Consider the following 65777-nt stretch of genomic DNA (forward strand, 5'->3'; position numbering starts at 1 on the left):
GCATATGATATTCTGTCTAGGTTTCCTAACAATACTAAGTTACTGGCACTGCTTGTTAGACCAACTAGGGCAAAAGCAGAGTGATGACCTATATTAGGTATATTAGCATTTGTACTTATTAAGTGAGGATTAAAAATACCTTGATAGGGGTGAGTAGATAACTCGAGGTTATCCCTATGGGTGAGATGTTAGAAAATTTGGGGCGATATCATATGCTCAACGGAAGAACAGAAAGAAAATTCTTATATTTCCATAAAAATGTTTCATCATCGTGTAAAGATTAATGCCCAAAATCCACAAAATAAAAAACTACACGTATAAGAAAGATATGTGTCACATAGGAAAATTGCATATCCTTGAAGACCTATAGATCTATTGGAGAAGATGAAGGAGGTCAATTGTCTTCCTCTGTAGCGACGATCCACATGACAGGGCCTACGAAGGCATTGCTCAAATCGTTGCCCAAATCTCCACATGTCCCAAATAGGGTCTATTGATTAAGGAGGAGAAGGAGAGAAGAGAATAAAAGGTAACAACTAAAAGATGTTTAGCCTATGACTTTTTGATTCCCTCCTATTTATAAAGAACTCCTATAAACTTAACTCTAATGGATCTCCAATAATATTAGGTATTGGATCTCCATATACATCACACACAATATTTGTAATAGGTAATATAAAGTGAAAAAATATTAAATAAATAATAAGTAAAAAGAGTGCATATTATGTCACACGTGCTATCATTCACATGATTGGCTTGCATGAGAGATTCTAAGTCTTTGAATAAGCATTAATACTGCATTAGTGTTTGTGTTGAAGTGGATGCATCGATGTACAAAGAGGATAGCTATTGCCTACTTAGGTTGAAATACCATGAGTCGGGACAAAACCTCTTTGCTTGAGCATTCGTTAAGGGGATGAAGGGATAGACGTTCTTATAACATGGAGCCCTCCTAGCTTCAAAAATATGATGAAAAATGTCAATGACATCCTGGCTAGTCCGACATGGTCTAGACCCTTATGCATAAGATTGTCCAAGATGTCATTGAGGTGAAAACACTGAGCCCCCCTGAGATACCACCTACATAAAGACCAAGATCAAAAAATGTTTCCCAACCCGATCCATTCGATACCCAAATTAGTTCTATGAGATAGGTGTGTGTAGTCGCAAGCGGTCAAAAGTGATCCCCCATTTACAATATGCTAAAAATGAGCTTATCATAAAATGGGTAGAATATTTTATGAAATATTCTATGATAAAGTAACTCTCAATCACCTTTAACAACCTCTCATTAACATTTTTCTCTACATAGATGATAATGGTGAGATAGCTTGCAGTCATTTGCCTTGGACCCTTTTGTCGTCTAGAGAAGGATAATTTTTGTCTTTTTCTTTTAGTTTGGACGCTATATGAAAAACATATTTTAGGTGATGAATGATTAATGATATCCTTCGTGTCAACGAGAATAATATTAATAGAAGATTGATTAGTCAAGGATTTTTTTCTTAGAGCATCGAATAAATGTCTAAGTATAAAATATTAAAAGATTAAGAAATAAATTAATTCTTGTGACACTTGTCAAAACCATGATATCAAAAGACCAATATTATCTTTGTGATCTTACAAAGTTCTAGCACGATCATCTTATATCAACCTCATGACAGTGTACCGGACAAAGACTCTTGGATGATTAAGCATATAGAGTTAAAAGTTTTGGAAGATTGATAAAAATATAAACTAATATTAAACTTGGGTAACCCCTAAGCTAAAATAGGGAGTTAATTTATGAGACGTTTACATTTAATCATCAATTATTATTTGATTGCATGCACATACGTTGAACCAATTGAACATCACGATTACAATAAGATAGCTCATCATGCCGATGTCAAGTATTCTTAGGTGATGATGCATCAAGATGAATAAGCATCCTTGTAAGCAGCTATTCGATGTCCGAGTCCATTGGGTGGCATATCCTTGGGTTGCCCACATGTCACTTCCACTTATCAACTTGAAAATGGATTGCGAGTAATTAATGTAAGAAGACAAGTGGAATAAACCTGATAGGTGAGAGAGACTCGATGCATTATCCATAATAATAATACCTTTTTATACCTCGTTTGCATGCGGAGAGAATACACAACACAGCCCCTTAGGTTTGTTTCTTCTCCAAAATAAAAACTGTATTACTTCAAAAAATAATTAAAACAATTTAGTCTAATAATAATAATTATTATTATTATTATTATTATCTTCCCCACAAACATATGACATTTTTATATTTAAAAAAAAATTATCTAGCCACAAAAATACATTCCAAAAAATACTAGTGAGGCATTATGGAGGTGGTCCCTCCTACTCATGACTTTCATCAACCCAAAAAGAATATGTATAATTTAAACTTACCAAAATAAATATGAAAAAATAATAATTAATTTTGAAGGTGTATAAATATAGTTTTGCCGGTTAAATTTTATTCCAATATAGACCGACGCGCCAATATGAACTTTCGATTTGGGCCGCCATTAGCACGAATCGATGCTTTTTGGGTTACGTTCGACCGACTGACTCGTGGACGAAGAAGAGTCGGCCATACGAAACCGAGCTAATTGCTTGCGTCGGGTCTCGCACGAGCCCTCGCGAAGAAGCCAAGCTATACAAGTCCGGCGACGCGGTCGGTCGTCGGGGCGGAGGAGAAAGAAGCCAAAGGTGGAAGGAGGCGGCCAAAAGGAAGACGTCATCCTAGGAACGCAAGGAAGGAAGGCCGCTTCTCTGAATTCCTCTCCTCTTCCTATCCCAGCAAGCTCTAAGGCTTTTTAGCGATACCTACCGAACGAGGTGCCACTCTCCCATTTCTTCTTCATCATCATTGCTACCCGTCTTCCAACATCTCTTGATCGTCTTCCCGGCCTTCAGTTGTCTCGGCGTCGCCGTTTCTTGGGTCGTTTGCTGGACATTGAATCGAATCATCTCTTCTTCTTCTTCTTCTTCGTGGTCATCTTCCCGAGGCTTCGTGCTGAACCGAACCACCCGTTCTTGGATCGATCGTTTGACGCCGATTCCACCTTTTCTACTCTAGGTTTTCGCACTGAGTCCCACCACCGCTTCCCGGATCGATCAATGGACATCGAACCGGCCGATCGGTACGGAAACAAAAGGTCTTTCCAGCGAGCAGGATCGTCGCAGGGTGCGCCCGACAGGGTCAACAAGGTCTGCTTCGACTGGCAAGCGGGACGATGCAATCGCCACCCCTGTCGCTTCCTCCACAGCGAGCTTCCGCAGCCCATGTCCGCTGATGGCGCCACCTCCAGGCGGGGCAATCACCAGGGCCTCGTGCGGGGAATTTCTGGTGCGGTCGGTGCCTCAATCTCCGGTTGGGGAAAGGGCCGAGCGGGCCGCAAGGCTTCCGACAAGATCTGCAGTTACTTCATCGGTGGGAATTGCAGCTATGGGGATAAATGCAGGTTCTTGCATTCGTGGTTCATCGGTGACAGCTTCTCCCTCTTGGCCCCGCTTCAAGGGCATCAGAATGTAGTTCATTCTGCACAGCTTTATTTCATGTGCTTCTACTCTATTGGTATTCTGATTTGGTGGTTGAACGAGTGAGTTTTTCTGTAAGGTCGTTACTGGTATTGCACTGTCTTCAGAGTCCGGCAAGCTCTACTCTGGCAGCAAGGACGAATCTGTTCGGGTTTGGGATTCTCAGACTGGACAAGTAATGATGCTCTCAATATTCTTACCATTTTGGAACTAGAATGTTATAGTTTCTGACTGTTACATTCGATCGTAGTGCACGGGAGTTTTCAATGTTGGAGGTGAGGTTGGATGTATGATCAGTGAAGGTGCTTGGATATTTATTGGAGTTCCAAATGCCGTCAAGGTTAGTATTTTCAAGGTTATTGGCCCTACGACACCTTGTAGGTAATTTCTGCAGTAACTATACTGGATTTTGTTCGATGATGATTTAGGCATGGAACACACAAACCGCAACAGATCAAAACCTTGATGGACCTATCGGACAAGTTTATGCTTTGGTTGTTGGCAACGATATGCTGTTTGCCGGTACACAGGTAGGATTTCTTTTTGTTGCTACTGTTCTGCTTGGTTTCTAAGAATCCATTGTGTTCTTTTCTCTATTTGGGTCTGTGGGCTCAGTTTCTGAATTTGTCTGGAAAAAAAAAATCCTATTCTCTCTAATTTTACAGGATGCACATATATTGGCATGGAAGTTCAATGTTGCTGGGAACTGCTTTGAACCTGCTGCTTCTCTTAATGGCCATCGACTTGCGGTGGTTTCTTTAGTTGTGGGAGTCATGAGGCTGTACTCTGGTTCCATGGATCACACAATAAAAGTAAGAATCCTAGTGCAAAGGCTGACTTGTTTCATGTACCACTCAAAACAGATAGCTGGTAAATTGAGCTTGATGAATCCCGTTAAATAACACCACAACAATTATTTTTTTATGAATTATCTCAATAAAGTGAAGGCACCTTAATTTCATGATGCTCCTTCCAAAATAGTTTTTGAGCACCTTAGTAAATAAGACCTATTCTTTCATGAACTTAATGTCAGTCTTCCTGTGCAGTAAGTCTGGAACAGTCCTTTTATTTTCCCTTGCAAACTGCATTAGTTTAAAAAAAAATAATGTTTTTGTTTGTTTCCATATGTTAGCTCTTGAGTTACCACAAAAAGTTATAACTGGTAATATCTTAGTTTAAGTTCAAAATAAATTTAGGTAAGTCCTTTCTTTGCCACATCTAACTATATACAAATACACCATAATTTAGTTCAGGTTTGAATACAGCCCAAGTTAAAGAGAAATCAAGACAATTAACTCATCTGTGTTTCTCTTTGCAATACGTATTGATACAAACAAACCACAGAGCAGGTCAAATTTGAATATGTAACCAGTTCTTATACATATGAAAATTTCTAAGTCAATTTGGGAAATCTTAAGCCTGCCTCACTCCTTTCATCTACCCATGTGTGTCATTTGGTCTGCCATAATTCACAAACATACACAGGGTTAGGATTTTTCCACACTGCATTGCTTTCTTGATTTGAGCTTTATTTGAAGATATTCTTAATTTAATTTTTTTCGTAAATGGGGTTTATTGTTCATTTAAAATGGAAAACTAGATTAACTAGAGCCAACAATGAATAGAACAAGCCCTGTGGTTCTGAAGCTCAGAATAGATCCTTGCCTGCTGGTATAGAAATCCATCCATGTATAGTGCACATGAAGCCCACCCGTGATTATCCGACAAATATGCAGCTTGGTTCATCCAACATTGTAAAGGAAAAAAAGAATAACTTTTAATCTTTTGAACGTGAAAAAATGTCAAATATAATGTTTTCATCCTCCAACTATTCAAGTTTGTAGTTTCTGGGTCATTCATTAATTTCTTTACGTCATTCTGCACAACCTATCTTAGCCCTTCATGTAATGACCTCTAATGCTGTGTGACAATATATCTCCATCTAGCTCCTGCAATGAAGGGACTGCCATTTGGTCAGCACAAAATAAAACCAGCCCCATCCGGCATTGAAGTTTTTCAAAAACATCTGATGTTGTTAAGCTTGAGTCATTCATGTGAAAAGTGTTCCAATGAACTTCAGCCTTATTTTCCAAACCAAGGCTGCATAATTTTTTTAAAATTTGTGAAAAAATCATTGCTAAGAATTAAATTTCATTCTCAAAGCTCCAAATTTATCTCCTAAACATGTAATGGATTTTCCCAATCGACTTAGATGTATACTGAAAAGTGAGATGCTATCCCTAAAATTAACATGAGATGCATTCTTGTTGTTTAGCCTTGTTTTTCTTTGGTCCCGTAAAATTTTGGCTAAAGTAGAATTCTGAATATCTGGAAATTATATTTTTAGGTCTGGGATCTTGCAACTTTACAATGTCTTCAGACCCTCAATGACCATACGTCCGTTGTTACATCATTACTTTGTTGGGATCAATTTTTGCTATCTTCTTCTTTGGACCAAACAATTAAGGTCAGTATCTTATTGTTGTAACCATAAGACTTCATGATTTAATTTGACACTCAGAATGCTCAATTAACAGGATAACTGACCTAGTTCCCTCATGCCATTCCTTTGTACAGGTTTGGGCTGCTACAGAAAGCGGAAACCTGGAAGTAAAATACATTCACAACAAGGAACATGTACACACCTGTTCTATAACAAACTGTGGTTAAATATTCACTCATAGTTTACATCTTTGCATTTATGAATTCCATTGGAGCACTAGTGTCCTGTATTGATTCGAAAGTTAAATTTCATATCACAACATAACAACTGCTTCTGTAGCTTTTTTCTCTAGTACCTTCTTCTCTGACATTGGTGAAGCTTTTGTTAATTAAAACGGTCCGGCAAACAGAAATTATGAAGCCATGAAGCTAATTTCTCTTGCAATACGTAATGACATCACTAAGATATGGATGTAGGTTTCAGAATATGTGATCCTTTTAATGTGTGCTTCAATACATGGCTTGTACTTTTAAAATCGATGTTTTGCAGATTATTTCTCTTATAATGGCCATTCAGTTGAAGAATTTGTATAGCGCAGTCAGTTTGTAATTGTTAGGATGTTTCTTTTGTCGTTCTAGAAATATATTTAAATTGGAATAAAGTATATTGTGTGCTTACTTATTTAGGGTATTCTGTGACTCTAATATAATTTTGATTCTTCATCACAAATTATGTTCTTGTGTAGTTATCTTTTTTAGGAATTATGTAAAGTGGTTATATGCCCATGATTCTGTATTGTTTGCATGGAATTGTATTATCTCTTCTAATGACAGATCAGCCTTTTTGCATTGCTATTGTAAGCACTTTGAACCGACAGAAATCACATGTATTCTTTCAGAATTGGTGCATGCCATGACTTGGTGCCTGTCTTAAACCTGCAGTAGCGACAACGTGGCGTGCATCAAGAAGCACACTGCCCAGTCCCCACCTCTCACCCTTTAGATGCACACCACGCTGGCCAGTTGTTACTCGGCATGAGCAGCACCTCTTCTGTTATATGAGAATGTTCACTTCAGCAGTAGCTTTAGATATTGGATTCTTGTCCTTCGCATTGCACATCACATGTTGGTGGAGTTGTTGCAAGCCGACACCTGATTATGTTTGTGCAACATGCTTCTGTAGGAAGATAGGAATTTTTAACCTAATCTACTCACCCGTGTTACTAACGAATGCCATTTTTGTTCCCAGGGTGTGCTTGTTCTATGTGGCATGCATGATGCTCAAGCCAAACCAGTCTTGCTATGTTCTTGCACCGACAAAAGCATTCATATCTATGACCTTCCTTCGTAAGTATACATGCATATATATATATATATGCATCGAGCGGGGTAAGATATTCTCCAAGAAAGAGGTGAGAGCAATGGAAGTTGGACCTAGTGACCTATTTTTTACTGGAGATGGCACGGGTGAACTGAAGGTGTGGAAATGGTCGACGAACAAGATGCCGGTATCATGATTTCATGATACGAGAACCAATAGCTGCACCATCTAATCTTTTGTTGTATAAGTTACAATCATTTGTTCGAGTGTGAGAAATGGTGTTTATGGTGCCAATTTTATCCTTCTCTCTCATCTTGAGTCAATCCAGAATCAACTATAAATCATGATTACTCAGACGACAATAGGCGATTATACTCCGAGCATAGATGACAATATAGGATTATGTGGATCGTTTGTGAGTCCCTATTTGAGAAGTGAAATATCAGTTCATCTTTAGCCCTATTTTTCGAATGAGAAAGTTCATCTTTAGACCATTGGAATCTCATAGCTTTGTTGCTGTACAGGAATCTTGGCTGAGTAACCATTGGTTCATTGGTAGCAGGGCCAGCACTCTTTTTTGTATCTTTCAGTGTGTAGATGTCGGGAAGCCTTTTTTAATCTCTCTTTTAATCAAACAAATGAGTATAGAATGCCCCAAGAAGAAATTATATAGCACAGGACTCGTTGGCATTCCTTTGGATGCTTGAGAATGTGAAAAGACAGGATCTATTGGAACCAGCTGAATTCAGCACTGCCAGTTTCTATCTGATGGTGTGCTTGTTGACAGTCCATGGTATAAGCAAGATGGTTGTGTTCAGTGGAAACAATGGAATTGTAGGATAGACTGCCAATACTTCTGTATGATGCAACGAGAACAAGAAAGGGGAGCACTTGGTCTCAGTCCTGTTAAGTATCATTGGAAATGGCCTTTTAAGTTGAAGAATGCCGCTCAATACGATATGTATGCCATGGACCATATTTATATGCCCCATGGACCATATTTATATGCCCCATATTTTACCACTATGTATATCAGGATAAATTGAAATATCATCCAGTACAAAAATCTTGTACCACCCAGCATGCTCGATAATGTTCGATGCTATACGCCCGGTAATGTCCGATATAGGGTTTATGCCTCTCGATATAGGATAATATAGGTCCGATACCATTCGGAGCCGTGACCGAGACAATACTAGTATACTAGGAATTTAGTCTTACCATTCTAGTCATCGATTAGGGAAAGGAGGACAACATCATGCCTTTCTTGGATCAAGAAGCTCCTCAGAGAGATCTATCTCGGACACATCTTGAGCATGCTAAATGATCTGTAACCTTTCTTGGATCAAGAAGCTCCTCAGAGAGATCTATCTCGGACATATCTGGAGCACTAAATGATCTGTTTTGGTTGCAGCATTTAAAGATCAAAAGCAGCATTTCTCATGCAAGTCAAGGTCATAATGGGAGAGAATTCTCATCAGACTATGTTTTACAGCTTTAAACACAGTGAAAAATGCCAGCAGCTCAACACAACATTGTGCCTCCCCCCTAAATAAATCGAGCCATGACAAAATGCAATATATGACGTTTATTAGTTCAGTGCAATCAGAACTAAAAATTCAGCATTTTTTTCTTTTCTCACACAATGGAAAGCATCATCTCTTGTAGCATGAATACCAGAAATAATATTTCTGCAAACAGAACAGCAAGGAAAATATTTCAAGCATACACGTGATACTTAATTCTCTCTAAAGAGGTCAATAACAAACAAGAAATAGGTGCAAAACAAGAGAGAGAGAGAGAGAGAGAGAGAGAGAGAGAGCACATACAAATACAAAACTTGTCATAAATTGTTATACTAAGTAATATAGGTGAACTATGAATGGGGCTTCTTTGTACCAAACTGAGATCATGTCAAGATGTGAATGTTGACGATCCTAGTAGGGAACATCTGATGATTTTGAAGGCAACCATGATGGGTAGCAGAGGTAGCAGAGATATAAAGATGAGCTGCAGAATTTTGTTGCCCTAGCTGATAATTTGCCATGAGTCATGAGGACATTACTCATGGCACCAGTCCAAGATCCTTGAAATACTCATGCTCCAGAGCTTGTCGAGCTGTGATTCTTTTACTTGGGTCTAAGCATAGCATTTTCTGGTGACCAAGATGTTAATTGGACAATTAGCAACAAAGAACATTAACCAGGATATGGTCAGGATTTGCTATTAATTAGATACAAATTAGTTCCACAAAAACAAAGTATCTATGTTTTATCATTTAACAGCTAAAAATTTGTCTCGAGTGTTCCAACCATTAAAAGGATAAGCAATATTAGCTATCAGAATCAAAGACAACTGAGGTTGAATTAGCAAATCTGGACACATAATGCTGCATGCTATCATTTACTAAGATTCAAGTGGAGAAAATTCACAATGTTGGTCATGCCTCACAGTGACTTGCAATCATGTATATGGTCTTTACTTCACAAGGTATTATTTATGTAACAAAATAATTTGAGCTTGTCCTGAACTTCACATTAAAAAAGCAAGGGATCTTTTAGGTATGCAAATATCAAAATTGGCAGGACTTACAGAAAGAAGATCAACTCCTGCAGCTGCAAGATTTGGAACTACTGTCACCAGGTCCTGCACAGCACAAATCCAATTATAGGCCTTCAAGAACAGACCAAAGCAAGTAAAATAAAAGCTGCCATAGCATTGAATTGTGCCACAGATGCAAATTGAATAATGAGCTCCATATTAGAAAGGGGGAAAGAATCATTTATCACACAAACAAGTATGTTAAAAATACAAGATAACACCTCATTGAGTTCAAATTGTAACACCCCGTTTAGTCCAAAATTGAAACCGGATAAAAGCTAAGATTGATTTATAAGAGCCTGATGGGTGTACTACTATTAACTTCTACTTAAGCTTTCATAATGGTTCAAGCTCAATGAATTAATTAGTTATTCCATCAGGCCAGATCATGACAATTTATTTGTATTAGAGTTGACCTAGTCTTGGGGCACGATAAGATGCTCAAGTAAGAAAGGATTGGTCATGAACGAGACTAGAGCGTATGTCACGACGTGGCGTCACCACCGGGCTATGCCTCACAAACACTATACTATGGTGTAATTGGACTACATTAGGCTTTGACGAGAACATCAAAGCCTTAAGTGGGGAGATTGTATCATCGCGTTTAGTCTCACATCAAAAGTTAATAAATGTGTTAATTTTAATACTAGAGAAATTGACATATAAGGGGTGTAATATTGTTAATTTTGGCCTAAACATTTGAGGCCAGTAGTGCAGGCTCAATGAAGTTAATAGGTAAATTATCCGATAGGTCAAATCGTGATGATATACTTTAATAATGAACAAAATTATAAGAATGAGAAAAATTTTAGAATATATAGCAACTGAAACAAAGACACAAGAAGGGAACACTTTAAGTTTGGCAAAATATAAAGTTTATGGTAACTTTTTTGATAAGTTAGGAACTAAGGCTAGGAAAAGAATATTTCTCAGATTGTTATAGTTTGAGAAATAAAAAGTATAAATTTAGGGAATGTTAAGTGTATAAAGAATAGAGACAAAAAAAAATTACTTAATGATACACAAATTTAGAAAGATGAAAGATTTTTTTATTTTATAAACATTCCATAAATGCCTTAGTTTTAAAGATAAACAATATTGGTAGGTCTAGCGATCTTGGATTGTTCACAAAATTAACGCAATAGAGAAAGGAGATTTTGAAAATGGCAAAAGTAGATAAGAACATAAGACCCGACAATGTTTCTATTTGATTTTGAAAAGTTTAAAAGATAAAGAAATAATTTAGTTGATTAGTTTTTATAACAATTAACAAAATCTTGAAAATTAGACAAATGTGTGATGAATGAAGGAAGAATTTTAATTATCAATTTATAAGGATAAGGGTGATATCCAACTGATCTAATTATAGAAGAATTATGGTAATAAGTCACACAATGAAATTAGGAATGGATGATAATTAAGGACTAAAACTGAAGATATATAATATATAAACTTAGTAAGATTAAGAGAAAAAAGTATAAGTAGTTAGGATGGATGGAGAACCTTCTATAAGTAAAAGAATTATTAAAAATCTTAGATCTATTATTTAACAAAATAAAGAGATGATGCTGATTTTGTCTATAGAGTAAAAAGCTTGATGGTTGAAGCTGAGAGAAGCTTAGGGAGTTCTGTATAATTATCAAATTATTTTCTTTTAAAGTAAAATTTTATAAGATAGTTATTAGGTCAGTTTGACATGTTTAAGAACTTTGTATTGTTGAAACGAAAATATTAAGCTACATGTATGGATTCACCAGGAAAGATCTAAGAAAAAATGTTTTAATAAATGAACAACTAGATGTAGTGGTAATAAAAAATAAGATGAGGAAAAACTTTGGAAGATGATAAGGAGATCCTCAAAGGAGACATAGACGTGATAATACGAGGTGAGCTAATTTGTATTACTGGTGTAATAATTAGAAAAAAATCTACAAAAACTTTTCTAAAAACTATAATAGATATTTAAATACTCTTGATTTAATAAGGAATATTATCTTGTATATAGCTTAATGATAAAACAAATCCATGTAGCAGATCTCTAATAGTTGGGACATTATCAGGACATTATGACTTGTTATATTGTCATGCTACAACCACTTTTTTTTTTCTCATTTATCCTAACAATAATGGGTTTGGGGAAATGCTGTAGGTGTTCAAATAGCTCCTTATAATCTGTTTCATTTATCCAGCCTTCCTAAGACCAACATATGAAATCAAATAAGCATATCCTTCATTCATACCTTGGAAAGCCACTTGGGGAAAGCAGATTTGAAGTCTGGTAAGGAAGTAACTCCAGGCCAAGTGTCTTCATTAGGGGTACCCAACACTCTATAAAAAATAAAATAGCCTACAAAGTTTAGGTGCGATATAAGAAAAGTAATTTTCAGGATTCATGAAACAACAAATACCTGAATATCTTAAATAATTCATCAATCTCAGAGTCTCCAGGGAACAATGGTCGCCGATTCACCATTTCAGCAAAAATACAGCCTATTGACCACACGTCCACAGGTGTAGAATAATGCCTGGATCCAAGGAGGATTTCTGGTGCTCTATACCAGAGTGTTACTACCTGAAGCAATAGACAAAATCACAGATGAGACAGACGAGAATTTTAGTCTTTAGCACAAGAGTTTAAGTTTCAGCAAGTTGAGCATAGACTGAAACTACTTGAGCTGGCACAAGGTTCTAAGATCCATAAGAGGGATCTAGTACCAGTTCACACTAAAAAAATTAATAATCGTTTCCCGTGGTCTTAGGTTTCAACCTGCCTGAGCTGGACTGAATTGGCTATAAGGAAAAAGCTGGTTCAAATTATCTGTTTAAGACAGGTTGGTGCATGCCCTTAAGGCTCGAGAAAATCTTTGCAGTCGTTAATGCCGCACCATGCTCAGAAGCACTTCACAGTACCTCATTGACCTCAAAGGAAGTCCAGGGAACAGATCACTCAGTATCTCTATCAAGCAGCTAGCACCCATATGTCAGCATGGCAATTTGCTATGTTGTGCCTGTGGTATGTACTGTGCCAACAGTCAATTAAGATAAGGGGTACTGGCAGCACTAGATAAATCTTTTTTAGTCTACATATTATCCAATTTAGTATAAACAACTATAAAAATGTTGCAAAGAAGAAACTAAACTCCGTAAGACAGCCATCAAGCAACAAGTACCACATCAAACAGAACTACAAATAGCTTTGAAGAAATGGCAACACATATTATGCTAAAAGATCAAATTTGATGTGAAGTGAGTTTCATTTCTTCAGAAAAAATTGTAACTGACACGTAAATAATTTATATACATAACTTTGAGTGTTTATTCAAGTGTGATAATAAAATTATTGCATAGTAGCACCTCATGTGTAAATGTCCTAACAGGAATACCGAAAGCTCTAGCAAGCCCAAAGTCTGCAAGCTTCAATGCATTAGTTCGCCGATCAATCAAAAGATTTTGAGGCTTCAGATCCCGATGAAGAATCCTATGAGAATGACAATAGGCAATGCCGCGAAGTATCTGATGCAAATATGTCTGCAGGTACAAGAAACAGCAAGAAATAAGCCTCCAAGATAATAGCTACCATAAATCAAGATCATATTTCTAATATCCTGTATATACAACATACCAAGAAGAACCAACCTCTATTTGCATTTAAACTTGTGAAAATGACCTTTTTTCTGCATTGTAACTCAAAAGCATGGATCGGCTTTAATAGAACTACCAGAATTTTCAATAAGAGAAGCTCCCAAAAGGATTATTTATGTTCAAAATGGCAGCAAGTTATGAACTTTCAACAAAGATAAAGTCAACATTCTTTTCTGCATTCACAATTATTTATATTTATGAATCAAAAATGGTATGGAATACAAAAGACATTATTAATCGAGGAAAATAATAAAAAAGTTCGAGCTTTTTTTTTTTTTTTTGCAAAACTACATTTAGCTAACCTTTACCAAGTTCTTCCTTCTACAACCAATGTCCATTGTGAGAGCTATTTGAAAGCATGTTATCTAATAGGCGATATGAAGCATAAACTAACATACTCTACTGAGAAAGACTAGCTCACTTTGACTAATCGTGGATCTTTAGCAAGTTCCGGGCAAGAATCCATGTGCTTCTTCAAGTCTAAGTCAAGATACTCGAAGACTAAATAAATCCTTTTCTCGCTGTGGACTACATCCTGCAATCTGTTGTCAAAGAATGGTCAAAATCACCAAAACTTTAGCTTTTTAATTTGATATTAGGAACAATTATGAAAAATTGTCTATCATCATAATGACAAGCAAGAAGAAGCAACAAAAGAAAAAACAAGAAAATATACTGAGAATTTATATAGGAAGATTTATATTTAACCATTATACAGTCCTTCAGAACTTCATATCATGCTTATGGCTAAAGGAATTTGTTCAATCCAACAAAACCAAAGTAAAACAGAGGTGTAAAAAAATTAACGTGAGGTCAAAACTTGCAAGGTAGCAAAAAGGACTGTTTACCAATTGGAATTTAAAAGACCAACTGACCTTAGTTATTAGTTTGTATAATTGAGCACATAGCAAGTTACTCGCACAAAAATTTTAAGCAAGTGAAAGTACATCATTGATAATGACACAATTAGAAGCAAATAATGCAACTCCTTAATTTTACAGAAAAAATCAAATTCTTTGCTAATCATGTGCCCACAAAGACTCAAAGCTACTTTTGAGAAACATATCTACGCTGAGCAGCTGGTACATGTTTCGTGGAATTGATCGATCCTAATCCAGTTAATCACAATCGAATTGAACTAATCTGGATCAGGATATTAGCAGCATATAGATTAACTAATCTCACAATCGAAGCATCTCAGCTATCCTAGATGATTTTAGGCTGATCTTGGATGATTTGCTATATCTTAGAAAAGCCTAATGCCACAGTGAAATCTGTCTGGGCAAGCAGATACAAACCGATGAGAATCCTAAATCCTCTAGCTAACCTTGAACCCAATTGTACTTGCAAACCTTACCTTTGTGCATTACCTTTGACGACAACTTTGTATTCGAGATCAGTTAGGCAGGAACTTAAGATATCTATTCAATGATGACATGTACAGGGCCTCAGAGTCTATGACCTAACAGAATGACACCCTAGATAGCAATTGGATACATGATCCATTTAGTTCTACATGAGCCCACATAGTTCATAATTAAAACATCAGGCTATTAGTTAGTTCCATGAGTCTAAGTACTTTGGTAAATACAAAAATATAAAATCCTAAATAAATTAGTCCTTTCGAACATATGCAGAATTGCTAATGGAAGCACATACAAAGGGAAAAAGTAAGCAAAGTTACAGCAATGTCATGATGAGATAGCAAAATAAGATCAACAAGGCAGCCAGCAGATAAATCAGCAAGGCAAAGAGCGACCTGACAATGTTGTTGTGCTGCATTTCCTTCAGCAGAGAGATCTCTCTGATGGCAGTGCTTGGAACCCCCTCGTCCTCGTTTTCCAGCCGGATCTTCTTCAGAGCTATCGTCTCATTGGTGAGACGATCCCGGGCCTTGTACACCACCCCGTAGGTCCCCTCTCCAATCTTCTCCACCTTCTCATACTGCGACCAAAACCCCTCATTTTTACCACTAGAGAAAGCCATCAAGACCTTCTTCATCTACAGCAGCACAGCGGCGGCTCACCTGGTCCATTCGATCGTCGCCCTACCACGAAAAAGGATCACAAGAAACCCAACGACCTAGCGATCACCACGCAGGAGAGAAAGAAAGGACTTGACTTGGGAGCGACTTCACCACATAAACGGAATCCTAAACATCCAAAAGACAGTAAAACAATCCTCATTAATCCAGATTGGTAGAAAGGGCTGCATTGCGGAGGAAAGCCCTAGTGAAATCAGCATTCCAAAGGTAGAAGAAACACAGCATTAAAAAGCCGAAAAATCATGGTAAAAGGAACCCCGAGGCGGCGGTAACGAAGGGGATGGATGATTGAAGACGTGCGATCGGATTTTGGAGGCGGAGAATGGAAAGCAGAAAGCCCGAAGAGGCAAGAACGGTTGACTTGGAAGAGAGAGGCGAGCGCGCGCGCGAGAGCGAGAGAGAGAGAGAGAGCGCTTCTCCCTTCTCCTCGGCACGGAGGAAGCGTGGCGGCTGTTTGCTTCGGCTAAAAGCCCCAGGTGATTGGGGAGGAGGAGATCCGGTGTGCAGGCGGAGCAAGGAAACAGCTTCCACAAAAGAAACACCGTCCAGTACTAGAGCGACGCGTGTATGCATGCCACTCGGCCGATCGCTCGTTAACCCGTTAGACTCCGTTACCATTGCGTAGCACAGCGAAGCGACGCAAGCGCGGGCCCACTATATAAATCCAACCATGAGACAGGTAGACGAACGTGTAATCCGATGATGCGGTGAGACGAAGTGCCGCTTTTGTCTAATCGTGGAACGGGAAATGCGATTAGTGGCCCCTAAATCCTGATTAGTCTCGTTGACGGAGATTTGACTGAAACGGACCAATCATTCCCTTTCAACGAACCGACAATAAATAAATTATCATATATACTTATTGAGACTAAAAGATATTAATAATCAGGTAATTAAGTTCCCATGTTTATTTTCTCATAACAACGAAGAACAATATTATATATATATATATATATATATATATATATATATATATATATAACTCAAATAAGATTTTGGAAATAAGTGATGGAATATGATTGATTCATTTACACTCTTAACATAAAGAGCACAAACACCTAAACAAGTAATGACCATTGTTCATTTACTTATGTGAGTTTTGATTGTTATGGTTCAGCTAAACAGTTTTGATTTCTGGAGTCCATATTCTTAAAGATAAAGAACCCAAGTACTAAAAGATTTGTTTATGAATGAAAAAAATTATAATTATAATTTGATTATTCTATAAATATCATATGTATTTCAATATCTTGACAAGGGTGAAAAAAACATAGAAGAAAAATACTTCAAATGCTTTTAGGATTTTATTAATATTTTTATAAATATAAAAAAATAAATTTATGTGAAATGATATACAAAAGATTCATGTGATATTATCATTTTTTTTCAAGTAATGGAATATGATCGATTTACTTACACTCTAACATAAAGAGCAAAACAATGAACACCGAAACAAGGAATTAATTGTATTCATTTACTTGTGTGAATTGTGATTGCTATGGTTCACAAATAGTTTTGGATTTCTTGAGCCAAATCCAAGTATGAAAAGATTTCTTTATGAATGAAAAAAAATTAAAAATTATATATTTCAAGATCTTGACAAAAGTGAAGAAACATGGTAGTCTGATATGTATCTATATATAATTCTTGTCATAGTAATTAACATTAAGATGTTAGTTTGAGGTAAATATGCATCTATATATAATTATTGCCATAGTAATTTTCACATTTTCTCCTTCTAAGTTTGAGGTTAGTAGATATACATATATCCCCCTTCTAATTTAAGACATAAATTATTTTATTACTATGTTCAAACTTCACTTATCATTAAGATTCACTCAAAAATATTTAACAAACAAACACACACACACACATGTATGTATATAACTAAAAAAAAAGATTTTTGATACAAGTGATGGAATATGATTGATTCACTTACACTCTAACATATAGAGCAAAGCAATGAACACCTAAATATGTAATTAACATTGTTCATTTACTTTGTGAGTTTTGATTGTTATAGTTCCCAAATAGTTTTGGATTTTTGGAGTCAATATCTTTAGAGATAAAGAACCCAAGTATGAAAAGACTTGTTCATGAATGAAAATAATTTAAATATTATAATTTGATTATTTTATAAATATTACATGTATTTCAAGATCTTCATACAAGAAAAATACTTCAAATGCTTTTAGGATTTTATTAATATTTTTTTATAAAAATTAAAAAATTAAAATTTATGTAAAAGGATGTACAAAAGATTTATGTGTTATTATCAGATTTAAGTGATGGAATATGATTTATTTACTTAACACTCTAACATAAAAGAGCAAAGCAATGAACTAATCAATATTATTCATATACTTGTGTGAGATGTGATTGTTATGGTTCACAAATAGTTTTGGATTTCTTGATCTAATGTCCTTAAAAATAAAGAAACCAAGTATGAAAAGACTTGTTTATGAATGAAATTTTTTTAAAAAATTATAGTTTGATTATTCTATAAACATCACATATTTTTTAAGATCTCAACGAAAGTGAAACATGAAAGAAAATACTTCAAATGCTTTTAGAATTTCATTAATATTTTTATAAAGATAGAATTTTTATAAAGGATAAACAAAAGATTTATGCTAATTTTTTTTTACATAGGAGAGAGGTCTTCTGTCGCAAAATTGATTCATATGGCAAATTGCAATACAGCCAACGTTAAGAAAAACTATAATTAAATTATTGTGCTCTATATGTTCATCCTATTAAATATATAAGTTTTATTGACCCCTAATTAATCTTGACCAATTTCTATCCATTTAGCCTTCATGCCAACATGATGGGCATGCCATATGGTCTTCCTCATCAAACAGCTAAATGAAGGCTGTGTGTGTTGTCTTGAAGCTCGAGGAAGACTTTGCTTCAAATATGAAACAGGAAAGACATGAAAGTTAATTGGACTTTTTGACACTGATAGTATGCAAAATAATAATTAAATTTGCAATCAATATATATATATATATATATATATATATATATATATATATAATAATTAAAACCAGTAGTTTTTTCTTTGGTTTTTTATTATATTTTATGTTTAACTAAAATATATCAAACTTATTAAGTTTAAAATATCCAACCTTAAATTATTATCAGTAAACTTGTTCTAGTTCTTAAAACGACTCGTTATCATATCATACTTTATGATCTTTCAAACTTAAGATTCAAAGATATCATTAGTTACGATTTCTCATCATTCATAGAAGAAATTTTTGTTTTATTTCTCATCATGCAACATAGTATTTGCTCCGATACATTTGTTACGATTGTATAGGCTCGATTATCTTTTTACATCTAATATTCAACTAAATTAGGATATCATAACAATTCTTATTTAAGATATTATATTTATATTAAAGTTTGAGTCATAACTTAGAATCAAACCCTAGTAAGCTCCATTAACATCATCTTCATGTCGTCTTTGTATACCTCCAACCTCATACCTACCGTACGAGGTAGTGTTTTTCGAATTAGATTCGTTATGATCGATATGATTAAATCATCAATTTGATAAGCTTCACTCCTTATCCAAAATACTTAAACTCAAATCATGAGTAATAATCTCAGTTCTACCTCATTTTAAATATGTTTGACATGGGAACAATTCTATCAAAAAGTGTGGGCCAGTAATTTGGTCAATGGAGTGCAAGCAAATCATGATCAATTTACTAGCTATACATATGAGGAGCTGTAAATGTGATGATTTATTGCCATTTATTTTTTGGTGCTAATGGCATCTTCTGTATTTTTCTGAAGCAAAATTATATTTTTCTTTTCAGAAAAAAGAAGAATAAAAACTGAGGCATGCAAGCAGTGATATAAGGAGGGGGGAGAGACAGAGAGAGAAATAAGTGCGTGTGTGTGTGTGTTCTTTTAGCACCAAATCACATGAAATCTTGAGTTCGGTTTCGTCTAATGTATAAGGATGCACTTCATATCTTGTAATGTATAAGGATAAGATACAGTATATTGCAACCGGAAAGAAATGATTTGAGAACATGTTCGATTCCTTGTTGCTGTAGACATACATATTCGTGGTTAAAGAAGCCAGAATCCGAGAAAGGAGGAGGAAGAATTATACTTCATAATGAGGAACTGGTTGCTCGATCTTTGGCGATCCATTTTTGTTGGCTTCCTGTCCCCCAGTGAGCTGCTGCGCCCGCTCGGCCTGCGTGTCCCAGTCGGTTCTGTGGATGGCGACGAGCATGAGCACGACGCAGGTGGCCTGCGCCGACAGTAACCCCAGCCACAGACCCTTGAAGTCGAGCGGCGTCCAGAAGGCCAGCCCGACCGCCACCGGCATGCCGACTACGTAGAAGGAGGCCAGGTTTATGTTGGCGCCGAGCTTGGGACGCGCGCTTCCTCTCAGCACCCCGCACCCGGTGGTCTGCGGGCAGTTCCCGAGCTCGCACAGGCCCAGGACCGGTAACGCCGACGCGGTGAGCTCGAAGATGGCGGAGTCACGGGCGAACATCCTGGCCCACACGTGGCGCACCGAGACGGCGAACCCGAACGCGGCGAGGCCGAGCGCGACGCTGCATGACAGTCCGACGGTGGTAGCTCGACGAGCTCGGTCGGGCCGGTTCTCGCCGAGCTCGTTGCCGACCCGAGTCGACACGGCAAAGCTGAGCGAGGTCGGGAAAATGTAGATGAGTGAGGTGGTCTGTATCAGAATACCCATGGAAGCGACGGTGGCCGCTGGGTTGACGAGGAGACCGCACAAGATGATCATGATCTCGTACCACCACCACTCCAAGCACACCGAGATGCAGCTGGGGACAGCGACGTTTAGAAGCGGCCTCCATCCTTTGAAGCACTCGGAGCTGAAGCTTAGTCCTCCCGTGGTCCGGCGGAGGTTGGAGAAATAGATGTAGCCAAGGAGGAAGAGAACGACGTTGAAGTGAAACCAAACGGAGGCCAAGGCGACGCCGCCGATGCCGAGGCGGAGAACAGATACCAAGAGGTAGTTGATGGGCAGGTGGAGGACGACGGCTAGCCCGGCTGACATGGTCAGCGGGAGCGTGATGGACTGAGCTCTGAGATAAATGCGGAGAGGGTGAAGAAAAGACTGGAGGATGAGGTCAGGAAGGCAGGCACGGAGGTAGGAGCTGGCGGCGGCGACGAGAGCCATGTCCTGGCAGACGAGGAGGAGGAGAGGGCGGATGTAGTACCATAGGAGGGCGATGGGGATGGAGGCGGAGAGGAGGAGGAGAACGGTGCGGTGAAGGGCCGGCCCGAGGAGGTGGGAGCGGCGCGCGCCGAAGGCCTGGCCGCAAATGGGCTCCATGCCCATGGCGAGGCCGGAGAGGACGGAGTAGCCGGTGATGTTGGCGAACCCGATGGCCAGGGAGCCACCGGCAATGGCGAAGTCGCCGAGCCGGCCGAGGAAGAGCATGGAGACCAAGGAACGACAGTAAAGCAGCAGGCCGGTGAAGGCTATGGGCAGCGCGAGGCTCAGGATGGACTTGGCTTCAACAAAGGCCAAGGATGCTGAGCCGAGAGGCCTCAGCGTTAGGACTGGCGGCAGCGCTACCACCTCCGCTGGGCTCTTCAAGGGGGGCTTCTGCACGAGGAAGGGGACAGTGAGGAGGCCATGGCGGTCATCGTGGTGGTCGCATTGGCTTGGTGCAGCAGGCTTACGCATGGCGATCGAACTTGTATTATAAGGACAAGGAGGAGGAGGAGAAGGGGTAAGGGTTTACGAGGCTCTGCGCACGCGCGGCCCGCTCGCTATCTCATTGGCTCCCTCACTCCAAACAAATACATCTCAGACTTTTGTTGGAACACTGACCAAGCGAAGCAATAAGAAGAGGACGAGCATTGGGCGTCTAAATATAAGGGTGTGGAGTGGAGGAGGCCAAATTGCATTACCTATTTCCATTCTTCATGTTGATGACAAGTCAAACGAATGACGATTAGTTTCCAACACATACGCATCACATTCATCTTGGACTAATGTCATTCTATACCTTCTTCGGTTTCCCACTCCTTTAGCCACATCCAACACCATGTGAATCACAAGCATCTTAGACTAATAATGCTTGGTGATGACCCTACTAATATCAAGATTGATTTTTTGATGCCAATGTCATTATTGTTTCTGGAAATTAAATGCCTACGTTGAGCTGCATCACAAGTACTCATTCCACCGAAAGATGCAGGTTGACGAGCTGCAAGTTCGTATGGGAACATGGAAGAAAGATGGTTCTTCTGTGGTCTTCTGCTTAGTTTTGCTGTGCATTAGATTTGCATGCAACAGAAAAGTCAAACCCACAATCGCTGGAGAGTTCAAACCACTAAAACAAAGCTTTCATCTGGTGAGAGTGTGACCACGCACTGTTAGTATGTTGAATTCCGAGATGAAGGTGCAAATATCGTGGAACAAACGTTGGAGTTGTCCATGTGTGGAGATGTCGATCGAGGCTTTGACTTCAATCCTGGAACAACTCAGAAGCCAGGCGGAAGAAGAAGTGGGTTTCATGTAAGATAAAGAAACCTAATGGTTTGTCTTCTCGTCTGCAACCCCCATACACCGGGAAGCTGGCAAATGACACAAGGACGTGGCATTGTCTCTCTTCTTCTTCTATACGTTGGGTCCAACCCATACGTGGGTTTGGACAAATTGGGCATACAAATTTGGGCCATAAGCTCAAATCAAAGAATTCAAGAGAGAAAGGGTAAAATTGGTGTGAGAGCAGTGTGTGCGCGTACAGTGAAAGCGTGCAGCGTGTGGAGAGAGAAATAGAGAGAGAAAGATTAGGTTTCTAAGTTTTCTGCTTGACGATCGGTGGCCAAACGTTGAGAATCCTTGTAGCAAACTCTACAATCCTAACGGTGTTGATCTATAGTTTACCCTCTCTAAGGTATTTTCCTGTGATATCCATTTTGTGAGACCTAAAATTCTCTTTTGAGGAGATTCATCCTACATGATGAAAATATGCTTTTTTTGAGCCAAGATCTATGATCTTGATGTTATTCTGATCCTCTAGTTATTCTAGAGAAGACCTACTGTAAACACGTTATCAACGGTCCCGTGATTTTTCCCGCATTGGATTTTTCACGTTAAAAGATTTGGTCTCACTGTGTGATTGATTATTTACTCTATTGATTATTTACTCTATTGTTTATGCTGTGCTGGTTGATATTTATATTTGGATACCAAGTTGGTATTTTGATGAGGAACCCATTTTGATACATAAAGAGTTCCGCTTTCTCAAGTTTCTTCCCAACACCAGTAAAAGATCACTGTATTATAAGATCAAAGGACCGGATCTTGCTCGTCTCCGAGACTGTACTTGAAACACTGCTATGTACTTTTTCGTGCAGCCTTTGGTTCCCCCGACGTGCATGCATCGAGTGCTTTTGGATACCAGCGTAAAGGAGGAGCACTTGCTTCGAGTGCTTTTGGATACCAGCGTAAAGGAGGCGTGCAGCAGGTGAAACCTGGGAGGGAAGAAGCGGGTTTGGAGGTTCAAAGGAGGAGCGGAGCGATCACGGCATGGGTGCAGCTGGGAAGAGGCGGGAGCATGCAGGCATCGTGCGCCGGCGTACGTGTCGCGCTCCAAAAGTCGTGGCCGACGGAGGCTGCTTTGGATCGCTGTGATCTCCTCCGGCCGACACAGATGGTGACCATTTAATGTCGGGGCCCTCGATCTCGTCCTCCACCACAAATTTTCCATTCGAACCCTCACGAGTATCACGATTCGATGATGCTCATACGTATCCACTCTGATCCACCTTATGAGACGGACGCAAAGGTACCGTAGTTTGAGGGAAAGCAAACGCTATACGGCATGATTAGACCATGGAAAGTAGGGCATCACTCATCTTTGTTCCACTAAGTATCTTTGATGTCCATGCTGATGAACATGACAGCCGATGAGCAGGAGAACTCATCCTTCCAATTTCCTACCACTCCCTGTTCATATTTCAATCTTATGTCATTTTCATTTCTCTATTGGCTTAGGGACATAGTGTCTTTCATGTATAGAATTAGGACTTTTTTGTTTGAGAGGTATTGGTGTAAACAACTTTGAGCCGTGGCCTCGGGGCCGACGCGGCTCGATTCGGGTTCGGACGACGGGGATCTCCCTGGGGCGTCCCTTGGATCCGCTAAGGTGGTCCGGTGCGACGTCCGATCGGGACGGTGTAGCCGCTTCCTCCGGGCAGGAACTCCTTACCCGCTCGCCCCGCGGGGCCTTTCGGCTTCGCACCTACACAAAGGTCGGGCCAGGGTGCTCGGCCCGACCCCTCCGATGATCAAGTTAGCAGATGTGGAGGGGGTTTCAGATGAAGAGATGTTTTTGTGTGTCTGTCTTTTTCCTCCTCCCCCCCTTCTCTATGATGAACGAGAGGGTATTTATAGGGAAACTTACTGTTGTTTGATGTGCCCACCTGCAGGAGGCAGGCTGGTAGCGTCTGACATGGGCGTTGACATGGCGTGAAGAACCGAGCATGAGTAGGCGTTAATGCGCCTCGGCCAGTGTTCTGGTTCATTCGATCGAGTGCAGTCACGCCGATCGAGGCATGAGGCGTCGGTTGACATCAGTCGAGTCTTATCATAATTACTATCCTCATCATATTCCCCCCCGGAAAGAAGCTATGCGTCGGTCATTGTAACGGGAGTCCGAGGCATGGCTTTAGCTTTCAGACGGGCTGGCCGCGAGGGCGCAATCTGGGGGAGCATGGAGCCGAGGAGCACGACGCAGGCGGGCTGGCCGCACAGGTGTGTCTCGGGAGCGTGGAGCCAAGGAGCACGACGCAGGCGGGCTGGCCGCGCAGGTGTGTCTCGAGGAGCACGACGTAGGCGGGCTGGCCACGCAGGTGTGTCTCGGGCATCATGCGGCCGAGGAGCACGACGCAGGCGGGCAGGCAACGCAGGTGTGGTCTCGGGCATCATGCGACCGAGGAGCACGACACAGGCGGACAGGTCGCGCAGGCATGGTCTCGGGCAACATGGTCGAGGGGTGTGGCTCGGGCCGAGAGGCCACCCTGAGGGGGGCTCTACAGTCTACGACCGAGCCGTGTAGATTCAGAAGGGTTTAGGCCGAGGCTAACCGTGAGCCGGGAGGTAGTCAGGTAGATACTGAACCTTCGCTCGGAAGAGACTGAGGCAAGGCTTAGATTTCTTTTCACGAGGACTACATCGGATAGCCATCGCGGGTGCCTGACCCCTTCTATGGAGCCCGCTGTCGAACGTCGTCCCTTCTCCTTACAGCCGCCCAGGCCTCCGCCGCGATGTACCGGTTAGCCCACTGGAGCATCTCTGGTATCGTGGTGGGGGGTCGCTCCACGAGGGACTAGTGGAATCTGGAAGGTCGTAGACCCATTATAAACGCCTGCACTAACAGAGAGGGATGAGTGTCCAGCAAACCCCGGATTTGTGTGGCAAAGCGATCCACAAAATGTGAGATGGGCTCGTCCTCCCTCTGTTTGAGTCTGATGAGCAGTGCCACGGACGGTTTCGACCGTGCATAGGCCACGAAGTGGAGCTCGAAGTCCTTGACGAGTTGGTCGAAGGTAGCGATCGTTTCGGTCTTCAAGCCGCCATACCATGCGTGGGCCGGCCCTCTCAGAGTGGTAGGAAACGCTCTGCACATCAGGGCATCAGAGGTTCCGTATAGCGCCATTTGGGCGCGAAAAGCAGCTACATGGTCCGCTAGGTCGGTGGAGCCATCGTAAGCATCCAAAGAGGGGAGCTGGAAGTCCGGGGGAACTGTTAGATCCCGTATCTCAGGTGTGAAGGGAGACCCTCGGTGTGCGTCCTCCCCGAGCTCTCCTTTGGACCTGCGAACCTCTTCCTGCACCTCGTCGAGTCGCTGGCTGACGAAGCTCAACTGGGCCCGCAGGGAGTCCGAAGAGAGTACCTCGGGTTCCGGGCGACCGCTCGGGTTTGTCATCACTGGATCCCTAAGCGGGGCCGATCGGACCCGAGGCGAAGTGGGGGGCTCCGATAGTGTCATGTGGGCCCGAACGGGCGCCTTGCGTTGTCGTCGTGGTTCGATCGCGGGCGGGTGCGCCGGATGAGAAACGAGCAGGATAATGGTTTGCACCATTTCCATCATAGCTCGGACTTGACGGGCGAGGTCCTGAAAGGCCTCGGGTGACACGGGCGTTGAGTCGGTTGGGGCATCGTCGGGCGGCGACAAGCCCGGGTCGTTGAATATTCGCATATTGTTCGGAGATCGTGGCGGGGTGTTCGTCACGATAGTCTCCGTGCGGGGGATGTTCCCCCGAGGCTTCGGTCGGGTGTGACCTCTCAGCCATGGGCTCATCTGAGCCGCTCGAGTGATCACCCGGCATCTCGGGCCCTCCTTCTAGCGCCAATATGTTGGTGTAAACAACTTTGAGCCGTGGCCTCGGGGCCGACGCGGCTCGGTTCAGGTCCGGACGACGGGGATCTCCCTGGGGCGTCCCTCGGGCCCGGTGCGGTGTCCGATCGGGACGGTGTAGCCGCTTCCTCCGGGCAGGAACTCCTCGCCCGCTCGCCCCGCGGGGCCTTTCGGCTTCGCACTTGCACAAAGGTCAGGCCGGGGTGCTCGGCCCGACCCCTCCGACGATCAAGTTAGCAGATGTGGAGGGGGTTTCAGATGAAGAGGTGTTTTTGTGTGTCTGTCTTTTTCCTCCTCCCCCCTTCTCTCTGATGAACGATAGGGTATTTATAGGGAAGCTTACTGTTGTTTGATGTGCCCATCTGTAGGAGGCAGGCTGGTAGCGTCTGACATGGGCGTTGACGTGGCGTGAAGAACCGAGCCTGAGTAGGCGTTAATGCGCCTCGGCCGATGTTCCGGTTCGTTCGACTAAGTGCAATCACGTCGATCGAGACGTGAGACGTCGATTGACGTCAGCCGAGTCTTATCATAATTACTAGCCTCGTCAAGAGGGTAGTTTTTTACTTTCCGTTCCAACTAATGATGTGAAAACATAGCGCTTAGCTTAAGAAAAACAAAAAAATCCTTTCAACACTAACTAATTTATTGTAGGAATAGAATCTATTATTAATAACTTTAGTTTTGATAGAAAAAATATTTATCTCCAATCAAAACGTGACATATCGATCTTGCCTTGAGCATAGAAGGATCATAAAGAGAGTCCCACCCGATATCGATCTTAATATAAATCAAGAATGAATTAGGTTGGTCAAGCAGCGTTGTAAGTCTACCACTGATATCTTTTCCTATCTGAACATAAGGAAATGCACCAATTCCAAATTTAAAATTAATTTTATTATTTAATTATCATGTCACCATCAAATCAAAATGGAATATTTTATGTCTTCATTTGAATTTGAAAAATCTTTCTTGGTGGTTTGATCAATTAAGAGTTCACATTATTATGTAAAATGTAAAAACTCTCTTTACATACCCAAAGCATATTATCTCTTTCCTATCCTCACCTTCTATATATATATATATATATATATATATATATATATATATATATATGCAATTTTACCTTGAGCGACCGAGGAGGATCACATCACTCTCCTCACAGTAGAATCATGTCATGATGTCATATACGCATCGACGGCAGACTTCTTTCCTTCCGTGGGAAAAATGTTCGCTCCGGTCATGTTTGATCGTTCTATCAATTCCCATTACGTTTAGCCATTGCAATCGGACGACCGGCGCTGATTGTGCTGAGTGAGGCCGCCGTCTCGGAGTGAGTCCTCATTACCTGTGGATGTGAGAACTTGTGGTCCGCGCAGCAACGCACCGACATCGCCATTGGAAGAGATGAGTCACAAAGGAAGAAAGAGGAGGGAAGCATCCAAACTTTCCAGTGTTCCCACAAGCTCTTGTTCAGTCTTAAATCTCCAGTGGGAATGATGGAAGCAAAAGCAATGCACATTTCTACCGATCTTTTGTAATGCGAGACTAATCTTAATTCGCTTACGATCTATATTTCATATACAAATATCCTTCGAAGATTAGTATAGAACTTTACTATAGTAAAATTGAACCATCTCTCTCTCTCTGTCTCTCTCTCTCTCCTTTTCTTTAGTGTGATCACACCCCAACCATTTCCTCATCTTCATGTTTTCGAGTTGCCATTATCATAGATTATGGTAGTAATCTGACAAGTTTTCTCCTCTGACAAGTTTTTCTCATCTAGTTTTGGAGATCGTAGAATTGATAGAGAAAGCTAAAGTGAAAGGAATGAAGAAAGAATAAAGATAAGCAACCGAAAGGGACGAGATGTAACAACAATGTCAATGAATCCACCTCAAATTTGATGCCTCTAGAAGTACACATTTCTTATTTGTAATCTTGCATTCATAAAAATTAAATGGACAGCTAAATGTTGAACAACTAATATTTATTTTTTAATTTCAGATTTTAGTATTAGAATACAAATTGGAGTAAGAAAAAGAGTAGCCTAACATATTATGATCTTTGAATATTAATGCAACTCTAATTTAAATTTCAGAAAGAAAATGCATGTGCTTTCATAACTGAAGAATGAAACACCCCTTAACAATATAAATATCATATTATTAATCATCATCATCATCATCTTTATCCTTGCTCCGGATGATGAGATCCATCAATAGGAATAAATCCTGCAGGAAGCACAACAAATTCTTGATGAACTTTTATCTCATATTTTACATTTTTGTTATTTTTGGATATATATATATATATATATATATATATATATATATATATATGTGTGTGTGTGTGTGTGTGTGTATATGATATATATATATATATATATATATATATATATATATATATAAATATAAATATATATTTGTATATATATATATATTTGTATATATATATATATATTTGTATATATATATTCTCTACATATGTCATTTGGATTCTTAAGATTCTCTACATATGCCACCATCGTTAAGAGTCATCCAGAATCCTGATTAATCATGTATAATCATGATAAGTATTAATTTATGTGAGTTAACGAAGTATATAAATATACACAATATATAAAATGCCTTTGATATTTTTAAACATAATAATTTTTTAGAGAATGCTAATAGAAAGTGAAGTTTCAACTAAATGTTAGCTCACAGTAACTAAGACAAATATGCATGTTAAATATGCCAAACTTGAAGTTAGATACATAAATATGAAATCACTAATTTTGACTAATATATATAATTTTTTATTTACTAAATTATGATTTAAACTCTCCTTTTTAAATGATAAATGAATCCCTTTCTATAATTAAAATTATAAAAAAAATTTATATCTCATTCTTAGTTGTATACCATTTTTTTTGACCTAATTCACTGTGTCACAGGTATTCTAGAAATTAGGTAGGAAAAAACACTATTAGAAAATTCTGAAAATGAAAAACACTTCCAGCGAAATCTCACAAAAAAAAAAAACCTTTTCGGAAAATTTACCACATACATTATATATAAATGCTTAGGGATTCTTGCTTGAATCTGAATTCATTTTCATCACCAATTAAAATGCACTCAAGCCCCTTTTAAACAGATTACAGAAAAGAACTCAAAAGAAATCTGATTACAATGTACACCGAATTCTTGTTCAATATAAAATGATAATATCACAATTGATTTCAAAAAATTATCATAAAAATTAAGCCAAATTACAGGATCCACATCTTCACACCAAAGTCACATTGATTCTAGTTTCATCCCACAGTCTATTGGAATATTTCCAACTCAAAGACTACATTTTGAGAAACTACTGACAGTCCATGAAGACAACACAGCTCCTGCTTTCCACTCAAATATGCAACTAGTATATACATTATCTGCACACTCAAGACTCCAGAAGGCATACAAGAGAGCAAATCACAGTATGATGATGTTTCAATCTATGTCATGGTGTCAGTGGTGAAGACGTTTCCCCCTCTAAACCCCTTGGGATATATTAAGACAGAGTCGACACAAAGACCACCTTTGGTATGCGTGCAATCGATTTGTTTCATTGAGAACTTGAGGTTGGTGGACACGTCAGAGTTCTCTACAACAAAATCGCCTGCATGGCAAAGGATCCAGGTCCCAGGCTTCTCTAGATAGCACTTGGATCGAAAATGATGGCCATCCGATGTTGAAAGTTGAAACCTCACCGGCTTTATGTCCCACCCATGTATGTGTTCAGTGATGCAGATCCGACGACCAAGCCGCTTGGTAGTGCGTCCTAAATGGAGCCGGAAGAATAGGCTGTAGGAACCAGCTGGGAAGCAGAAATCAATTTCCCCATCCACCTCGAACCACCAAGTTTGCTGAAGGTATGCAACTGTGTGGAATCTGCAGAGCAAAATGCTTGAGTAGGTGCTCATTTCTATCATGTATGCATATATTCAGCTTACCATCGTCTTTAACTTCATCATAAATCTCCAAACCAAATAATTTCTCAATTTAAACCTGCTAGATGGCTAAATTGACAGCAGTTTCGGAAATTGAAGTCAGTGTTTTTCAACTAGAATGTTATAACAGTCCATTTCCGTATAGAATATTCTAATATTAGAAACCACTGAAATAGCCTTTCATGTAGCTGTTACAATGTTTCCTTTTACGAGTTATGACAATTTCTAGTGGAACTTTAAACTGTAGTTTGAAATGAGTGTTCAACAATTTCAATTTAAGGTATATAAGAACACTCTTCGGTGTGCAATACTATCCATCAGTATTCTTCTTGTGTTAATTCAGTTCATTGTCATAAACATAAATGAGGGGATGAACTACAAAGCCAAAAATATCAGGGTTAAACAGAGAGAGAAGCCACATAAAATGTTCAATACAAACTTAAGAATAAGAGGTTTTAAGGCACCTATAGATCATGTCAAAAAAATTATAGTTAAAAAAATCTATGAAACATTTCTGTGTCAAAGGAAAGACACATGAAATGTACCAAAGAAACTCAAGAGCAAGCAAGAGCTTTAAAGGCACCCATAGATCACATCAGGGAGGCTATAATAGATTAATCCTAGGTTGTGATTACCCAGCAAGAGCTTTAAGCAGTCTAAAAGAATTACCCAGCGAAAAATATTATTTCTTGCCAGATATACCTGAATTTCAATTTAGGAGCTTGCAGGGACTGATGTCTACAGGATTCCAAACAAGACTACATATTGAAAGCCATCTTCTTTCCCTAGCAAGAAACTGCTACGTGAAAGACTGGTAAGGAACAAAAAAGACTAGATGTAAAACAACAGATATAAGAACTTGAAAAGATTTACAAGAAACCAATTGAACCTAATCTCATAAAGAGTGCTCGAAGGACAATCACTGCACTGATCTGACATTACAGTTCTAGATAAGTCAAAAGGTAAATGCACAAATGTAAAGCTGGGGGGAAGTAGTTTTTAAATGCATCAAAAGATAGGGATACTTGCTGCCCATGAACATTCACATTTGTAAGAAAATCTAGCATAAACCATGAATCTTTCAAGAGAGAACTAAGCTTAGTGTCGAGAGCACTAGGCCAAAAGATCAAATAAGGATAGCCTAACTTCCATGTTTACATGATATTATCAGATGATTTCTCAGATCAATTACCTTTGTTCCTTATTAATTGAAAAACTATCAAATTTAAGATCAACATATTATGTATGTTATTGGTGCCCTTTAGAAATCAAATAAGCTATTGGTCATTTGACATCCAATGAGGTGATACCTAGACTCCTCTGTAGGGATGTAATTCCAGTATCTCCGATCGTCAATCCCTGTAATCAACAAGGCTTTTGAGGAAATCAACATACAAATTCCACCGCTGGTCTTCTCCAGCCAAAATTCCTACAGTCAACAAAACAGAAACCTAAAATTAGACGAAAGCTAAAATAAGCAAGCGGAGACCCCCCAATAGTCATCTCCAAGATTCGATAGTGTCTCTTATAAAAAGCCCTTTAAGTCTCTCTTGTTCCTCCAGCAATAAAGAAAAAACATTCGATTTTTGTCTTGCAACCAAAAAAATCAAACACCAAAACCCAACAATCAAGACAAGCAAAAATTTAAATATTCCAAGAACTACACACCATCAATGCGAAGAAGATTTCATTGTTGTCTACAAAACCAAGTAATCAAGCATCGACATAACCTAATGACCTAAGTTTCTTCAATCTTATCAGCAGAATCCAAAGAAGACCTACCTTAGTGCCCCCATCGAAACGATTCGGCCGGCACAACCGGGCATATATCTCCAGACAGCTCTTTTTGTGGGGGTTCTTCTCATCCGAGGCCAATGCCAACAGACGCCGGTAGTTGCTCGGGAGCTTCGTCTCCCACACCAAGTCCGCCGAGGCCGCCCTCCAGAACGTCCGGCTGAGCCGCGCCGCCCGGCAGATCTCCGGCGGGTCGAGGTGGACGATCACCGCCGCGACGCAGCTCTCCGGGAGGTCGCCTAGCCCCGTCTGTTGGCCTCCCGCCTCCCCTTCCAGCCCCATAACACTCGAAGCCCCGGCCCCCATCGCCCCGGCGGCCCACAGCACCACCACCAGCAGCCCCGCAGCAAGAGGCCACAAACTTTGGACCAAATCCGACCGATTCCAAGCTCGCAAGCCCAGCTGCCGCGGCCAAAGCACCAATTGAGAGGGGAAAACTCACGTAAATCAAGACTTTTGTGCGTTGCCCGGGGGTGAGACACCAGGATAAGATATCTTTTTGGGGGAAGATTGAACCCGGGGACGGCGATTCCGACAAAGTCGATAAGAATGGGGCGGTGGAGGGACCCGCCACAAGATGACTAAAATACCCCTACGCAGGCATTTTGGTTTTTACCCGTAAATTCTGCGTATATATTTTCCCACAAATTTCTTATTATTAGACTTTATTAAAATTAAAGAAAAGGAAAAAAGAAAAGGCCTGTCGCTATTAATGGTTTCCTACACTTCGATTAGATATTCTTTAAGCGAAATTACACCTTTGTCCATGGCCAGTGACCTACTTCCTTAATTAAGACATGTAGTTAATGCCATTGCCTCGGCTCCAATATTTTTAATTTATACTTATTTCTCTAATTTTAAATTTTATAATAAGGAGATATCGTAGGAAATAATATGAACATAAGAGTTGAATAAGACAAATAATACGAGAAAAAAAGGAGAAACATAATAATATGTCTTTAAAAAGAATAAAATAAACCCAAACAAAAAATCGTCGTATATTTCGATGCTGACGACAATGGTGTTCTCATCGTCCATCCATCCATAGCGGCCCACATCGAGGCTGCTAGGGTTTTGCGAAGCGATCCCTTACGCCTCGGATCTGAGAAGGGGAAGCGAAGGCACGGGCCATGGACGGCGGCGACGAGGGCGTCGTCGTGGCTCCAATAGGCGACGAATCTATGTGCTCCAACGGCGGCGCCGTGGACGATCCGCGCCGGCCGCCGGCGAGTTCAGGCAAGGCGGCCGCAGGCGGCGGTGAGCAGATGGACTTGGAGGCTTACGTTGCGCTCTACACAGGTCGGACCAGGGTGTCGCGGTTGCTCTTCATCGCCGAGCGGTGCGGCAACGAGGGGATGCAGCTGGAGGCCCTCCGCATGGCCCACGACGAGATCAAGAAGGGGGAGGATTCGCACCTCTACCGGGAGGTCATTGCCAAGATCGGCGGCCGGCTCGGTCCGCTGTATGCCCTCGACCAGACGTGGGTGGACATGGTCGATCGCCGCGCCGAGGCGCGCAAGGAGAAGCTCGAGAACGAGCTCAATTCCTATAAGGTGCCGTATGCCTTCCTCCTTTTCTCCTGATTCTTGTAGACTTCTAGTTGATTATACTTCCCGATGCATTGTTTGTGATTTCCTATTGATAGCTCGTGATATCTCCACACGCTTCAGAATCCTTGTACCGGGGATTATAATGTCAGTGCCTTTTACCTCTATGCAGTGATCTAAAGGGTGGTTAACCTTGTCGTTAGTGTTTTCTTTAGGATATTTATTGAGATTAAACGTGATTGGTATACTACGCTTTTCCACATGTAACATTTGTAGTGCACTGAGGCGAGCATTATCGCCACTATCCACTTGAAAGATTGGTTGAACTATAAATATAACATGTACAAGTATATTTAATACTCGATCATAATCATTGTGCTCTACTTAATTTTACACATAAAGATTGTCCTTAGCTTTTGCTATTATTTAATTTTACATGACCCTTAGAAGGATTGGTTACTTTTGGTTTCTTCTGTAACATGTACAAGTATGTTCTTATGAAGGCAGTTCTCTGTTTCTTTTTTTCTTTTTCTATTTGTCATTTTAGTTGAGTAAAGCAAGTTCATCATTTGATCAATATATTGTTGAAATTTCTTGGATGATGCTTGCCTCATAAAAAACTATGTGGCACTTCATTATCTCTTGCTTTTGTGCCATCACTAATTGTCAATTATTTCTTAAACATTTATGTGCAGACAAATTTGATCAAAGAAAGCATCAGAATGGGTTTCAATGATTTGGCAGATTTTTTCTATGCCCATGGTCAACTTGGTGATGCCTTCAAGAATTATGTCCGCACTCGTGACTACTGCACTAGTTCAAAACACATAAGCCAGATGTGTTTAAATGTTATCCTGGTCAGCATTGAGTTGGGCCAATTCATGCATGTATCCAATTATGTAAGCAAAGCAGAGCAAGCACCAGAGCAGGTGGACCCTATAACCCATTCAAAACTACGATGTGCTGCTGGGTTGGCTTACATGGAAACAAAAAAATATAAGCTCGCCGCTCGTAAGGTTAGTTTATTGAATGTTATTATGCCTTGATTAATGTCACTTTTTTAATGAGTCAGGTAAGCTAATTCAGTTAGGGCCCATGGCAGTAAGATATGTCTGTTATAGTACGGTCCTTGGTAATTTTCCTGATGTTTGGGATTTCTGAAGATTGTTGGTTTGATATATTTTATTATCCTTATTCCTACTTTTAATGCCTGTAGAGTGCAGATGTGATTATTGATATTATGGACGCACTATACAAGTAGTAATAAACTGTGTTTAGATTTGATTTCAAAATCATTTTATTTGGTTGAGTATTTCAATTTAATAGTTAAAAATATGCAGAGATTGTCAATGGTAATACTTGTTCTAGAAAGTAAGTTTCTCTGTACCCATTTGCATTTTCTACTTCTTGCTGAAATTTTATATATCCGGTTAAGATGTTCCATTTCTTCTGAAAAAAAAATCATATTTAATGATACGTGGGTTTGTTGTCAGTGTGAATAGTTTTTGCTTTTTCCCACCACTTTAATGAACTTTCATGTGATGATAAAGTTTAATTGTTTGTGTTGCATGTTCTAAAATATGCTTGAAGTAGCCTCTCTTCTTGGAGGGATAAGGCTGCATCTATCAATTATCTTCAGATCCTATATCAATAGGATCCTTGCGCACTGGACTTAGCTATGCCTTGCTTTTGTGATGTGTCTTCCTTTTTTCTTTTCTGAAGCCACTAGCGCAATTTTCTTCAACATCTGGGGATGAATGGTGTTTGTAACCACCGTACCTAGGATTTAAAATCTAACATTGTGTTTTTTGTTTGTAATCACATACTGTTCATTCGCTGTTAGCACAATTTCAAGGAATTTATTGCTTGTTAGGTACATTTTGATTTCTCTGAAAGACATGCTAATTGATGGCTTTATCAAATTTGGCAGTTTTTGGAAACAGGACCTGAACTGGGTAACAATTATACAGATGTGATAGCACAACAAGATGTTGCTACATATGGAGGACTTTGTGCACTTGCTTCTTTTGATCGGACAGAGCTAAAGGTCTCTTTTATGCCAGTAATCTTTTCTCCCACCTTGGAGTTCCACTCAATGTATACTAACTACTATTCTTTTCTTTGCCAGAACAAAGTCATTGACAACATTAACTTCAGAAATTTTTTAGAGTTGGTGCCTGAAGTTAGAGAACTTATTAATGACTTCTATGCAAGGTGAGATAGAACTTCTACATTTTTGAAATATCTTCTATTATAAACCATAGCATTTCATAATAAGGCAACTTAAATTCTTTTACTGTATTCCATCTTGATGCTCATAGTTTCATTAATTCTTCTTTAAATTATGAGAACTCAATTGGGATGCCTATTTTTTCCACTCCTTTTCAAACTAAGTTTTAGTATTTGTGACTGACTTATTCCGCTGACCCTATTACTCAAGTCTACCTATATAGGGAACTGAGTCCATCAGTTAAGTACCTTTTATTAGGTTTAATTATAACTTAAAGGTGGATCATAGCACTCCAGTCACTGACTTCAGCAAATGTGCTATTATAATTTTAGTAAATTGGTAATAGTATCAAAGGTTTTGATTTCTTTGTTGTGGTGATATTGTTTGATTTTGTCATTCTTGATAATTTGACATAAAATATAACTAGGGAGAATGAGATGACATGTTGATTATGAGAAATGGAAAATGTGGATACCTTGAAGTTAATTTTATATTTATTTTTTAAATATGAAGTATTTCTATATACTTTATGAGAGAGAGTATGCTTATATGCTTATACATTGGTGCATGCTAACACATACCACATATGCCTATGTGGTGATTGAACCAATTGGAATGCTGCTTCTGCTTTTTATAACCTTGCAACATTGGGGTATTAAATGTGTGGTCCATTTAGAAAAGGAAGCCTAACTGAATGCAATTTGGTTGTCTGATAGGTAAGGAAAAGGCACCAAGCAGAGAGCTTATGTTGGTGATAGATTGACTGAGAAATTCTGTTTTTGAAATGGGACCCAGAAAACAATCTCCTTTAGGATTTGAAAGTTGTGTACCTAATTGTACTAAAATTTGTTGTTCTGAGCACCAAAGGACAGTTGGAATTTGTTGCAAATTGGTTGCCTATAGATACTTTATATGTAGAAGCAATCTTATTATGAAGTCAAACTAATGGAGACTGGACAGAGGCAAGTCGATCCTTTTCTACAGTTTAATTTTTTGGTGGAGAGGTTCATGTTAGAACTCAAGGAAATTGTTGTGCAAGCCTATAGAACAGATCATGTTCCAGTAAGGTCGTTGAGAGGTTCATGTTATTGACACAACAGATGCAGTGTAGTTTATTAGATAGGGAGGAAAGATTAGAAGAGGACAGATAAAATGAGAGTAGAGGAGAAGATGAGGAGAAGAGGAACAAGTAGAGGAGGAGATAAACAGCTGACAAGCCCAAAACATTAACTCTTCATAAATTCAACTTATCAACCTTAATGGCTAAACCTTCAAGAAATATGTAGATGAAGCCCCAAAGACATTTTACTTACAGAGGTTGTTTAAAATAAAGAAGAATGGTGTCATATCTGATGGCTCTTCCTGATCCAAATTCTGTGACCAAGTTAGCATTCATTGAATTTCTGGAAAATTCTGTTTTAGCTCATTTTCGGCTTCAAACATTAATCCTGAACCGTGCATCTTCCTTCTTTTCTAGTACTCAACCAGACTTTAAGAAAGAACAATCTCAATAAAAGTATAAAGTTTTATTACCTTTAGGCCCTTCAAAGATAGGATTCTTTGTTATTTTTGAATCAAGCAAACCTCTCTACAAGTAATACTGACATTGGCCTAAATGCTTTTCACTTGACAACAGAGGTTGTTATTACCTCATAATCTCTCAGTTCTGAAATGCTTTTCATTTGACAACATTTTGGTTACTGTTATTGTTCTATATTTTTCATTGGAGTCTTCTATTCAGTCTGCAAATCTCACATTTGGTATAATTGATGCATCACAGTGTCTCAAGAATTTTAACAGTGTGACAGTTTAGTGGGTGTTGCACTTTTTCCCAAATCCCAAACCATGTATCCATTTGTTTTTCTAATTTGACCACGTGCTTTTTTATTTTAGGATCTGAATCCACTTGTGTCTTTAATACAACATTTTTTGACTTGCTGAACAAACATTTGCATTGTATGCTAACTGAAAACATTTCAATGAAAGAAAGAAGAATAAGCTAAAGATCAATTTATATGATGTTTTCAACTTTATAGAATGGTAAAATCATTGAATCCCAAGACTAAAAGAGTTTATGCAACCTGAGACTGGGACACTTTATGCAACGTGATTATTCTTTATCTTGTGCAAGGCAAATCTATCTAGCAGGTAATGATATTTGCTTATGTCAATTGGTCCTTCTGTAAGTTGGGAGCATACACTTGATAACACCATTCTATGATCTTGTAATGCATAGTGTAACTTGAACCGAATGGTGTGTTCTCAAACAAGTCACTGCACCTCTTTCACGAATGAAGAATTGGGTAGTTACATCACATCTTGCTACCATGTGCACACCTCTTTCAAGATTACGGTAGCAATTGTATGTTTTCGGAGGTGAAGTAGACAACAGCTGAGACACAGGAAGTTTGATCAACCCTTTTTTTCTTTTTGTTAGAGAGGAAACACCAACTTTTAGTAACTTCGTTGATGTCTGATTAATTGACAAATCAATCCTAATCTAAATTATAACCTTATGTTGCTCCCATGACCTTTGTCTGTCTGATTTATCAGTGAATTAATTTTAATCGAAATTTTTTCCTTTATCTCCCTTGACGTTTATCTATCTGATTGGTCGATGAATCATTCTTAAAGTAAATTCTTAGTTGAACTATTTTTTAGTTATCATTGCGTAATTGTTATTTTTCAAAGATTCAAACTAATCTAAGTTCTGAAACATGTTGAATCCAAAAAAATGATCCATTATATTTTGTACCTGTAGAATGTCTTGATAATGTTTGCTTAAACTTACCTTACCTTAACACTGCTGCAAGTTAACTTGTAGCAAATTAGTCTTAAGATTTTGTAGATTGTCTACATATGTCTTTTTAAGTGCTAGAATACTAGTTTTGGATTAAGGATTTTGGTACTCATTCTAAAAAGGATGTTGCATTTCAGTCGCTATGCCTCATGCTTGGAGTATCTTGAGAACCTCAAACCGAATCTACTGCTGGATATCCATTTGCATGATCATGTCGAAACACTTTACACTGATATTCGGCACAAAGCCATCATTCAGTATACGCATCCGTTCATTTCTGTTGATTTACACACAATGGCCGGTGCCTTCAAAACTAGTGTTGCTGGGTTAGAGAAAGAACTTGAAGCTTTAATCACTGATGACAAAATTCAAGTAAGTTCTCTTTTTCTTTCTTTTGGTTGAGCCAAAGTGTAAAACAAAAATGCTTGCAAACATTATTTTCGTCACTTGTTGGAAGGCATCCAAAGTTTTCCTTTTGTTGCATGACACCTCTCAGGTAAAATAACCCTGCTGTCTCATAATTGATTGCAGGCTCGAATAGATTCTCACAACAAAATTCTTTACGCAAGGCATGCTGATCAAAGAAATGCTACCTTCCAGCGTGTCCTACAAACTGGTGTGGAATTCGAGAGAGACGTAAGGTCCATGTTGATGAGAGCCAATTTGATTAAACAAGAAAGCATACTCAGGGCAGCAAGGAAACTTTGAAGCTGAATGGTGATTTCGTAGGTGGGAGGCTTTAGATTTGCACCTGATGTGAATGAAAGATGATGTTTTTTTTTCCTCCTTTTTTTGCATTTTGACATCAAGTCCATGATTAATTTTGGGGCATCTACATGTACTTGCAGAGCAGGGACCTGCGTTGGTAATCGTTATGTTGTTGTATATACTTGGAGGAAGAAAATTATCCACAGACAGCCAAATTCATGTTTTAACACTCATCAAAGTCTTTGGCTGCATTGATTTACACAAGAAGCATTCATCTTGGATGAAAGCAAAAAAAAATTTCATGATTTAATCTGATCACCAAATCCCACTGTTGTGTTGCTCTCATGTATGTGATCCTATTGAGGTTCTCATCCTGATGATGTAGTAGTGAAGGGTCGATGCAACCACCAGCTAATATCAAGTAACCGTTGAAAATGTGTTCGATGTGTAATAGCAAATAATTCTAAATGTTGGTTTTACCAACAGTATCCAGCTTGTCTTTTCCAGAGTAATTAGCTGAAACAGTTTGAATTTTCAGCTTGCACTTATGAGAACAGGAGTTTAGTTTGTGTTCAAAGAGAAGACATATATTGTCTGCATTTTGTTTCTTGTATGAGGTGGTACATAATCAGCTCAGGCGTTGCCTAAAGAGCTTCAACTACATCCATGAGATCCTGTGACTTTTAAGCCCACAAATCTGACTCCCATCTTCTCCTTACTGCATCAAAAAGGTCAGCCCAATCAGGACCACTTAACCTAGATTTTTGGACTGCTTGGTGGCTCCAACTTATTCATCTGTTTGCCAGGATATAGGGTAAGTCCCATGTATGAATTCAATAATGTTATCATTGATTTCTTTTCAACAACATTTCGGTGTACCTCTACAAACAGAGCTAATTTGAAGGATAAATGAGATGTTCTTTTTTATCTTGGGATGGCAGCTATGCGAAGATTATTACGCAGGAGGTCAGCAATCAATGGCAGTGTAGAGTGTCGAACTTGACAATTCCAGATGACTTGTCACAGCTTCACAGTACCTTCATCACCTGGGAAAGGCGGCCTTGTCTTTTTGTTTCCATTGCCTGCTCCTCCACGCTTCCAACTCTTTTGTCAGTAAGACTACAGTGAGGACATTTGGCCTCTATGGCCCCCAATAGCTTCTGCTTCCTGCAAACTCCAAAGTTGTTATCAATCTTTAACCTATTAGTGTTAACAAGTATTTTTTGGGTAAGAAAGGATGTTCAAGTTCAGAGCCTGAGATCAATCATTCCAGTGCTTTTTGTCAGTGTCACCATTGCTGTTGTTCATCTTCTCTTTCAAGTTGCTTGAAAAGTTTGCACTCCCCTGACAAAAGAATTGGCCCACTGGCACATAATTCATTGGTATATTTCGAGGCAAGTCACCTTCAAGAATCTACAATTATTTTCCCATCTACTGCATTTATAAATCCATTAAATATTTGGGTTTTATTTTTTAGAAATGACACAGTGAATATATATATATATATATATATATATATATAATACATTAATTATTATGTTAAATAAACATAATTTTAGGTTTACGTGTCTGAATAAATATAAAAAAATAATTACAACTTGACAATCTCTGTTACACTTAATATGATTATATATAGTCGGATATATACATATATAACATTTATTTTACCCAGGAAAAAGGAAAATAGTTTTCTCTAAATCTAGTAAGCCTTTTCTTACATGAATAGACAACATACAAAGATAAAAGAGTGGGTGGGAGGATCGAAGCCACAAGATTAGGATAACACTGAAATAATTGAAATTGAAGTCACAATAAATAATTTGGTAAGGTATAGGTTGGATTCCATTTATGTTCTATGTTATTTCCCCTTCCTTTTTATCTCACATAAAAAACATAAATCTTTTCCTTCATTCAACTCTTTTTGATCTCCAAAATTCATAGCACCTTGTCACTACATGGGCCCCAAACACCTTTGGAGTGCTTGTCCTCACCTCAAATCACAAATGCCCTCCACACACTCAATTCCTATTTCTTCCTCCTAATCCATCTTAAGAAACTCCTCAGCAGTAATCACCATATTTAGTTTAAATTAATTAATTTAAAAAATTAAACACACATAAAAAATAACCTAAAAGTCATGTAATCATAATATCTTTAATGGATTTTCTTTTAAAGGTTTTCATTCTAATAGGATCAGTCTTCATGAGATTTTGAGTCGCAGGGGTAAACACATGATAATATGAAAGTGGAAGGGGGATATATATGAAATTATGAGAAACAAACATTAGCCAAAGGCACAAACCCCTATTTGTTTGGTCGGGGAGGACGATTGCGCCCAAAGGGGAGGGAAGAAAAGCGGGTTGTCCGCGGAGCCGATCGCGAGAGGGGGGCGCGCCGCCTGACCCCGGTGCCGGCGGCTGGGATACGGTGGAGCGGGGTCGATGGGGAACTCGCTGGGCTGCTCGGCGTCAGGGGAGCGGCTGGTGTCGGCCGCGAGGGACGGCGACCTGGTGGAGGCGCGGATGCTTCTGGAGTTCAATCCCAGCCTCGCCAAGTACTCCACGTTCCGCGGCCTCAACTCCCCCCTCCACTTCGCCGCTGCCAAGGGCCACAACGAGGTGAGGATTCCCTTTCTCCGCCTTTCTTCGATGCGAGATCCAAGATTTCGATGTTCTTGTTCTGTTATTTTTCTGTTGGCTTGCTTATGTCGGGGGCTTCCGATTAGATCGTCACGCTGCTGCTGGAGAACGGGGCCGACGTGAATCTGAGAAACTATTGCGGCCAAGTACGCGACCCTCTTCTTTTCGCCTTCTCTTTTGATCCCTTTTATTTTTTGTGCCCTTTTTGTTGGGGTAGATCTTCGAGGGATTCACCTTTTATATTTCTGCTGAACGAAATTGGATTTAAAGACAGCGTTGATGCAAGCGTGCCGCTACGGACACTGGGAGGTGGTGCAGACTTTGCTCATCTTCAGAAGCGTTGTATGTGTGTGCGCATGCGTTCAAATTATATTTTTCTTTGTGATTTCCATTTTCATACGGAAGCAAGTTGAATCTTTTCTGGCTGTGGAAGTCAGAATTTACAAGTTGAATGAATCGTTTTCCCGCATTCTGAAGGTGACAAGAGTGGACTATTTGAGCGGTAGGACGGCGCTGCACTTTGCAGCCGTGGGGGGACATGTGCGGTGCATTAGGCTGTTGGTTGCAGATTTCATTCCGAGTGCTCCCTATGAAGTGATTGGTGGTGCGGGCAGCGAAAGCAGCTCGGATTCTTCTTTGGACCGAAAACACGATCAGTTGTGTGTTGTCAATGGTTATGAAATAAATAAGCACTCCATGGCATTTATTTTTCATTATTTTTCTATTTTGAATTTATTGTTGCAGTGCGCTGACAAAGTTTATAAACAAGCCTGCTGATGGAGGTATCACGGCTCTGCACATGGCAGCCCTGAATGGCTATTTCGATTGTGTGCAACTCTTACTCGATTTAGGTGCCAATGTCTCAGCAGTTACATTTCAATATGGCACGTCTGCAAACTTGATAGGTATGTTTTGCTCTTGCAAGTGATAACCTGTTACTTGCTAAAGCTATACTCTGGTGTAGTTTCTTTTAACTTTCTTGGATGAAGCAGGAGCTGGAAGCACTCCTTTGCATTATGCAGCTTGTGGAGGGAATTTGAAATGTTGCCAGGCAATACTTACACTATCCTGTCCTTATTATACTCCCTGGATGTGTGCCTGTGGCTATTTTTCTTATGTTGTTAGAATTTACCAGTTATTAACGTGACTCCATTTCCTTGGCAGATGCTTCTTGCCAGAGGTGCCAGCAGGTTGACATTGAACTGCAACGGGTAACTTTTCTTTCCTTTCCCACTAAATTTAATCGCTCCTGTTGGTTCACTTGATCACAAATTTCTCCTTAATTAATTTTCATCAAAAAGGTCATTACCTCTTCTTTTTCAGATGGCTTCCATATGATGTCGCAAGGATATGGCGACGTCGTTGCTTGGAGTCATTACTGAATCCCAATTCTGAATTGTCTTTACCTGTGTTTCCACTCTCAAATTATCTTTCCTTGCCACTTATGAGCATACTGAACATAGCAAGGTACTGCAAGATTATCTGTTTCTGTTTACTTGATTATGTGTCATATAGAAAGTAGCATGTCTCTTAAGACTGTTGTAACTAACGACAAGTTTTTTATTATAACATTTTGGGTGTTCTGGGAGAAATATTATTTCATATACTGTCAGTGCCGAAAGTTCTCTTTCCAACCACATTTAATAATGCTACCATCTCTTTTTCATGTGGCATCAGTTCTTCCTTATCTTATATACATCATAACAGCAGGCGTAATTTATGCCAAGATAAATAGTTTTTTCTTTCTAGCTAAAGGAAGAGTGACATATGCTTAAAGGTCTTGAATTTTCTGTTTTCCTTTCAAAGGCATTCTTGAAGCACCAATTTGGCACTTCTAGTGGTAGAAGGATCACAAGTTAGCTATCACAATAAAGGAAAGGTTCTTATAAGATTCTTGATACTTTCAAAGATACGTGATAGCTTTTGTGGTTTTACTGGAGCCATTATTGTTTGAATAAAGCGATCAGATGATTGAAAATTTTTGTTTCATGTGCCTAGCAGATTGCATAGACTATATATGTTAGGTTCTGTAAGACAATAAGATTGCACATGGAACACTTCAAATTATTGTCCTTTTCAATGTAACCTAACTATGAGGAAATTTTACATGAAAAAACTTTCATGAGCAGTTGAAAAAAAAAAAGAAGATTAGCCGAGTGTTTTCATCTGATCAAGATTATATGTCAAGTATCCAATATGTGAAATATCTCTTAAAATCAGGAAGAAAAAAAAACCAAAAGAAAAGAGACATATAAATTCATCCCAAAGTGTAGTAGGGATCACTCTACCAAGTTGAAACTTTTATGCTCAATATATATCCACTTAAAATAATTACATGTTACAGCTGTTATTTTTATTAATACCAGAAATTTATATAGTGAAATATACTGTTTCATGTATTTGGTTGGATTGGCTTCTCAATCCCAATTGTAATTAGGAATACCTCCCGTTATATGTTTGATTCCCATGATTTAAGGGTTCTTGCTTTCTGCTGGATTATCTAAGAGCTAAAACCTGTGTTCTTATTTGTTGGTTGTAATTATCCCACCTATCTAGCGATGTAATTTAGTATAATTCACATGTTATTTGCAGGGAGTCTGGGTTACAGTCTTTAATTGCCGTTGATGATATTGATCTCTGTGCTGTATGCCTTGAAAGAGCCTGCAGTGTTGCTTCAGAAGGTGAGCCAGATCCACACTTATTCCCCATATAGCTTAAGCAGGGTCAAACAGAAATTAATTGTTGGTCAATGAACATGGATGGACATAGCCTAATGTAGGCATTACAAACATGACCGCTCTATAGAGGCACACTTTATTCTTACTTTATTTTAGAACCGAAGCCAATGATTGGTAGGTTTAAGATGATAAAAGAAGTTGACCATGACAATGACACTTCAAAATAGGCACTTGAGACTTTTCATGTTGAAGAATAAAATGCTTGAGTTCAAAGAATTTATGTCCTTTTTTTCCATTGTGGGCTATGTGATGGCTTGTAGCAACTGATCTTGATTTTTATTTCCGTCATTCTTTTGTTCTTTGGGGTGCATGGATCTTCAGAGATTTCCACTACCCCTATATATATACTTTTCTTGCACATGCTTTGCAAATGCTTAGTATGTAACAGATATTAGTAAATTGAGCAGATAATTAACTAACAGCATCTTAGTATTCTGAATTTTGTGTCAAGTCTGAAAGATTGATGATTTCAGAAAGAATGAAGAGATAACTAAGGAAACCATTGAGAGAGTTCAAATAAATAAATAAATTTGCAATTTGCATGATACAAATCATATGTACATTAACACAATGAGTATCCAGTTCTCTACTTTGTATCATTGAACCTCTATCATGGGGTTTAATAGCCACCCAATTACAAGGTGCAATAGCCACCCAATTTCTCAGAGATAACTGTAAGAGATAACTGTAAGTTCTATTACAAGGTGCAATAGCCACCCAATTTCTCAGAATTGATTTTAGATATACACAACAATAAGCTGTATTGTTTCATTTATTTGATGATGGCTACATGGATCTTTTTTCACCATTAATTTTTTTTAGATATAACTAATCCTGTATAGAGAAAATTAAAAAGGAAAATAAATATAAAGTAATTGCACACCTGTACTTGTAGATTCTGTTGCTGAAGAAACGTAGTTGACAGGAATATATTGGTATTCCCTGACTTGATCAACTAGAGCATGACAAATACACTGGCCAAATATATGTACTAAATTGTGAGTGACACCATAATGGTCTTGCACTTGAATGGGTAGCATAATTATTTTATGTGGTGTTGACACTAAATCAAGTAGGCCATATGTGTTTATTTAGGCTCACTCTTAACAAGCTTTTGAGCTATTGAGGTACCTGATCATGATAAGTGACATCCAGGAGACTTTATTTGTTCCTTTATGTGGATTAATTGTTTGGGCCTCGGTTGATATCGAAAATGTTATTTCTGAAATTGATAGGAAACTAGGTTCTCCCATTAGCACATATAAGAAGCCCTTGTGCTTTTATTGCTCTTGGTTAACCAGAAAGTAATTATATGTTATCTAATCATATTACTTTCCTTTTAACTTTGTTTTCAGGCTGTGGCCATGAGCTCTGCATACAGTGCGCACTCTATCTTTGCTCGACAAGCAACACTCCATCCGAAATTGTGGGCCCACCTGGTTCAATTCCATGCCCTTTCTGCCGGCATGGCATAGTCTCTTTCGTCAAACTGCCCAGTACCCCTGCGAAAGGCTTCAAACCCAACCTAGCACTCAGCCTCTGCAACCCCTGCATTCTACACCCTCGTGCTCTTGATGTTCCTGTGGCGTGCAGATCGGAGGTCCGCAGGAATCGGGTGGCTGCTGTATCGTCAGAGATCATCTGCCCTCTTACTTGCGCCCCATTTACCTCGGGTGTCATCCCCTCCTGCAACTGCGATGACGACCCGTGCCCATCGAATGGATCCCAGGGAGAAGTTCAAGCACAGTCGGCCCACTCTTCGCATATCACCTCAGATGAGCTGGAAAAAATGGAAGAGCAAAGGGCTGATGCGAGCTGCTCAGGTATGTTCTGGGGTCGAAGAAGCTGCCACCGAGAGCATCAGTGCAATTCGGAGATCAATGCCTGAGTTCTGCTTGCGAATGTTTCATCTATCAGGTGGTACTAGTGGGAGAGATGGCTAGCGGTGGGTGGGTTGGCTGGCTTCTCAACTGGATTTTGCTCATCCATATCAAACGACGGGGCTGAGTCTCTTGTAGTTAACGTGTACATTGTTGTATCGATTCCACGGTTGCAAGAGTTCCTTATACAGTTATGTAAAAGTTCCCTATCAATGTCATACATTTGTGTGTACTATGTGAATCATTTGTAATCAAGCATGTTTGGGATGCAAGGAGAGACGTGGTGTTGTTAGTGGTCTCATCATAGCATCGGGCCTACTCTTATTGGGCCGGCCCACTCAGGACCCATATGTTAATACCTGTCCCGCCTCGCGTTCACTGCATCCCAACCGTCGCTCGCGATCGAGAACCATGAGAGGCCTCATCGAAGCCTGAGCGGTCTTTTCCCTTCCTTCCTCATTGAAGCCGAAAGCTCTCGTTGCTTTCTTTCGCCTGGGGTTTCAAGGTTAGGATCTTGATTCGGAGATCGCGATGACCGGAAGCGAAGGGATCGCGCGATTAGGGTTTCGGGATGGGATGGAGAGCAGCCGGCGCATGAAGCGGGGGGCCGTAGATGATGGTGCGGGAGACGCAGCGACTGCGCCTACTCGAAGCCCCTGGCGTTCTTGGGCGTTGCTGTTGGGGTCTCGATCTTGAGGCGGGATGAGACCCTGAGGGAGATGTTCTTGACGAGGAAGAGGGTGGAAGTGGAAGGAGCTCAGGCTCGAATTGACCAAGGGAGGTGGGAGAAGCTGCGGAAAAGTACCAAGATGAAGATAGTACCAGGTAAGGATTCTGAATGTTAGCTTTCACTAATTCTCCTTCCGAATGCTAAAGCCTAACTGCGATCTTCTGTCACTAATCTTCCCTCAGAATGGTAACAAAATATTGCAAGTTCTTGCTATGAACACTCGTGTAGAATTATTATTACGGTTCGCTAGTTTTCTTTTGGCTTTTGAACGCATCATGTGCCTACTTAATTTACAGTCATCTGCCTTCCTTTGCAATGTTGACAAAACAGCACAACTGTACGCCTTCTTGTTATTCACATGCATATAGAATCACTGTTCACCGTCATTGTTGAACAAATATTGTGATTGTTGAAGAAATACCATGATTCTTGAAAAATTTTGTGATATTTTGAACAAATACTGTGATTCTTGAACAAATTACCATGTTTCTTGAACAGATATCCATGATTCTTGAACAAATTCTCATGTCAGCAATTATCTTGAGCTATGTGACCGATTGGCCTGTCTATTTGTACTTGGAGAAATAATCATTAGATATCAGTTGGTTTTCTTACCTTCTTTCATGATTTTAATGGGCTTTCTTTTAGTGTGTTAGATTTAGTTTAGCTGTACGCTGGAGAGATTGTTCAGGACATATGCATTATTTGATTTGACAACATCACATGGTCTTTTATCATAAAGAACATTTTGTTTATACCACTTGATAAAGGATATTTTGGCACCACCCAACTGGCAACCACCTCAGATCACACGTGGTGCCACTCCAGTCAAAGTAACGCACATATCTCAAAGCAGTGCGAAACGACACAGATTGATTCAGGAACAGTTGCGTCATGAAGCGACGCAGCTCAGCTCAGAAGCGATGCTGCCTCGCTTCGAAGCGACACGCAGCAAATCCACGCCGTTCGGAATCAAGCGATGCTTGCCAGCGATGATATAACCCCGCAAGGCATGGGGTCGAGAGGATGGCCTCGGAACAGACAAACCGCTCGTCGGAAATGTCGGCGGATGCCAGCAAGCATAGGGGGAGCTGACTCCCTACGAAAGGTATAAAAACCACTCCCAAGTAGATGCCAGGGGAGTGGATTCACTATCTACAAAAACTGACTTAAGCTTCAGAGGGCTCAAGCTAGAACTTCAATCTTCGGCGTTGACCTGTTGCACAGCGATTCAGGACCAGAAGCCACTCGCAGATTCGCCAAAAAACATTCTAGGAGACGACGACCATGATTCTTCATCCCTTCTCCGTGAAGCCTTTCTTTCGAGTAACCACACGAACGACCTTACACTATCGGGACCGAACCAAGCCATGCCCCTTCCCAAGCTACGGCATAAAGAATCATAACACCACTGTAAGGTTTTCTTTTGGTATCATTTTTACTCATGTTTAATTATTATCACTTTCGGCAGATCAATATCAATAAACACCAAAGCTTCAAGAGAAGGAAGCAGACTGTATGTATAAAGATAAGCTTTTCTGTGCAATATCAGTTGGGGTAGAACATTCATTCTCCAAGTCTTTGTCTAGAAAAGAATGTCTTTAGATGCCAGTGTCTTTTCCTTATCTTGATCCACCATAACCAATCTGATTTGATTCAGTGTCTGAGTAGATTAGAATTTGATCTCTTTAAAGATTAATTGAAAAAAGTTTCAAAAGATGGCTCTAGTGATGATCTAATCTAACAATCTTGTGTGAAGACAAATCTGCTGGTGGTTGTTTATTCTAGCAAATTATCTAGCAGGAAGACAACACCTTGCTGGTTGCTTCTGATGGTTTCATGTTTGTGGCAGAAAGAATAGAACATTGAAAGGAAGAGACCAGAAAGAAGGGAAGGAAAAGGGGCAGAAAAGTGTATAGAAAGAGAACCTACAATCCCCCTCCTCTTTCGAACATATAATTTTCTTTTATTAGTGATACCTCTTTAATGAAAACAAATGGCTATATAAATTTACAAATAACCAGCTGATTGCCTAAAATAGAGTTTAAGATCAATCAACATGAATAAACTTGAAAAGTGAGCTAGCCAAACTATTCTAAGCAAATTCATAACTGAAATCAAACTCAAGCGCAAGCACAAACTCAATTATCTATTACATTAAATTTGGATCTGAAATATTACAGAAATTAAAAAAAAATAATTTGTCCTATAAGAAATACAAGGTAGTCAAGATCTTCAGGATGCACCAAAATCTTTAAAAGCTTTGCTTGATCTCATCTTCTTCATTCACCTTCTTCTAGTCATATATACTCCTAGTAGTTAAATCTACCGTCTAGGTTCTTTTGCTTCTTTAAAGGTGCAGGCATAGCAAGACAGAACAATCAAGAAATTGAGGTAGTTTCCGCATTTGGCCGACATGAGAAGGATGTGAGATACTTAATGGCTCTATGTAGTCGCTAGCTCAGTTGTGTCAGAGATCAGTTGTTCAAGTAGCAATTTCCCTTGTGTATGACTTATATAAATACTCGGTCATATTCGAAATGGAAAGGGCAGAAATAGTGGTTTAGGCAATTTTATAACTTGATAGACTAACTTTTAATTGTCAAAAAAAAAATCATGTTCAAAAGTCAAATTCTGACTTTGGGATATAGTCAAATTTAAGATTGCTGAAAAGGCGTGTCTAGAGTCTAGCTCTGCATTTTGCAGTATGCTACGATTTAGCTTTAGTTCTTGTATGCATAAAACAATTTTTCTTTGGCTTTGGATACCACAGTTCTTGAAAGGACAAAGATCGTGTTTATGATATAAATGAATTAGTTGATTCTTATGTAGCTTCGTACATTTCTTTTCTGTCTTAATATTCATGTCCTACAGGGATAGAAGATAGTTTAAGTTTGTATATTGTTTTTTTCCATTTTTTATCATTGATACCTTGCTTGATTCTTGATTCTATCATATCTTGCCCTTTTTTGGCAGATATGTTTAAGTTTGTATCATATCTTGCACTTCTGGCAATGTTTTAAGTTTAAATGTTTCTTACGTTGCAGGGTGTACATAGTCTTTTTAGCATTTGATGTGTTCTTTGTTGTTCTCTGTTGTCTCTGGCTTGTGTGATTGGTATTGCTGTTTGTTGCTGTCTGCAATGCGTTTTTGCAATTCTATATGCTGTTGCAGAGCAGGTGTGTCACCTTGATTCCTTTTATATGTAATGTAATTTCATCTTCTTATGCATAGCTATTCCCTTTGCACTGATGAAGCTCTCATTTGAAGCCACTCATAAGTCATAAAAATTCCATATTCTTGCTAGAATGATCTGATCCTTTATCAAGAAAAAATTTGCAAATTAATCATCCCATATCAAAACATGCTGAAGCTCTTTTGGATAATTTGTTGTTGATTTTTGAATTGGCCATCGAGTATTAACACCTGGAGTGTGTAACTTTATATTATACCATTTTGCTCTTGAGGTTGATGTGAATGTTATGTTTTGCTTCTTAACTAAAATATCCAAACATTTTAGTTAATTGGTGTTATTGTACTACTTAATATCAGTTTGGCTGGAAGTTGGTTCAAATCGGGTTTTTATTTGCACAACAAGTGGCCTTAATTTTATAGTTATTTGAATGTGTGCAGATATTTAATTTTCTAAACCTTATCAAGACTTGGTTACGGCTTACATTAAGGGTTAGCATGCTGCATGCTGCCTGTTTTGGCATGAGAAATTATATGCAAAATGCCATGTGGTTTTGGTGCACTTATGGTATATTTATAATTTGTGGGAAGTGCATCCATGATTTTTATAATGGATTAAAGTAAAAATGGCACCTCAATCCATGATTTTTATAATGTGTGGGATGTGATTTATCCATTTCATTTGCAAAATAGGATGGAACATTTGGAGAATATATGCTCCAACTTTCAAAGTGTACATATTTCGTCGTCAAAATTGAATATTCTGAAGAAGTTGAGACATGAGGACCTTTTTTGTCAAATCATGATGGAAAGTGGCAGTGATCCACCTGAGGTGCATGATCTTTGGCTGGTTTGACTATGCTTAATATTTGCTTGTTTTTGCTTTTTTTTTTTTTTTTGCTTTGTGGGTTGACGACATGTTAGCTGTTACTCCGATCATTTACAGGGCACAGCTTTGAGTCCTAACTGCCTAAACATCTTCATTTTTTTCGTTTTTGTTTTGCCTACAAATTAGCTGTCAGACATGTGTCTGTATTATCAAAAAGACGTGTGTGTATGTGTGTGTGTTGCTGCACTTTCCACTTGAGGTGAGGTGCTGAAGTAGCAGCGCTCACCTTTTCTCGTTCTTTTGCTGAACTACTTTACCAAATTCCAATTGCCTAATCTTTTTTTCTGGCATGCTTCCAAATAGTTCTGTAACCAAATGAATGGTTCAAACATGTCATCAATTGTTCCATGGTTCAAATAAGCATCATTTTCATTTTCAGGAGGCTTAGCTGTCAACATTCATACTATTTCTTGTTGTTCCTTATGGGTTTCTTATCATCCTCAAATATCTTCATTTGTTCAGCTGCATTCAATTCAAAATACTAAATACGGTCCTGCTCAATTAAATTATGTTGAATTTAGTTACTCTTTTTTTTATTCATGAATTAAAAAATTTATTCCAAAGCTATGTTGCCATTGTCGTCTTGGTTACTTTTTACTTATCTGATTTCTGTGAATTAGAGCATGCAATAATTCCCGATAAATAAGACTGGTTAATCATAGTTTCCTGATCCCACCACGGTTTTGTAGTATAATGAGAAACTTAGTGTTTTTATAGTGAATGTAATATCGTCCTCTGTAGTTCTGTTATAAATGTTTCCTTTCATCCTGGTTCCTATCAACAGCTAGTGTCGCCATTTGAGGAGGTTTTACCATACCTCATCTGAGGAGGTTCAAGCGAGTGCGAGAAAGCCTCCTTATTGTGGACCAGCATTTCCTTCTAGAAAGCCAATGCAACTGTTTTCTCCCTGCTGGAATGAATGCTGCATTCACAATGACCATTTTAATTGGGGCTGCATGCTGCATACCACAGATAGATGATCAATGGCTACACAGAGCATTGACAACTTTATTAGTTTATATATATGTTTATATAAACTAGACAGAGAATTAGTGTGTATATATATATATACATATATATATATATACATATATATATATATACATATATATATGTATTGCAGAAATATTTTTTGTATTGTAGAAATATATCTTTAGAAGAAGGATTTCAAAAAGCACAACAATTTCATGAGTAAGAAGAATCATACGTGTATCTCGACACCGAAAGTCATTTATACAAGCGTCTTGCAGCATGGGATTCTTTCATAATTACACTAAAGTATATGATGATTAAATAACTATGTTAAGCCATGTGTAAAGGTTACCGGGACAGACAAACCTTCCAAAAACTAGTATCATCACAAGTTTGAAGATTGTGAGTAACTACTGCCCTATATATATCCATTGTTCTACCCAAGAAATATGGTGGGTCGACCACAAGCATCCAAGTCACAATTTAAATTCAAGTCTACCTATATAGCCTGTCATACTCGCAGCATGTATGTGTTGGTGAATATTGAAAAAAATAGTGAAAGACAAACTATCTCTTGCTAGTACCACCCACCATTACAGTGGTGTTAATCATGGCTCCTCATGGCCAGGCTCAACCCATTTAATTAACATTATTCCTTTAATAAAATAAGCAGGCTGTTCTTTGTTAACCACCAATGTGAACTGCCAAGAAAGAAATGATATCGCCTCATACTGGACTACTCTTCACCCTTTCCACCATTTGTTCAACTGAATCAAGCTACTTGAATCGTCTGACAAGCCGCAGGAACACATGGAAATAATGAATCAAAGTAGTCTTAAACTTTAAAATAATAAAAAAACAATAATACATGTATCTTGACACTGGAATCAGAACAGAGCATTTGTGCCCCAACCTAATGTTTGCTAAATTCATTCCTAGATAGTTTGTATGTATGTATGTATGATAAAATAATTGAACAGAGCACTTTAATTGTTTAACAAAATACAGAAACATTTCTTTAAAAGATGGGTATAATAAATGAAGATATTCTAAATTTCAAAAAACACAACGATTTCATGAGTAAGAACAATCATACATGTATCTTGACACGAACTAATTTACACAAGCATCTTGCAGCATTGGATTCTTTCATAATTACACTAAAAAACGTTATGCGGTGGTTAATTACACTAAAAAAGCTTCCTGGGGCAGCCAAACCTAGCAAGATTACCCTATACCTATCTTTTGATTTAATGGCAGAGGAATGAACAATCGAATCAATTTCTCATTTATTCTCCCCTTTTCAAGCAGTGTTTTTGTACCAATTTCTTGTTCCGATTCGTTCGTTTATTACCTCGAAACGAAAACAGAACTCCATCCGTAGCAAAAAACAGCGAGAAATGAAAAGACAAGAAGAAATGGAATCGGATCGATCAGAAAGAACGCAAACTGCCATGATCACGAGCGACGAAGCACATCCGAATGCCAGGAAACCCAAGAAGAACGAATCAACGCAAGAAGCGCACACCATCCGCAAAGGCAAGAAGAAAAGGAATCGGATCGATCAGGAAGAACTCAAACTGCCATGATCATGATTACAAGGGACGAAGCACAACCATTCGCCAAGAAACCCAAAATGAACGAATCATCGCAATAAGCAGAACCCCAGAAGAAAGGGAATCTGATCAATCGGGAAGAACGCAAACTCACCATCACGACGGACGAAGCACAACCGAATGCCAGGAAACCCAAGAAGAATGAATCAACGCAAGGAGCAGAACTCAAGAAGCGCACACCGTCCGAAAAGCCAAGAAAAAAAGGGGAATCGGATCGATCAGGAAGAACGCTTTACCATTTACCACTTGCAAGGTCGTCGCCCACAGCTCGAGGTGGCGATCGGGACCACGGGCCTCACGTGTGCGTCTTGTTCCCAGCCTGCTGACTCCGAAAGAAGACGGATCCATCGCCGTCTCCGCGAGGGCGAGCGGTCGCCGGGCACTCCAGCGGATCCGTTGCCGACGCCACGCCGGGGGATGCACCACCGATGGCTAGAGATGATGGTCGGTAGCCAGAGAAAGGCCGAAGGGAAGAAATCTGGGAAGATTCAAAGAACCGATCTCGGCACCGCCATACTACACGTCAAACAACGAAAAGGGCACGGGTGACTTAAGGCAAAGACCTGATTTCCCGCCGTCGATCAAAAATGTTTTTGGGTTAAAATTTTCCTTATAAATAAAGATTGGATTTAACCCTCGGCTATGGTCTCACCAAGGCACAATTCCACAGCATGTTAATAAACGACGCAGCAATGAATCAATCTTTGTATATCCCTCTGACCACCCTCTAACAAAAACAGCACAGCGCACACAACTAATAAATGTAGCCATCGACGGCAACATCGAAAGAACCATACGAGTTACTAGCTGAAATATACTGTAACTAATTTAAGTTCACGTAACATGTAATAGGCATAGCCACTTTTATGTAAATCTACATATCATAAAATAGCCTGTGTTACATATCATAAAACAGTTCTTCCGAAAGAAGTAATATTCTAGAGCAAAAGATCTAAGAACAGGAAATCACCATCTAAATATGAACATGTAATGGTATTTGCCATACAAGAAGCAAAGCCTTGGGTTCAGGACCTTCGAGCAGGAGATCGACTGTCGACAAGAAAGACAACACAGGTTCAGTAACAAAGCAAATGTATAAAAAAATCTGGACGATGAACGAGCTGAACATACTGGAAAACAAAATAACTTCGTCAAACGGCATTTTGTCAGTGAAACATAATTATCAACTTAAAATAAACCAGTCCCTTGACCTAAGACCACATACTGGTAACAGGTATTCAAATGCTGCACCAGAATTCGTGCATTTGATTGTCTTTCACCTCAATCCAATAAAGAAACAAACCCTATTCATGCACACCATAGCTGGCTAACTGAAATGAGGTGCGTCTAACTAAGCCTACACCCCCTAGTCCCATCATTTAACAGGCCAAATGCATATATAAAAGATTTTTTCTGTAATAGTCAAACATGCATGTTTTCCTCACCTTCGATGACGACCATAATCAGGCCTTCGGCTCCTATCATAAGTGAAACCACTGTCTTTAGTGTAAACGGGACTCCTTGCACGGCCATAATCAGGACTAGGGCTGCCTCTGTTGTAGCCTGGGCTGCCAGAATGCCCACAAGGGCTATCATCCCGTCTCCCATGACCACCTCTTCTAGGGCTGCCATGCATCTCATCACGATCGTCATCATCCCGAAAGGCATACTCAACTGACACCACCCTATCTAATATCTTGCTGCAAAATCAAATAGCCAAAATAAGAAAAAGTTCCTTGAAACAGTTAAATCACATGATTTATAGCGTATGCATACTCACAGTACCATCATATGATCCCTACGCACACTCAGTTAAATCAAACAGCCAAAATAAGAGAAAGAAAATTCAAATAGCCTATGCATACCAACAGTATGATCACATGATCTCTACACAATTAAAACATGAATTCAGCAACGAATAGCGATTGCATTAATAAAGCAAAACACCAGGCAAATATAGAGAATAATCACATTTTTTAACCATCAAAATGAACCTTGAAACACTATCATTAATATTATTCAACAATTTGATCTTCTCCATGCAGGTATGCACATTTGCAATAGAAGAGCTCCACAAATTGAGGAAAAAAAAAAGAAAATGATTAAGAAAGAGGATCACTTTGACAATTGGAGGAAACTAAAAATAAACTCTATAAAAAAAAGAAATCAAAATCAGGAATAAAAAAAAATAAGTTCAAAAATCAGGAAAAATCAAGGAGAAAGGATTACATTAAGAAATAAAGGATCTAATATGATATACTTCATGCAGTTCCATGTCATGTTCAAAATAAGTAAAAAGGACACATTTTGAGCACTGATGAGTTCATAGGCCATAATGTTATCATGGTATGTTCCAAGTTCTTAGAAGAATAGAATTATATGCAGGTCTCAGCACAAGCAAGAGAGCAGCTTAGATACCTTATATTAAGATAGATTAAGCCTTATATTAAGATAAATATATGCTACTAAAACCAAAATCATGACCATCAAATCCTCATTCCGCTAGTGTAAGAAATTAAAATTGAAAAAGGTTATAAGAAGATAGCTTGACAGCAAGAACAACCTCATATTGGTGCTTTCAAGAGCTGTTGTGGCTTCCTCCTGGGTCTCAAACTGGACAAATGCAAAGTTCCTTCTGATCCGGACATTTGTAATATTTCCATATGGTTCAAAATGACTTTCAATGTCCCGCACTCTTGTGCGAATGGGATCAAAATTGATAACGAACAAAGTTTTGGTGGGCCTCGTGTTTCCCGTTGACCTAGAACCATCGTGATATCTCGGTCCTCGATCTCCTTGCTGAAATAATACACATAAGACAAACAATTAAATCAAGATATAGATAAGCAGACAAAGAAAAAAGCAGCAATGAATCAAACAGTGAATGAAACAATCAACTTTATAAAAAATAAACCATCTACACATGCATTTTCCAATAAAGGCTATCAAACAAAACAATACCCTTGACCACTCCACTGAAAGCCTGCGTCTGCTATAACCAAAAGGTATACCATCAAGACCCCGTATGGCATCTCCAGCATCACGCTCATCCTCAAAATAAACAAAAGCATATCCTGCAACATGAACTAAAATAAGAACACGAGAAGCATAAACAGAGCTCCGGATTATTTCCATTTTGCTCTTGCCATGAAGTAATTAGGTTCTTTGTTCATAATAAAAACAGAAATATACTACACCTGCAATTATCTGTAGGCCTGATGAACAAATAGAATGTGAAAAGGGAGCTCTTCTATAATGGCAACTAAAACATGATGTCGTATACGTTAAATCCAATGTTAGAAGACATTGCTGAACATGTTTCACCATAAACAGAGCAAGCGTTCAGTTCATGGAAGGCAAGGCATGGTATACAGTCGGTAGGCATGGCATGATGACACAAGTCCTCAATATTCATAATTGGGCAATAGCGACTTAGGTGGTGCATGTCAGAGAAACTGATATTTTGTGAAGAAAATGAAGAATTCCATAGTGAATGTAAGAAGCTCATGAATCTCTGGATTCTGGCAGGAAGGTTTCGTTCATCATGGAAGGGTTTCAATGAGGTAGGAGAGCCCACGAAGAGCTCAGCTTCCCTTAGTAGTTCCTGCGTCAAAGCAAACTTTTAAATACGGACTTTCTTGTACAAAAATTGCAGGCCTGGTCTTGTCAGGACCAACCACAAAACTGTGCTACACCACAAAAAAAATGCTAATCTCTTCAGAATTTGATGTTAAAATAGGATTATTGGTGAACTAATACTTCATATTTTTTAAATGCATACGTAAGAAAGAAAAGGAGCATTTCCAGCTATTTGCTTGATACAAGAAATGACAATCTAATTAGAGATTGCAGAAACAATAATTGTTTCCCATATTCAAAAGGGACTCTGTGTCACAATATTTATGTAAAAGTTATGCAATTACTTAAAAAAAGTAATTAATTGCCAAGTCAAACAAGAATTCAAGTGACATCAATTCTGCAGGATACCAAAAAACACACAAGTTCCATGACTAAACAGTATTAACATGTGATTTTCTTACTTGTTTAAGAACACTGCAAAGAACAGAACTTTAAACTTTCATAATGGCACATCATAAAATCTAACTTAATGAATACCAGAAAAAGGTCACATGAAATCAAAGCCATAAACTTAAATCTCAACTTTCAAAGCGGGAAAGGCTCAGATGCATCTAAATCATGTATGTCATAAGCAATAAATTAAACAATAAGATTTGGGTCTTCATCAGCACATATCCAAACTTGCGTGTATATGATAGCAAAATGATAACTATTTCCCAGGAAAAAAGACTTCCCAACTTTCACAAGGACATTACATGGACAACTTGAAATTCCGTTCTCTAGAATACGCACCACGATCCCAACTATTCGCTTTCAACCTGTTCTTCTACTGATTTTGCAATAACCTTCCATGCTATTAGGTTACAACAACTCGCTATTAACTGGAAACATATAACCCCCAAGAAAGGAGAGCAAGAAGAATTATTACATCATGCAAAAAAGAAACAAAAACATCTAGGCAAAGTACGATGTTGCTCATAAATGAACCGCAAATAACACACCCACGTTGTGCAACCACATATCAACCCAAAGCCCTAACTTAATCATCTAGTAAGCTGCTGTGATAAAAAGCCCTCTTAAAAGTAAACGAAAAGTATGTGCAAGCTTTACCTGACTTCATGTCTATGCGATCCACCCTTCCATACTTGGAGAACAGCCGATCCAGTTCCGACTGGCGAGCATCGTGGTCGAGATTCCCACAGAACACGGGCCTCATCGTTCCCAGATCGAGCCAAAAAAAAGCAAATCTGGAGACGAACAAGCCTCTCCGAGCGTCAATTCAACATGTAGCGACCAAAGAACACATGCAACCATAAAGAACACAATGGTCGGTGAGACCTGCAGAGAGCCCCAACCTCGGGAAGCAGGACAGCAGAAGGAACACGAAGAAATCGCCTCGATTACAAACCCTGATTCGAAGATGCCTTTCCTTACCGCTTTCTGCTAATAATTCGTCCCTTAAATATGGAAAATATGGCTTCAGCGATACTTTCTCCACATCGGTATGCAAACCCGAAACATGACCCCGTTGGGTAGTTTTGTGGGTCCTACTCAACCTATTGCATCTATCATGAGATCATTGTGGGTGGATAGTCGACGAGTGGGAGATATTTCTCGCGCTTTGAGGACAGATCTCCACGGTCGGGCGGCCATCAAGGATGATGAACGGCTGAAGAAGTCACGGTTGCGATCGGGCCAAACTAGACCCGGAGGTGTTCGATCAGATTTAGTTCAGAACCACATTGAGTCCGAGTCCGAGTCCGAGTCCGGTTTGATTAGCGTCGGTGTCAATTTGAGATCCACTACTAATTGGCTACTATATAGACAGGGCAAGGAAAAAAGAACATTTTTAGTTTAGGGAGTCCATTTCATACTTTTTTTAATAAATTATGATTCAAACCCGTCGTTGATGTTTGATTATAGTAATTTTAAATTACATCAATATGACTAAATTGATCTAAATTTTTTTTTATATCATCAAATCTAAAAAAAATAAAGAAATTCAAATAATCATAAAAAATAATGCTTTGATTATGTCAAATGCTTTATATATTCCTTAACTAAACACGTTAGGTATAAAGAGGATGATTTGATTGCATCTGATATTTTAGAGGTTTTTTATTTCTTGTGAAAATATGACATGTAAAGAGTATTATCACAGGCGAAGGAATTTTTTTTTTGTTATAGAAGGATATATTATATATAAAGAGGATAATCTAATTTAGTATGGTACTTTAAATACTTATCATCGGAGGTAGATGCACCTTATGCAAAAAAACAAAGATAACGTGATCATCTCATACGCTTTAAGAATTGTTTAGCTGCTGATGGATATATCACATTCAGAAGGAATATTTTAATTATATTAAGTATTTTGATTTTTTTTTTTTGGTGATGAGCGGATATATCATATTGCACTAAAAAGAATTTTGGAAGGTCAAGTCATGCTTTTAAGTGTAAGTGTATCTTTTACAAATTTACTAATTCAATTTTATTATAAGTGGATAAGTGGTACTTAGGTAAAAGATTTGAAACATTAAGGAGGCACATATAATAATACTTCTTTCAAAAAATAACTTACAAACTAGTCATGCACAATATCATAACCTAAGGTTGATTAGGCTAAGGTCACTCATGAAGGTTCATTGATTTTGCACATCTAGTCTCATTAAGCTAGGCCTAATTATGATCAAGTTAGACAAAGTCAATCAAAATATATTCTAATCAAGTTGGGTATAGTCTAACTCAAGTAAGTTCATGCGAAGATTGGGCTTGGGTTGGGTAGAGTGATTCTACTTGATCATAGTTTGTTAAAGCTTAGTGATTGATATGGACACTAATATTACTAATGTCGATCTCAAATCAAGATAAAAAAGGTAAAGGATAATGTCATTGATAATCAAGGTAAAATTATATTAGATCTCATGAATATGGATCTTAATTGATTTCAATATTTAATGACATAAACATATTTCTAAGGGCAACGGTACTATAGTGGTGACGGTACTATAGCGACGACAAGTTGAAGGATCAAACTCCTGTAGCGGCTGCTTCTACCTAGGGCGACGATACTATAACGATGACCAGAGGAGGGATCAGACTCCTGTAGCGACTCCTTCTCCCAAGGGCGACGATACTGTAGTGACAACTAGAGAAGGGATCAGACTCCTGTAGCGGCTCCTTCTCCTTAGGGCGAGTGACTACGGCTGCATCTCCCTAGGGCGAGGGAGGAGGCAACGCTACTTCTTCCTAAGTTGATGGCGGCTATTTCTCCTTGGCTGGTGGCGGTTGCTTCTCCCTAGATCTGGAAGGAGATCGTTGATGTGCAATTCTGAGCGACCAGAGGAGGGATCAAAATCCTATAGCGACTACATACCCCTAGGGCGAGTGACAGTCATCTCCTGCAGCAGCTGCTTCTCCCTAGGTGCGGCGGCAAGGTGAGGGAAGAGGCGACGACTATAGCCAAGTCCACCGTCTCCCTTCCAGCGATAGATCGGTTGCTTCAACGCTGTAGGGACACGACAACGATGGTCCCTGGGGCTGGCGATGGTGGCGGGAGGGTAGATTCGATGGCAAGGCTCTATGCCCTTACCTCTTAAGTTGCTCCTCTGCTATCTTCTTTCTGGCGAGATGCTTCTTCAATGAAGCAGCATCGAAGCAAGTCGTGTTCTAGATCGCGGCCTCCTGCTCTCATTTCCAGTGACCCTCAGCCTTGGATAAGCCTCTTCAAGACTCCGGTTGGAAGTCCATATCTCAGCTTAGATTTCTTTGCTATGGAAGTTCAGGCTGATAAGAAGATTATTGTGTACGAGATTGCTGATTCCGTAGAGCTGATTAAGACATGGTCTATGGTGATTGTTGGCTATGTGGCAAGTCTCAAAACATCCTATTTCCCACTATCCTTATTTATCAAAACTAGATGGGGAACATCGCCATTTGATCTTCATATGCTGGAGAACGGTTTCTTTGTTTGCAAACTATACTCTGAAGAAGATTTATAGCAGGTCCTTGAAGGGTTTTGGACTATTCGCGACCATCCAATGATTCTACAACGTTGGTCTTCTGATGTTCATTTGTAGTTAGACAGCCTACAATCTATTCCCTTATGGGTATCCTTTCAAGGTCTTTCTCTACATCTTTAGAGTTGACGTTTTATTACAAAGTTATGTAGCACTCTAAAACAACCACTCTACAACGACAAAGCAACAGCTGCGCAGATGAGATTAACATTTGCACGAGCATGTGTACTAGTTTCTTCCAACGAAGATCTTCCTAATGAGGTCTTTTATCGTGATCTTGATGGGAACACTTGTAAGGTACATGTCTCATATTCTTAGAGGCCACAACGATGTCAGAGTTGCTTATCTTTTAGCTATGCAAATGAAGCTTATCAGCAAACTTCGAAACCGATCACTAAGGTCCACTGGCCACGTCATATGCCTCAGCAACAAAGCCTTAAAGTTGCGGATGAAGTGGATAAATATAGGAATAAAGCCTTCAAAGGTAAGGATATTGTGCGGGAGGAAAATGTAAAATCTAAAGATAAGAAAAAGGATGATATTGTCCATCCAAAGTCGTAGGATGAATACCTTATTTCATTTTCCATTTGTTCTATTGAAGATAACCTGCTGGAATGTTCGTGGACTTAATAAGCCTGAAAAATATCGAGAGCTCAATAGAATAATCAAGTCTGCCGCATATGATATTATTATTCTTGTGAAAACTAAAATTAAACAATCGCACATTCATGCTCAAAAGAATTTAATATGGCTGGACGTAGAACTGTTTACCAATGACTCTCATGAAACTTTTGGTAAAATATAGGTCTTATGACATCCTAACTCTATTAATGCTTGGTTTATTTCTGCTACTAATCAATTCATTCATCTTAAGGTGGAGGACCAAAAGAATGGTTGTCAATTCAATTTCACTAGTATATATGCTTCAAACAATATGCAAGAAAGAAATATTCTATGGACTGATCTGACTAACATTGCAAATGACTATCTTAATGTACATTAGATTGTTCTTGGTGACTTTAATTTTGTTCGGTACACAAATAAAAAAGTGGGGGGTAGACAGCTTTCAGAAAGCCAACTTCAAAGTTTTAATAATTACATAGTTACTACCGCATTGATTGATATGAAATATGTGGGTAAGTGACTTTCGTGGAGTAATCAAGGTGTTGCTAACAGAAAAATAATAGCTCGACTTAACAGGTATCTGATTAATCAAGAATGGTTAACAGTTTACCCTGATTCACTTCTTGAGTATGATGCTCCATTATTTTTTTATCATTCTTTAATGTATATATACGCAGACAAAGCAACACCCAAAGGTAAGAAACCTTTTAGATTCTTTAACATGTGGAGTACTCATCCTCACTTCCTTGATGTTATCAGATCAGCTTGGAATCTTAATGTGCATAGTTCCCCCCCTTACATCTTATGTCAAAAGCTCAAAACCTATAAAGCAACACTTAAGGAGTAGAATGCAAACGTCTTTAGCAATATTACCACATGGGTTCAATTTTGCATAAAGGAAATAATAGCAATGCAACATGAGCTGCAACTTCAGCCCCATGATGAGAATCTTATCTATAAAAAGACAGAAGCTAGAAATAACTTCATGCAAGCCTTAAAGCAAGAGAAAAGTTTTGCAAAGCAGAAGTCTCGATAGCATTGGCTTACTCTAGGGGATTCCAATACTAAGTTTTTATATACTTCCATTGCTACTCAAAGGGTTATTAACCACATCAGAAAATGAGACAAATATGATAATCTTATTGAGAATTTAGATGAGGTTAAAGCACACATTGAGCAATTTTTTTATTCCTTACTCAATCAAGCAGTGCAACCTAATAACATTCATGTGGAGCTAACTAGAAAGTTTGATTCGGGTGTCATTTCAATCCTCAATGCCCCAATTACAGATGACGAAATTATAAGAGTTGTCTTTAAGTCATCGAAGCACAAAAGCCCTGGTCCGAACGGATTTCCAACTGAATTTTACCAAATTACATGGTCTATTATTGGTAATGATGTGATTAAAGCTTACCAACATTTTTTTTCTTCGGGTCATATTCTTAAATAGATGAATTACACTTTTATTTTTTTAATTCGTAAGAATACAGGGGCTGATTCACTAGAGAACGATCGACTCATATCATTATGTAACTTTATTTATAAGATCATCTCCAAAGTATTGATAGATAGAATGCAAAGGGTAATACACAAGATCATTAGTCCTAATCATGCTGCTTTCATCAAAGAAAGAAGTATATATTATAATATTCTTCTTGCTAATGACTTTGGTCAAAGATCTACACTCGGAAGCAAGAGGGACGAAAATATGTTTTAAAGCTGATTTATGAAAAGCCTTTGATTCAGTTAATAGGAACTTTATCTATAAGATGCTCCTTGGTATGAACTTCCCTAGGTAATGGGTTAATTGGATTCAATGTTGCTTGGAAACTCCAAAGTTTTTTATACTCTTCAATGGCTCACCTATTGGCTTTTTTGGGAGCACGAATGACATCCGACAAGGTGATCCACTCTCTCCATATCTCTTTACTATTGCAATGAAAGGACTCAGCTGTATGTTAGAATAAGAAGTCTCCGATGGCAACATTAAGGTACCTCATCCTGGTTCTATTCATATATCATATAACTTTTGTAGATGATATTTTTATCTTTCTTCAGAATGATTCAACTTCAGTGAGGAACCTGACTACTATTCTGAATGATTTGGTATAGTTTCTGGCCTTCAGTTAAATCATGTAAAAAGTAAAGTCTATATGGGTCATTGCATTGAGGATAAGGATTTTATTACACACACTCTGGGGGTTAGTGAGGGAATTCTGTCAGTTCCTTATCTAGGTCTTTCACTCATATTCACTGGTATTCACAAAATCCACTATCAGCCTATCCTACAAAAAATAAAGAATAGAATTTCCTCTTGGAAAAATAGGCTTATTTCAAAAGCAAGACCATTTGAACTCATCCATTCGGTATTGTACGCTTACTCTATTTATTGGTCTAATGCATTTCTTCTGCTTGTTAGACTTCTCCAAGATATTGAAAGGTTATTTATGAACTTCTTCTAGAATGACATAAATGGTAAAACAATGCATATGGTAAATTGGGACAACATCTGCAAACCAAAATATGAAGGAGGGTTAAACTTGAGAAATACTGGAGATTGGAATAAAGCATGTTTGGTATAGAAATTGTGGAATATTTTACAAAACAAATGTTCCTTATAGTTACAATGGGTTCTTACTAGGTAATTTTCTAAGGAATCAATTTGGGAAGTTTTAGCAAAAACGTATCACTCTGCAGCTTAGAAAGGAATTTTAAAGGTAAGGAATTGGCTAATCAAACACATTTCCTATGCAATCTCTTCCGGAACCAGTACTGATATATGGTACGATTCTTGGGTGAATGGGAAGAATATATTTCAATTATATGGTAACATAATACAAAAAGATCTTAGAGCTCCCAAAGATTGGAAGGTTTCTGAGTTCATTACTAACGGTACATGGTGTCTCCCTAATCCTATTTCTCCTGAAATGTTATCACTTTGGCCGACTATCACAGCTATTTCAATCATGAACAACTCTTCTGATATGCTTATTTGGTCTCATGATAATGATAAATTTAGTACTATATCAGCATGGAATCAGATCAAGCAAAGGAACAATAAGTGGATCCCAAGTAGTTGGACATGGGATCGATCGGGATCACAAAGACATTCCTTATGCACATGGCAGACCCTTCTTGACAAACTACCTACAATAGACAATATAAAAAGAAGAGGTATTTATCTTGTTAATCGATGCTCCCTTTGTATGCAACGGGAAGAAACTATTGACCACTTCTATTTTGCTTGTAACTATACTAAATGGATATGGAAGGAGATTATTCGACGATTTGAACTCAATAGGCTACCGTAGCCAAACTTGCATCATGAATTATGCGAACTCATATAATGTTTCTTAAGAAAATGGCCTCAATTAGCAAAGGTTACTTTCAAATACGTTATTTAGTGGATGTGGAAGAAGAGATGTAACAAAATCTTTAAGCATCGACACACAAACAATGCTCAGCTTTTGACAGAGATTATTAGAGACTCAAGATCATGTATGGAGCACGATCTCAAAATTGAGCACTTTACACGAAGAGAGAATGATATTTTTATCATATTCAATTTTGCTATTAGTTAAAGATCTTGGGAATGATGTTGAAGAATTGTATGTATCCCGTAGTTATCTGTTTTAATAATGTATTGTACCCACAAGCAGTCTTGACATATCTGAACATTACATTTTATTTGTTGGCTATAGTTATGCGTCATAGTCTACAGCATGTGTAGTCATAACTATACTTTATTTATTGGCTACAGTTAGGAATTATAGTCTATGATATGTGTAGTCATAACTACCTCTTTGTTTGATTACTCTTGGAGATGAGTTTGTGGAGTGAGACCATTCTACCTTTGAGGTGGGGTCCACTAT

The 65777-nt window shown here is 38.9% G+C and overlaps 7 protein-coding genes across 19 annotated transcripts; 3 read left to right on the forward strand and 4 right to left on the reverse strand.

Annotated features, from left to right (window-relative positions):
- The first annotated feature begins 2574 nt into the window (after window positions 1–2574).
- Window positions 2575–7597, forward strand: LOC135597433 (zinc finger CCCH domain-containing protein 17-like). 5 transcript variants are annotated; one of them, XR_010481250.1, is made up of 9 exons: window positions 2577–2838; window positions 2917–3531; window positions 3620–3715; window positions 3791–3880; window positions 3969–4070; window positions 4206–4352; window positions 5888–6007; window positions 6118–7142; window positions 7232–7597. XR_010481250.1 is itself a non-coding variant. In XM_065090369.1 (9 exons), the coding sequence occupies exons 2-9, from the start codon at window positions 3121–3123 to the stop codon at window positions 6897–6899; spliced, it is 1044 nt and encodes a 347-aa protein (XP_064946441.1). In that variant the 5' UTR covers window positions 2577–2838; window positions 2917–3120; the 3' UTR covers window positions 6900–7597. The 5 variants fall into 5 exon arrangements, 4 of the variants coding, with proteins under 4 accessions (XP_064946443.1, XP_064946441.1, XP_064946442.1 ...); XM_065090369.1 differs by having other exon boundaries at window positions 6118–6177; window positions 6882–7597; XM_065090370.1 differs by having other exon boundaries at window positions 6118–6177; window positions 6925–7597.
- Window positions 7598–8965: 1368 nt separating this feature from the next.
- On the reverse strand, window positions 8966–16102 carry LOC135583972 (cell division control protein 2 homolog). 3 transcript variants are annotated; one of them, XM_065090373.1, is made up of 9 exons: window positions 15847–16102; window positions 15573–15698; window positions 15306–15490; window positions 13968–14088; window positions 13259–13432; window positions 12313–12476; window positions 12145–12232; window positions 9896–9949; window positions 8966–9458 (listed from the first exon to the last, which is right to left on the reverse strand). In XM_065090373.1, exons 2-9 carry the CDS (start codon window positions 15579–15581, stop codon window positions 9369–9371), a joined length of 885 nt encoding a protein of 294 aa, XP_064946445.1. In that variant the 5' UTR covers window positions 15582–15698; window positions 15847–16102; the 3' UTR covers window positions 8966–9368. The 3 variants fall into 3 exon arrangements, with proteins under 3 accessions (XP_064946445.1, XP_064946446.1, XP_018676208.2); XM_065090374.1 differs by having other exon boundaries at window positions 15891–16035; XM_018820663.2 differs by having other exon boundaries at window positions 15573–16037.
- A 3423-nt stretch (window positions 16103–19525) lies between these two features.
- On the reverse strand, window positions 19526–21408 carry LOC135596633 (protein DETOXIFICATION 49-like). Its single transcript, XM_065088692.1, has one exon. The coding sequence runs from the start codon at window positions 21283–21285 to the stop codon at window positions 19717–19719; it is 1569 nt and encodes a 522-aa protein (XP_064944764.1). The 5' UTR covers window positions 21286–21408; the 3' UTR covers window positions 19526–19716.
- Window positions 21409–29186: 7778 nt separating this feature from the next.
- LOC103971710 (F-box protein PP2-A13) lies at window positions 29187–32257 on the reverse strand. Of its 3 annotated transcripts, none has more exons than XM_065090375.1 (4): window positions 31731–32257; window positions 31259–31377; window positions 30651–30759; window positions 29187–29889 (listed from the first exon to the last, which is right to left on the reverse strand). In XM_065090375.1, exons 1-3 carry the CDS (start codon window positions 32046–32048, stop codon window positions 30687–30689), a joined length of 510 nt encoding a protein of 169 aa, XP_064946447.1. In that variant the 5' UTR covers window positions 32049–32257; the 3' UTR covers window positions 29187–29889; window positions 30651–30686. The 3 variants fall into 3 exon arrangements, with proteins under 3 accessions (XP_064946447.1, XP_009384077.3, XP_064946448.1); XM_065090376.1 differs by having other exon boundaries at window positions 29753–29889; window positions 30651–30744; XM_009385802.3 differs by lacking the exon at window positions 30651–30759 and having other exon boundaries at window positions 31731–32254.
- A 484-nt stretch (window positions 32258–32741) lies between these two features.
- LOC135597435 (COP9 signalosome complex subunit 1-like) lies at window positions 32742–39256 on the forward strand. Of its 2 annotated transcripts, XM_065090378.1 has the most exons (7): window positions 32742–33295; window positions 33985–34305; window positions 35220–35336; window positions 35418–35503; window positions 38457–38691; window positions 38851–39048; window positions 39168–39256. In XM_065090378.1, exons 1-6 carry the CDS (start codon window positions 32873–32875, stop codon window positions 39025–39027), a joined length of 1359 nt encoding a protein of 452 aa, XP_064946450.1. In that variant the 5' UTR covers window positions 32742–32872; the 3' UTR covers window positions 39028–39048; window positions 39168–39256. The 2 variants fall into 2 exon arrangements, with proteins under 2 accessions (XP_064946450.1, XP_064946449.1); XM_065090377.1 differs by having other exon boundaries at window positions 38851–39256.
- Window positions 39257–41321: 2065 nt separating this feature from the next.
- On the forward strand, window positions 41322–46519 carry LOC103971712 (probable E3 ubiquitin-protein ligase XBOS33). The gene is made up of 10 exons (XM_009385805.3): window positions 41322–41645; window positions 41753–41812; window positions 41937–42008; window positions 42144–42322; window positions 42411–42571; window positions 42659–42717; window positions 42831–42877; window positions 42990–43133; window positions 44259–44347; window positions 45760–46519. Exons 1-10 carry the CDS (start codon window positions 41469–41471, stop codon window positions 46290–46292), a joined length of 1521 nt encoding a protein of 506 aa, XP_009384080.1. The 5' UTR covers window positions 41322–41468; the 3' UTR covers window positions 46293–46519.
- An 8010-nt stretch (window positions 46520–54529) lies between these two features.
- LOC103971714 (serine/arginine-rich splicing factor RS31) lies at window positions 54530–58739 on the reverse strand. 4 transcript variants are annotated; one of them, XM_009385806.3, is made up of 7 exons: window positions 58601–58681; window positions 58373–58509; window positions 56881–57287; window positions 56645–56757; window positions 56247–56482; window positions 55129–55383; window positions 54530–54733 (listed from the first exon to the last, which is right to left on the reverse strand). In XM_009385806.3, the coding sequence occupies exons 3-7, from the start codon at window positions 57008–57010 to the stop codon at window positions 54709–54711; spliced, it is 759 nt and encodes a 252-aa protein (XP_009384081.2). In that variant the 5' UTR covers window positions 57011–57287; window positions 58373–58509; window positions 58601–58681; the 3' UTR covers window positions 54530–54708. The 4 variants fall into 4 exon arrangements, with proteins under 4 accessions (XP_009384081.2, XP_009384082.2, XP_009384083.2 ...); XM_009385807.3 differs by lacking the exon at window positions 56881–57287 and having other exon boundaries at window positions 58601–58739; XM_009385808.3 differs by lacking the exon at window positions 56881–57287 and having other exon boundaries at window positions 58618–58691.
- Window positions 58740–65777: the final 7038 nt, after the last annotated feature.

The sequence above is a fragment of the Musa acuminata genome, chromosome BXJ1-11, assembly GCF_036884655.1.
Source record: "Musa acuminata AAA Group cultivar baxijiao chromosome BXJ1-11, Cavendish_Baxijiao_AAA, whole genome shotgun sequence".
Classification (NCBI taxonomy): domain Eukaryota; kingdom Viridiplantae; phylum Streptophyta; class Magnoliopsida; order Zingiberales; family Musaceae; genus Musa; species Musa acuminata.

Coding starts and splice junctions, on each gene's coding strand:
- LOC103971714 (XM_009385806.3), bottom strand. CDS start 57,010: ATGGTGAAACATGTTCAGCAATGTCTTCTAACATTGGATTTAACGTAT. Junction 56,483..56,644: donor TTTCAGTGGAGTGGTCAAGG/GTATTGTTTTGT, acceptor GTATTATTTCAG/CAAGGAGATCGAGGACCGAG. Junction 54,734..55,128: donor GATTATGGTCGTCATCGAAG/GTGAGGAAAACA, acceptor TCTTGTCGACAG/TCGATCTCCTGCTCGAAGGT.
- LOC135597435 (XM_065090377.1), top strand. CDS start 32,873: ATGGACGGCGGCGACGAGGGCGTCGTCGTGGCTCCAATAGGCGACGAA. Junction 35,504..38,456: donor ATTAATGACTTCTATGCAAG/GTGAGATAGAAC, acceptor GTTGCATTTCAG/TCGCTATGCCTCATGCTTGG. Junction 38,692..38,850: donor TCACTGATGACAAAATTCAA/GTAAGTTCTCTT, acceptor AATTGATTGCAG/GCTCGAATAGATTCTCACAA.
- LOC103971710 (XM_009385802.3), bottom strand. CDS start 32,048: ATGGGGGCCGGGGCTTCGAGTGTTATGGGGCTGGAAGGGGAGGCGGGA. Junction 31,378..31,730: donor GTTTCGATGGGGGCACTAAG/GTAGGTCTTCTT, acceptor TGTTGACTGTAG/GAATTTTGGCTGGAGAAGAC. Junction 29,890..31,258: donor ATCCCTACAGAGGAGTCTAG/GTATCACCTCAT, acceptor TTTGCTCTGCAG/ATTCCACACAGTTGCATACC.
- LOC103971712 (XM_009385805.3), top strand. CDS start 41,469: ATGGGGAACTCGCTGGGCTGCTCGGCGTCAGGGGAGCGGCTGGTGTCG. Junction 43,134..44,258: donor AGCATACTGAACATAGCAAG/GTACTGCAAGAT, acceptor TGTTATTTGCAG/GGAGTCTGGGTTACAGTCTT. Junction 44,348..45,759: donor CTGCAGTGTTGCTTCAGAAG/GTGAGCCAGATC, acceptor CTTTGTTTTCAG/GCTGTGGCCATGAGCTCTGC.
- LOC135596633 (XM_065088692.1), bottom strand. CDS start 21,285: ATGCGTAAGCCTGCTGCACCAAGCCAATGCGACCACCACGATGACCGC.
- LOC135597433 (XM_065090368.1), top strand. CDS start 3,121: ATGGACATCGAACCGGCCGATCGGTACGGAAACAAAAGGTCTTTCCAG. Junction 3,532..3,619: donor CGCTTCAAGGGCATCAGAAT/GTAGTTCATTCT, acceptor TTTTTCTGTAAG/GTCGTTACTGGTATTGCACT. Junction 3,716..3,790: donor GGGATTCTCAGACTGGACAA/GTAATGATGCTC, acceptor ATTCGATCGTAG/TGCACGGGAGTTTTCAATGT.
- LOC135583972 (XM_065090373.1), bottom strand. Junction 14,089..15,305: donor CAGCACAACAACATTGTCAG/GTCGCTCTTTGC, acceptor CTTTGACAACAG/ATTGCAGGATGTAGTCCACA. Junction 13,433..13,967: donor AAGATCCACGATTAGTCAAA/GTGAGCTAGTCT, acceptor TTGTACCTGCAG/ACATATTTGCATCAGATACT.